At 46.1% G+C, this 72,089-nt stretch overlaps 2 protein-coding genes across 2 annotated transcripts; both read right to left on the minus strand.

The window, feature by feature from the left end:
• Positions 1–7,729: 7,729 nt before the first annotated feature.
• LOC122941906 (oocyte zinc finger protein XlCOF6-like) lies at positions 7,730–38,853 on the minus strand. The gene is made up of 4 exons (XM_044299403.1): positions 38,758–38,853; positions 38,232–38,433; positions 30,188–30,244; positions 7,730–10,872 (listed from the first exon to the last, which is right to left on the minus strand). Exons 1-4 carry the CDS (start codon positions 38,851–38,853, stop codon positions 8,840–8,842), a joined length of 2,388 nt encoding a protein of 795 aa, XP_044155338.1. The 3' UTR covers positions 7,730–8,839.
• Positions 38,854–51,600: 12,747 nt separating this feature from the next.
• LOC122941907 (gastrula zinc finger protein XlCGF66.1-like) lies at positions 51,601–61,352 on the minus strand. Its single transcript, XM_044299405.1, has 5 exons — positions 61,296–61,352; positions 60,987–61,166; positions 60,781–60,904; positions 57,854–58,003; positions 51,601–51,686 (listed from the first exon to the last, which is right to left on the minus strand). The coding sequence occupies exons 1-5, from the start codon at positions 61,350–61,352 to the stop codon at positions 51,601–51,603; spliced, it is 597 nt and encodes a 198-aa protein (XP_044155340.1).
• Between the last annotated feature and the right edge of the window lie 10,737 nt (positions 61,353–72,089).

The raw sequence follows: 72,089 nt of genomic DNA on the forward strand, positions 1-72,089 counted from the left end.
CTCACCCAGCCCTTCCCCGCTGGCTGCAATATCCTCCTCTGCTGCTCCTGACCCACCACACCCATGGGAAACATACCTCAGCCAATTCCCTACAAAAGAGGACTTTGCGATGCTCATATCTGAAGTTAAAGGAGCCTGTAGGGCAGAAATTTCCGCTGTCCGCATCGATATTAAGCATATTGTCGGCCGTGAAAATGCACATGATGACACCAGACAATATATCTCCTCCCTACACAAGTCTGTTACAGCCCAAACGGCGGCTCTCAGTGAGATGGGTCGGCACCTGGAGGACCTTGACAATAGGGGTTGTAGAAATAATATCGGGGTCCAGGGTCTACGGGAGGCAACTGGAGACGAATACCTCTGTCACCTTGGAGGCTATTTTTAATTCTTGGAGAGCCATCCTCGCACAAGATTAAATTGGACAGAGCCCAAAGAGCACTCAAACCCAAGGGTACCGCTGCTCGCCTAGGGATGTAATTTGCTGTTTCCATGACTACACCCTTAAAGAGTCCATCATAGTGAAGGCCCGGACCCTACACAATTTTTAATTTGATGGTGCCCTCGTGCCTCTTTTTCCTGACCTCTCCTGGCTTACCTGCAAAAAGGAGACAACTACAGCCTCTCCTCACACTGCTCCGAGACCGTCAGATACCATACTGCTAAGGATTTCCATTTGCCTTGTCAGCGCACCAACAGGGAAAGACAGCAACCCTTCGCTCCTTCCCGGACCTGCAGCCTTTCTGTGAGATGTTGGGACTTTCTGTACCAGAAATGACAGACTGGGAGATTTGGTACCACCTCGGGTCTGGTTGCAGGTATAAAGGAAGATAAAAGCAGAACCAAACGGGGGCCTATCCTTATCTCCATCATAACATGAACCACCAGACTGATCCCACAATCCTCAGAAGAGAGAGACAACCCCGATTTGATATCTGCACTACTCATTTGAGTAGCAGTTTTTCTATTGTTGTGGATATCCGGCATACCTATGTTCTTCTTTGCCATTCATATTAGCTATTTCGCCACTTACTAATCTACTGTTATTATGGTTTTACTTTTACGGTGCGGGCCCACCTGAGCACTGGGTGACGTCCAAGGTCTTATTAGTCGGTAGGTGCTTTGTAAAGAGCATCTGTCGATTGACCACTGACACCACGACCCCGGAAGAGGATCTGGTTGCTGCCTCTAGCAGGGATTTACATCCCTGGGAATCGCCACTCATTTCTAGCTATATGTTTTTGAGTTTTGTCTTGTCTTGTCTACCCCTCCTTTCGAACCCTGAACTCAATACAGGACGAGAGTTCACTAGGCCTGAGGTTATCCAGCCTTTGATTGAGGAATATGCAGACCTACAACATGTGAATATTGGCGTGCTGTATCTTTTCTGCACTACACTCCCTCATACATCACCATGGTGCAGTGTGTAACCTTAAATGTCAAGGGTCTCAACTCCAACGCCAAGAGAAGCCTTTTGCTTTTGAAATTGAAATCCCTTAAGGCAGACATAGTGTTTTTTCAGGAAACCCATTTTTATGAAAATTCCTCATTTCGCTTTGCCACCTATATCCCACTGCATACTCGGTCACCCACTCTCGTAGGAAGGCGGGAGTCGCACTCTTCATTTCAGCCCATTGTCCTATTAGAATAGATTCTACCATAGTAGATCCACAGGGGAGCTACATCATTCTGAGAGGTAAACTCACAGGTCAGTCAATCACACTTTGTAATCTATATACCCCGAACACATCTCAAATCCACTTCTTTAGCAGAGTGTTCTATAAGGCTTTTGGACATCCTGACCCATTAATCCTGTTGGGAGGAGATTTAACACTATTTTTTTGGACTCTATGGACAGGTTGGCCCTACCAGTCAGACCCTTAAACTCATTACAGCAGCGATTAACTAGGGACTTCTGCAAAATAATTAGGCGATACTTTTATACGACCTTTGGCGACTTAACCACCCCACTGGTCATTCTTCTACTGGAATGGATCCTGGTTCGGGATATACCTGCCAATGCCATTGGCGTTTTAATGAAACCCTCCTTAAAGAGGACCTTTCACTACTCTACAAACGAAAAACTAACTATACCTGTGGGCAGAGCGGCGCCCAGGGGTCCCCCTGCACTTACTAGTAAGTCTGGGCGCCGCTCCGTTCGCCCGGTATAGGCTCCGGTGTCTGCGCTCCCTCTGACTGTTTTCTTGTAGGAGGCGTTTCCCTTGCTGCACTGCTGGCCAATCGCAGCGCACAGCTCATAGCCTGGCTATGAGCTGTGCGCTGCGATTGGCCAGCAGTGCAGCAAGGGACACGCCTCCTACAAGAAAACAGTCAGAGGGAGCGCAGGCACCGGAGCCTATACCGGGCGAACGGAGCGGCGCCCAGACTTGCTAGTAAGTGCAGGGGGACCCCTGGGTGCCGCTCTGCCCACAGGTATAGTTAGTTTTTCGTTTGTAGAGTAGTGAAAGGTCCTCTTTAAGAGACCACTGCTACGAGAAGATCTGTGTGACCATCTAAAATCTTACTTTGAACTTAATGAAGGGTCGGTGGGCGATGTCCCTTCCTTGTGGGAGGCCCATAAGGCAGTAATGAGAGGGAACTGGTCACTTCAATTTGTACAATGGTGCATTCAGTTGCAATTTACTTGAGATGTTGCATTTCAATAAAAATACAAATATATATATAAAAAAAAGAGAATGTACAGGTGAAACTCGAAAAATTTGAATATCGTGCAACAGTTAATTTGTTTCAGTAATACAACTTAACCAGTTCCAGACACATGACGTACCGGTACGGCATGTTGTCACGATGTGTATTTCCAATCACCACCACCCGGCGGGAGGTGATCGGAACAAGGTGCCTGCTCAAGTCTTCGAGCAGGAACCATTAGGTATCACCGCGTCTGTAATAACCTGCTCTATTAAAATATCACATGACCTAACCCCTCAGGTGAATACCATAAAAAAAGATGTAAAAAAAGCAATTTTTTGGCACCTTACATCAGAAAAAGTGTAAAAGCAAGCAATCAAAAAGTCACACACACCCCAAAAATAGTGCCAATAAAACCGTCATCTCATCCTGCAAAAATTATACCCTACCCAAGATAATCGCCCAAAAACTGAAAGAAACTATGGCTCTCAGACTATGGAAACCCTAAAACATGATTTTTTTTTGTTTAAAAAATGAAATCATTGTGTAAAACTTACAAAAATAAAAAAAAGGATACATATTAGGTATCGCCATGTCCGTGACAACCTGTTCTATAAAAATATCACATGATCTAACCTGTCAGATGAATGTTGTGAATAACAAAAAATAAAAACGGTGCCAAAATAGCTCTCTTGTTACTATGCCTCACAAAAAGTGTAATATTAAGCAACCAAAAATCAAATGTACCCTAAAATAGTACCAACAAAACTGCCACCCTATCCCGTAGTTTCTAAAATGGAGTAACTTTTTTGGAGTTTCCACTCTAGGGGTGCATCAGGGGGGCTTCAAATGGGACATGGTGTCAAAAAACCAGTCCAGCAAAACCTGCCTTGCAAAAACCGTATGGCATTCCTTTCCTTCTGCGCCCTGCCGTGTGCACGTACAGCGGTTTACGACCACATATGGGGTGTTTCTGTAAACTACTGAATCCGAGCCATAAATATTGAGTTTTGTTTGGCTGTTAACCCTTGCTTTGTAACTGGGAAAAAAAAAATATTAAAATGGAATTCTGCCCAAAAAGTGACATTTTGAAATTGTATCTCTATTTTCCATTAATTCTTGTGGAACAACTAAAGGGTAAACAAAGTTTTCAAAATCAGTTTTGAATACCTTGAGGGGTGTAGTTTCTAGAATGGGGTCATTTTTGAGTGGTTTCTATTATGTAAGCCTCACAAAGTGACTTCAGACCTGAACTGGTCCTTGAAAAGTGGGGTTTTTTTAAAAATTTCAGAAAAATTTAAAGATTTGATTCTAAAATTCTAAGCCTTGTAACATCCCCAAAAAATAAAATGGCATTCCCAAAATGATCCAAACATAAAGTAGACATATGGGGGAATGTAAACTAATAGCTATTTTTGGAGGTATTACTATGTATTATAGAAGTAGAGAAATTGAAACTTGGAAATTAGCAAAAAAATATATAAATAAAAAAGATTTTTTTTTACTCCATTTTACCAGTGTTATAAAGTACAATATGTGACCAAAAAAAATCTCAGAATGGCCTGGATAAGTAAAAGCGTTTTAAAGTTATCACCACATAAAGTGACACTGGTCAGATTTGCAAAAAATGGCCAAGTCCTTAAGGTGAAATAGGGCTTAAGGGGTTAAACACTCATAAGCATATACTGTATGTAAAACACTCATAAATAAAATAAAGTAAAACAACGATCAAAACATTCTCTTCATTTACATGTTCACCTGACTATGTCCAAAAATAGCAGTTCTGTGCAAAGCGATACTCCTGAACGGATCAATGATGTGGGTATTGAGGACAGCAATCAGAGCCCCTAGTGTTCTGCAGTTAGGGAAGATGATGAGACGGGATACTCTGCCAGACTGCATGAGTGACCAGAAAAAGACGCTGAGACTGGATACTCGGCTACAGACCCTGGGACTCCAGCCTTTAGCCAGGGTACCAGCCTAGCTCAGGTCTTTCCTTAGCAAACCCTTCTGTCAGGGAGGAGACTGGAGAAGACAGCCCTATGCCTTGCCTGTATTTTTTTGCACATGAATTTCCCCAGTTAAGAAGCACTCTGGTTTACTGCAGACCCTGACTCTATGGAGTTAATTCCCATTCAGGTGCATCTTACCATCCCTTCTGGAGAGCAGCAACACATGGTGACACTTCAACGTAGTCTGGGGGACACAGAGTTGCAGCGCTACTGCAGTTCAAGGTAACAGACCCCTCAATCTGGTGATGCTACAGGGTTTCTGCTAGGCGGAAGCTTCTGCCTAGCAGCTTTGCAGGTGACATCACTGGCACTAATGGACAGGCTTTAGCGCTGCCCTAGCCTGTAAAACAACTGAGAAGCCTCCGCCTAGCAGTGTAAAAATGTAAACAAAAAAACAAAAAACAAAACATGAAATGCTCTGATGCTCATCTCCGAGGGGCTGCCTGGGTGAAAAAGGGGATATGCCCGGATTCAGCTCTGACCCCAGACAACCCCTTTAATTTTTACTTATTGTGCTGCCTACCTAATTTTTGCAACTTTTTTTTTACATAACACATAGGGGATTTTATTATTATGTTTTTCAGAGATTTATTTACTTTTTTAATTCAAACTCAAGCTCCTTATACTTTAAATATGCAGATTGACACCAAAATACAATGGTTAAAATTGGTTCCTGTTTTGGTCATATTGATAGTTTATAGTTTTTTTTTTTGTTTCATGCGAAAAGAGAAACTATGCAGACTTTTTTTCTATTTTATTCTCACTTGTATTTTATTATATATTTTGATATTTTAAAAATATATTTTGGCAGGTGGGACAGTTACACATCGCTGTAACTGGGGCATCCAAATGTGACAAGTCACGCTTCTGCACCATAACAGCCCCTGCATGGCAAGGTAGAAACCACTATGGGCACAAAACAAGCAATCACTGACAGAATATATTAAGGGGCAGCGTCCAAAACCATCCATAGAAACAGTAAAGGATCACTACTCCCCCCCCCTCCATCCGAGGTATCGTCATTACTTGTAGAAGTATATGTAGAACTGTAACTGCGCCCATGGAGCTCATGGAACAGTCTGAATATTAGAGATCCTCAAAGTAAAACATATCATCTCCGTATCACCATACAATGATAGGAATGAAAATAGTCATAGGAAACAAAATGATCAAAAATTCAATATATCCAATAAAAATATTTTATATCAAGTCTTCAGCCAGACTTCTGGAGGACTTGGATCATCAGGCAGCAGGGTTGTCAAGAAAGAGGTCAAATTGTCATTATTATACGCTAATGACCTATTAATATTTATGTCCAATCCTCAACAACATCTGCTCCCCTTGATGATTTTGCTCCAACATTTAGTCTCTCTCTCGGGTTAGAACATCAACTCCGCCAAAAGCAAAATTCTTTAATTACAATCCAAACCCCCCCCCCCCCTCCATCTGTGGCAGATGAACGGGATTACCCCCATATCAGTCAAACATCATATAACATACCTGGGACTAAAAATAGGCAAAATTTCTAGCTCATTGTACAATATAAACTATCCGCCACTCATAGGGAAAATAGTGGCGGAACTAAAGAAATGGCACACACTTTCTTTGTCATTTCGAGGACGATGCCATTTGATCAAAATGATGAGTTTCTCCAAATTGCTATATCCTCTTCAAACTCTCCCAATACTGTTAAAACATACAGATGTGAACACACTCAAAGCAGTCACTTAATTCATATGGTCAAGGAAGCGTCCACGGATATCACTACATAAACTGATGCTATGGAAGCCTTATGGACTGGCTTCATGACACAGATCACTTCTCCAACAAAGATCTGGAACCAAACCTAGTGGCTCCTTGGGGCGTGGTGTCTTGCCCAAATTCCAACTTGGATGCTCTACCCCCAGAGGTCAAGAACTCAGTACTGATAAGAGATACAGTGGTATCATGGAAAGTCATCAGGAAAGCATTCAGACTTCCCCACTCAATCTAAAAAAAAAAATGCCGCTTTGGAACCATCCAGAGTTTTCTCAAGGGAAACATGTAAGATTATCTGGGGACTTTAAATCCAGAGGGATAGTTAGGGCAGTACATCTGATGCACGTGGAAGAGAAACTATGGTTGTCTCCGCGGGAACTGAAGGAAAAATACCAACTACCAGACTCTCACTTTCTTCATATAATGCAAGTGCTAGGATTTTGCAGGCACAAAGTTTGTGACTTCTCCAAAGAAGCACTCACAAACATCTTTGATAATATTGTGGGAAGCTCTCCACGAAAAGTATCACTTTTGGAACTTTACAGAGCCATGTCCGGCAACTTCACAAAAGTTTTACCATCCAAGATTTTCTACAAATGGGAACAAATAAGATCAGCAACAAAATCCTGGAAGGGTGCGCAAAAGTTCGCTCCTGTGTCATAAATGACGGTGGGAATCTTACTTCAAAATGATGCATAATGCCATATTATGGCTTTAATTTTCCAGCCTCTTCCAGGTTCACAGATCACATCATTCATTGTCCCAAATTTCACCTATTATTTTGGCTAAATGGACCTAGGAATTTTAGTGAACAGCAAACTAAGCTGTAAAAGCTAGTGTCAGGCAACTGCTGCCAAGGCCAATAGGATAATGAGTTGCATAAAAAAGGGCATAGATGCCCATGATGATAGCATAGTTCTACCACTTTACAAATCAGACCACACATAGAGTACTGTGTACAGTTTTGTAACAAGGCAGACATAGAGCTGGAGAGGGTTCAGAGGAGGGCATCTAAAGTAGTAAATTGAATGGATGGACTACAGTACCCTGAAAGATTATCAAAATTAGGGTTATTCACATTTGAAAAAAGACGACTGAGGGGAGATCTAATAACTATGTATAAATATATCAGGAGTCAGTACAGAGATCTCTCCCATCATCTATTTATCCCCAGGACTGGGACTGCGACTAGGGGACATCCTCTGCGTCTGGAGGAAAGAAGGTTTGTACACAAGCAAAGAAGAGGCTTCTTTATGGTAAGAGCAGTGAGACTATGGAACTCACTGCCTGAGGAGGTGGTGATGGTTAGGGTTAGTTAGTCACTAAAAGAGTTCAAGAGGGGCCTGGATGTATTTCTGGAGTGTAATAATATTACAGGCTATAGCTACTAGAGATTGGTCGTTGATCGGGAGTTATTCTTATTTTTGTTTCCTCTTAAGTGGGGAAAATTGGCTTCCACCTACCTCACAGGTGTTTTTTGCCTTTTGCCTCTGGATCAACTTGCAGGATAACAGGCCGAACTGGTTGGACAAATATTTTTTTTCCGGCCTTATATACTATGCAACTATGTACCAAGTGGTATACCCACCACTAACATTTCTACTCCACTGGCACCTCAAGTTCTTCTTTTCTTTCGGATAAATCATTTCCTAAGATCTGATTAATCCTCGCTCTTTACTTTTTCTCCAAATGTAAAAAGCTGGCGTAAGATTTTTGGCATGGCATATGGTCATGCCCTCAGGTCTCAATATTTTGGGAAAGTCTGATAGTATATGTCAGGACATACTGGTCGATCAATCTCCCCCTCGAACATTGTTGTTTTACTATATTCATATTGTTTTACTATATTTCCAACACACCAAGCTACTCGCCCTCAAAATTTTCCTCTCTTCCTCCACTCGATATTGCTGGTGGCCAAGAGAGTAGTATTACACCACTGGCTCTCCAGCTTAATGCCAGACATATCAACAGTGATTTCACAACTGAATATACTGTTCAGGTATGATCAGATTGAGGCAAAAAGGCACAAAGAGAGCTCTGCTACTAAATTCTTCCGAAAATGGAAGACTTTTCTGACCACACATTTCATCCCCTCTGAAATCTCAGAGATAGTCAAACCATTCCAGTATACCTCCTCATACCTAATCTCCTCTTTAAAAGGTACTTTGGGCGCTCTTCAAACTTAACCTTCCCTTTCCCTCCCCTTTTCATGTCTTTTCTTTATCATACTATTATTATATTTTCTAATATGATGATTGCTAGAAACCAATTTTATATATAGATGGACTATTTCAAACGATGTATAATTCCAGAAAACTTGGTATATTTCCCTCCCCTTTTTTCATTTCTGTCCCTGTTTTAAAAATGTAAAATGTTTCAATAAAAAGAATTAAAAAAACAACAAAACATAAAGGAGGTCACTAAAGGGCTAAGCATGGAGATTGCTTCTGTCTGTGAGTTTTTTTATGTGTAACCAGAGCTGATTTCTGCTTAAAACATTTTCCACATCCTGAGCATGAAAATGGCTTCTCCCCTGTGTGAACTCTCTGATGGAAAACAAGAGCTGAAAGCTGCTTAAAACATTCACCGCATTCTGAACATGGATATGGCTTCTCTCCTGTGTGAATTCTCTGATGCGTAACAAGAGCATTTTTATGCTTAAAACATTTCCCACATTCCGAGCATGAAAATGGCTTCTCTCCTGTGTGAGTTCTATGATGTACAACAAGCTCTGAACTATTGCTAGAACATTTCCCACATTCTGAACATGAAAATGGTTTCTCCCCGGTGTGAATTCTCTGATGTACAACAAGAGCCGATTTCAGCCTAAAATATTTTCCACATTCTGAACATGAAAATGGCTTCTCCCCGGTGTGAAATCTCTGATGTACAACAAGATACGATTTCTGCTTAAAACATTTTCCACATTCGGAACATGAAAATGGCCTCTCCTCTGTGTGAGTTTTTTTATGTGAAAAGAGAGTTGATTTCTGCTTAAAACATTTTCCACATTCTGAACATGAAAATGGCCTCTCCTCTGTGTGATTTCTCTGATGTAAAACAAGATATGATTTGCGAGTAAAACTCTTACTACATTCTGAGCATGAAAATGGCTTCTCTTCTCTGTGAGTTTCTTGATGTTTATCAAGAATTGATTTATGCTTAAAACATTTTCCACATTCTGAACATGAAAATGGCCTCTCTTCTCTGTGAGTTTTTTGATGTGAAACAAGAGCTGATTTCTGGTTAAAACATTTCCCACATTCTGAACATGAAAATGGCTTCTCCCCAGTGTGAATTCTCTGATGTACAACAAGATATGATTTGTGAGTAAAACGCTTACTACATTCTGAGCATGAAAATGGCTTCTCTCCACTGTGAATTCTCTGATGTGTAACAAGATCTGAATTATTGGTAAAACATTTCCCACATTCTGAACATGAAAATGGCTTCTCCCCTGTGTGAGTTCTCTCGTGTATAACAAGAGGTGATTTATGGTTGAAACTTTTACCACATTCTGAACATGAAAATGGCTTCTCCCCGGTGTGAACTCTCTGATGTACAACAAGATGTGATTTCTGAGTAAAACGCTTACTACATTCTGAGCATGAAAATGGCTTCTCTCCTCTGTGAATTCTCTGATGTTTAACAAGATCTGAATTATTGGTAAAACGTTTTCCACATTCTGAACATGAAAATGGCCTCTCTTCTCTGTGAGTTTTTTGATGTGTAACAAGAGCTGATTTCTGGTTAAAACATTTCCCACATTCTGAACATGAAAATGGCTTCTCCCCAGTGTGAATTCTCTGATGTACAACAAGATATGATTTGTGAGTAAAACGCTTACTACATTCTGAGCATGAAAATGGCTTCTCTCCACTGTGAATTCTCTGATGTGTAACAAGATCTGAATTATTGGTAAAACATTTCCCACATTCTGAACATGAAAATGGCTTCTCCCCTGTGTGAGTTCTCTCGTGTATAACAAGAGGTGATTTATGGTTGAAACTTTTACCACATTCTGAACATGAAAATGGCTTCTCCCCGGTGTGAACTCTCTGATGTACAACAAGATATGATTTCTGAGTAAAACGCTTACTACATTCTGAGCATGAAAATGGCTTCTCTCCTCTGTGAATTCTCTGATGTTTAACAAGATCTGAATTATTGGTAAAACGTTTGCCACATTCTGAACATGAAAATGGCTTTTCTTCTACGTGTGCTGTTGGATGTTTAGCACTTCTTCTGTGACTTTTATTCTGTGTTACAGTCTGTGATGAATCAGAAGATCGGACCTGTTTAAAAGAATCAAATGATGCATTGTTGCTGTGATTGGATTTAGATATATCTTGGATATTGGCATGCTCTTCAAATGTATCTCGTGTGATACCACAGTCATCTACTTCAAAATCCAAAGATACCAAATGTTTCTCTAAGTTCCTTGTACAGTCATCTGCCAATAACAAAAGACATTTTATTATTGAATAATAATATACCAAAATATTCTATAGAAATTTTTATTACATTTTAGTAATAAAAATCTACATAAAGGCATGGCACAAAATCCAAGAATTAACTGACTAAAACAGTGGTGGCCAAATAGATCATGATCTAACAGTAGACTGAGGGGCATAACTAGGCCAGGTTAGCTCCCACCTTGAGCAAATTCCCTGCAACCTTCACCCAGTCATTTTAAATACATATAAATAAAACATTTCCTAGCGCTGGACAAGAGGCGCTGAATTTCCCCTTAGTTCCCCACACCATAGTAATCTACCCTAAGAGTCCCTTTCACAGTAAAATTCCTGTTTAGTATCCTCAGGAGAATGCCCCCTTGTTGTCTTCAAACTGTATTTATGCCTAGAGATGGCCTTGCGGTTCGCCCGGTGGTCGTTTTGCTGCAAACTGCGCGTTCGCGATTCGCCTTTGTCTTCAAACTGTATTTATGCCTAGAGATGGCCTTGCGGTTCGCCCGGTGGTCGTTTTGCTGCAAACTGCGCGTTCGCGATTCGCCAAACAAGAGAACATATGGCGATATTCGCGCCCGCCATATTATTATTTTTATTTACATTGTGAAGAACTTCGACCCATGACACATCCATTAGGTGGTACAGGACAGCCAATTGAAACGTTTCAGCACATGGACATACCCCCTACCTTATAAATAAACCTGATCTGGCTGCCATTTTACATTCAGTCTTTTGCCAGTGTAGGGAGAGGTTGCTGTGTGGAGCAGAGGCAGACTGTTAGGGACACCAAAATCTTGTTAATAGGACCACAAAAGTCCTTTTAAAGACTGGTATAGGTGTGCTATCGATAGATGTGACATACTGAGGGGTGTAATATACATATAATATACTTTCTAACATAGAAAGATGATAATTACTTACCGATAATTAGATTTTCCCTCCACAACGGCACTAAGCAGGAGGGTTACCCCGCCTCCCAGGGACAGGAAACAACGTGGAGAACCAACCTTTAAAAGCATCCTCCCATGTTCCTTCTCTATTAAGTATCCGAGTAACTCAAAGATGATGCTGAACATAAGAGTTTATTAAAGAAAAAGAAACAGAGCACCATGCAAAACTAGTTAAGGTACATCGAAAATTGGCATAAGAAATCATAAGGGTGAGAAATTCCAGTGCCATTGTGGAGGCTAAATGGAAAATCTAATTACCGGTAAGTAATTATCATCTTTTCCATACGCCTCCCCAATGGTACTAAGCAGGAGGATTAACAGAGAATTCATCAAGCCCCCTAAGGTGGGACCACCGCAGACAGAACCTTGCGTCCAAAAGAGAGGTCCCTGTTGGAGGCAATGTCCAGCCTATAGTGCTTGAAAAAGGTGTTTGGGCCAGACCAGGTGGCCATCTGACATATTTAACTCAGAGAGGCGGAAGAATTTTCCGCCTAGGAGGTAGAGACAGGCCTGGTAGAATGGGCCGTTAGCCGAGATGGAGGAGAAAAACCTTTTTCTTTGTATGCCTGGTAAATAACAGTTTTTATCCAATGAGAGATAGTCATTTTAGAGGCCCCTAGGCCCTTATTTTTCCCTGCAAATTGGATCAGTAGGCGGCTAGACTTTCTAAAGTCCCTTGTCGCTTCTAGGTAGGCCAGGACACATCTTCCAACGTCCAAGTTATGGAATTTGGCTTCCTTTTCAGTCTTGGCCTGTGGACAGAAGGTAGGCAAATAGATCTGTTGGTCGCAGTGAAATTTAGAGAACACTTTAGGAAGAGAAGAGGGTTCATGTTTTAATATTATCCTGTCGTCTAGCACTGTCAAGTATGGTATGAAGAAAATCATAAAAATATCAGACCACTATCCGGCGCTGCAGGCATAGAAATTAGTCCTTAGGATGAATAATATTATTTTTATTAAAGTCAACGCGTTTCAAGGGCGAAGTGCCCCCTTCGTCAGGACAATATACAGATTCTGTATATTGTCCTGACGAAGGGGGCACTTCGCCCTTGAAACGCGTTGACTTTAATAAAAAGAATATTATTCATCCTAAGGACTGATTTCTATGCCTGCAGCGCCGGATAGTGGTCTGATATTTTTATGATTTTCTGCATACCTACTTCCCTGGAACTATTGAGACAGGAAGAGACCCAGGCAGCAGCACGACATTCCCTGATGCTGGTGGGGAGAGATACCAGCTAAGACACATACAGCTGTTGTGACTCCTCACAACAAATTCCGGTAAATGAAATACGCACCACAATATTATATTATCTATAAGGCGGTACCACACATGAGGCGCTGTGTTTTTTGTCTTTTTTCTTGTCTACTGTCAAGTATGGTGGGAGACAGGACAAGGCTTGGATTTTGCCTATTCTTCTAGCAGAGGTGATGGCAATTAGGAAGGTGGTTTCATGGAGAGCAGGCTAAGAGGTATCTCTGAGAGGGGTTCAAAAGGAGGGTCCACTAGAACAGAAAAGGACCAGGTTAAGGTCCCATTGAGGAACCATGGTTCTGACTGTAGGTTCCAACCATAAAGAAACACCAGAGAATCAGAGGCACCTCAGCTAGCTTAGAGTCCAAAAAGGCACTAAGGGCTGCTATCTGAACTTTCAGAGTACTAACTATTAAACCGCTCTCAAGACCTTTCTGCAGAAATTCTAGGATTGTTTTAATTTCTGGTTTCTTTGAAGGATCTCAACAATGCTCTGAAAATTGCAGAAAGGCTTTCCAGATCCTAAGGTAGATTTTTGAGGTGATCGGCTTACGGCTGTACAACAGAGTGTTGATTACCGCATCTGAAAGACCCCTAGCTCTTAGGAGGGAAGGCTCAGTCTCCAGGCAGTCATATTCAGTTGCCAGACATCCGGATGATGAACAGGGCCCTGAAGAAGAAGATCCGGGATCCGAGGAAGCGTCCAGAAGTCCCCTTTTGCTAGGCTTAACAAGAGGGGAAACCAAGTCCTTCTTGGCCAGAATGGGGCTACCAGGATTATTTATGTCGCATCTGTCCTCCATTATTTTGGCTAGGGTTCTGGGGATTAGAGATATAGGGGGTAGGCATATAGTAGGCCTGTTGGCCAAGGGATCGAGAATGCATCCACCCCGTTTGGGTTGTCCCGAAAGGACAGGGAAAATAATTGATCTACCTGTTCGATTTCGAGGCAAACAGATTCAGGGTTGGAGTGCCGTATTTTTCGCACAGAAGTTGGAAGACCCTCTTGTTCAGGGACCATTCTCCTGACTTTAGGGGTTATCAGGTAGTCTGCCAGCTGATTCTCTTTTCCTCCGAGATGGACCGCCGAAATAGAGTTTACCCAGACCTGTGCCCAGGAGAACAAAAGGTAAGATGTATGATTGAGGTTTTTGCTTCTCGTGCCCCCCCTGCTTGTTTACAAAGGCCACTTCTAGACTGTTGTCCGATAAAATCTTTACGTCTTTTCGATGTATGGCTGATGAAAAAGCCTTTAGGGCCAGGAAAATTGCTTGAAGTTCCCTCAAGTTTGAAGACATGGGAAGGTCCGACTGTTTCCAAACTCCCTGTACAACCAGGTCTCCGCAATGAGCTCCCCAACCTAAATTGCTCGCGTCAGTGGTAATCACAATTGGGTTCTGTGGTCTCCAATGGACTCCTTGAGCCAAGTGATCCTTCTTTAACCACCAGGGTCGTTCTGATCCGAAACAAGAGTGACACTTTCCTGTCCAGCAAAAGGGAGCTTTTGTTCCAGGTTGATAAAAATACATTTTTGTAGAGGTCTGCTGTGGAACTGTGCCCATTTGACGGAGGGAATGGTTGAAGTCATCAGCCCCAGGACAGCCATAATTTGTCTGAAGGAGACTTTCGGTAACGACTTGAATGACAGGATTCTTAACCTCAGGTCCTGAATTTTTTCCTCTGGGAGAAAAGATGTTATTACCCAGGAATCCAGGAGAACTCCTAGAAATTCTTTCCTCTGGGTAGGAAAGAGATCTGATTTTTCTAGGTTTAATATCCACCCCAGGGAATGAAGTGTGTTTTTGACTACCTGTAAATCGCTGAGAAGGTTTTCCGGAGAATAAGCAGCTATCAGGAAGTCGTCCAGATAGGGGGATGAACAGGATCTTCTGCTGATGGACGTAAGCCGATACTTCCGCCATGACTTTCGTGAACACCCGAGGGGCGGATGAGATGCCGAATGGAAGTACCTGGAATTGAAGATGAACAAGACGGCTGCCCAGAGAGATTGCAAACCTCAAATACTTTTGATGTTCTTTGTAGATGGGGACGTGATAGTAGGCGTCGGCCATGTCGAGCGTCACCATATAACAGTTTTAATACAATAGGTTGATAGTGGATTTTATTGCTTCCATTTAGAATTTTTTGTAGGAAACAGGTCTGTTTAGGTCTCTTAGGTTTATAATTGCCCTGTAGGAGCAGTTCATTTTTTTCACCAGAAAGACCGATGAATAGAAGCCTTCCCCTTCCTGATCCTGGGGCACTGTTGTCACTGCCTGTTTTAAGAGCAAGGACTGAATCTGTACTTTTAGAAGGGATTGATCTTTTTTGCAGTTTCTTGTTTATGTAGAATCTTTTTGGTGGAGGGGAAGCGAACTCTATTTTGTACCCTGAAGAAATCAGATCCAAGACCCAGAGATTTAGCAATTTTTCCCCAGGCTGGGAGAAACTTTTGGAGTCTTCCTTCTACCGGCTGCTGGCGTCATTGTCCGGGTTGCTTGGAAGATTTGTCCGGGTTGAAGAGAAATCCTCTTCCTCTGCCCCTGGATGGTTCCAATGTACCCGAACTTTCCCTTTTCCTGTGGTCTGGTCTACCTTTCTTTTGGGGACGAAAGGACCGGCGGTTATGGAAGAATCTAGCTTCTGATGGAAACCCTTTTTTCCTGTCTGAGGCTTTGTCCAGAATATCATCCAGGATGGAGCCAAAGAGCCTGTCTCCTTCGCAGGGGATACTACATAGTTTGTTCATAGAGGTGTTATCCCCTGACCTTAGCCATATAGACCTCCTGGCTGAATTAGCCAAGGCGGCCGATCAGGCTGATAGCTTTACCAGATCAGCAGAGGCGTCTGACAGAAAACTAGTGGCCTGCTTAAGGACGGGGAGGGAGGCTAGAATGTCTTCCGTAGGAATACACGCAAGCAGATGCTCTTCTAACTGGGCAAGCCACATTGAGAGGGTCCTGGCAGAACAAGTAGCCACAATGCTGGGCCATAACATATCGGTGCAAGTGTCCCAGGATTTCTTAAGGATTGACTCACATTTTTTGTCCATGGGCTCTCTTAAGAGTCCCACATCTTCAAAGGGAAGTGAGGACTTTTTTGAAATCCTGGAGACTGGGGCATCGACTCGTGGGGTTTTATCCCAGTGAGCGGAGTCCGATTCGCTGAAGGGGTACTTGCGTTTAAAAACCCTGGAGACTCCTGATCTTTTCTCCGGGTCTTTCCATTCATTAGCAATTAATTTTTTAATATTTTCATGTACCAGAAAAACTTGTCTTTTTTTGTCTGCCAGACCCCTAAACATGTGATCTTGGATGGATTGAGGTTCTTTAATTTGCTTAATATTCATGGCCGCTCTAATACCTGTGTGAATTTGGCACCCCATGTTCTTAAATTTCAAAAGGAAATACACCATTCGTTTGTGCTGGTTTGTGCTGCAAAAATGAACATTTGCACCGCTTTGGTTTCTGAGATATTGCGCGTTTGATTTGCTGAAACCCTGCCCATTTTCCACCCCACGTTTTTTACATTTCAAAAAGAAATACACCATTCGTTTGTGCTGGTTTGTGCTGCAAAAATGAACAGGTGCGCCGCTTTGGTTTCCGAGACATTGCGCGTTTGATTTGCTGAAACCCCGCCCACTTTCCACCTTATGTTTTTAAATTTCAAAAATAAATACACCATTCGTTTGTGCTGGTTTGTGCCGCAAAAATTAATGTTTGCGCCGCTTTGGTTTCCGAGATATTGCGCGCTTGATTTGCTAAAACCCCGCCCACTTTCCACCCCATCTTCTTAAATTTCAAAAATAAATACACCATTCATTTGTGCTGGTTTGTGCTGCAAAAATGAACGTTTGCGCCGCTTTGGTTTCCGAGATATTGCGTGCTTGATTTTATTAAACCCCTCCCACTTTCCACCCCATGGTTTAACCCCGACTCTAACCCCCTAGGTGTGATGCAACTTGCCCCCCTCCCGCCCCCCCCCCAACTTATTTTGGGGCACAAGCATATTATTTTATATTTTTCTGCATACGCTGACTGTGGCCGGGACTCTTAGCGACCGGCCACTGTTAGCGCATCGCACACCCCACCGCTGATCAACTTCGGACTTTTTTTTTTGTCTGTTAGGTTTAGGGTAAGTTCGTGAACACCCGTCCCCCCCCACACGCACACCAAATAAAGTTTATCACGCATGCACACACTCCCCTATGGCCCGCCGGATGTTCTCGGCTAAGGAGGCATATGCCCAGCTTGCCTCCGAGTCCGAGAGCCCCAGTGAGGACGAGGATGACCCCACTTTCCTTTTGTCATCCGCATCCTCCTCATCATCTAGCAATGATGATGGGACCCCAAGGCGGTGGAGCAAGGGGAACACCATGCTAGGGACCCTGTGGCCCACACTAGTACGAGAAGCTCTGGGGCTCATACTAGTTTTCCAGCCCACCAGTTAAGTCCACCGGAGCCCCCTACCGGTGAACTTGTCTGGTATACCCAAGAGCGTTTGGAGCCCGTGATTCCTGATTTTGTAGGCCAACCAGGAATCCAGACTTCCACAGTGGGTTTCACTGAATACGACTACTTTAGTCTTTTTTTTTAGTGACGCCTTTGTGAATCTGATGTTGGAGCAGACGAACCTGTACGCCCCACAGTTCATTGCTCAACATCCGGGCTCCTTTTTGGCTAGGACCGGTGGCTGGACTCCGGTCTGTGCAGCCAAGATGAGGACATTTTGGGGTCTCGTGCAGCATATGGGCCTAGTCAACAAACCTAGTGTCAGGCATTACTGGAGTGGGGACGTCCTCTACCAGACCCCACTTTACAGTACGGCCATGACACATACCCGGTTTGAGGCCATCTGGATTATGCAGATAATGCAGCATGTCCCCCCAATGTGATCCTGCCTATGACCGCCTGTACAAAATCAGGCCGGTCATCGATCACTTTGGGGCCAAATATGTGCAGGCCTATGTACCTGGAAGAGAGGTCACGGTTGATGAGTCTCTCATTGCTTTCAAGGGGAGACTCATTTTCCGCCAGTATATTCCCTCTAAGCGGGGGAGGTATGGCGTGAAGCTGTACAAACTTTGTGAGAGTACCTCAGGGTACACTTACAGTACAAGTTTTGTGTGTACGAGGGGCGAGATTCCCGTATTCCACCCTCAGAATGTCCCCCCACTCTGGGTGTTAGCGGGAAACTTGTGTGGGACCCTATGCACCCACTGCTAGATAGGGGTTACCACCTGTACGTGGATAACTTTTATACTAGTATCCCCGTGTTCCAGTCCCTCGCCGCCAGATCCACGTCCGCTTGTGGGATCGTGCGGAAAAATCAACGGAGCCTCCCTACCCACCCCCTCCAGGTGTCACGGCCATGGTTATGGCCGTGACTCCTGAACCGCATGCGGTTGTCAGCGGTCTTTGGTTTGGTTGTCAATCACAGGTGAGGGCTGTGGTATTTGCCTCACCTGTGGTTGCCGCTGGCAACAGTGTGTATGTGGCAGCATAGCAGTCTGAGCTGTGTCATGGCAGCTTGCTATGTTGTGCATGCGGTTGCGTGTGATATTTATGTATTGTGTGCCCTTTCCCCTTTAAGTGGTGTTTTCCCTTCCCTGGTGCTGGAAGGGTTAACTCCCTTTCTGTGTGTGTGAGACACTGGGTGTGTCTGTGTGGGTGTGGCCACTTTGGCCTATAAAGCCTCTGTGTTTGGCATGTCTCAGTGGGTTGCTTCAGCCATGCTTAGCTGGAGCAGCCTCCTGTGCATTCCATCTGCCAGTGGGGGCCACCCTTGTGGTCATAAACAAACTGTGTCTCTTAGGTTTATGTTGATGTCCACTTGATGTTTTACTTTGTTATGTTATGCACCTATGGATCTGGGTTCCTGTGTGTTTGTGTGTGTGTTGTGTCCATTTGTGTTTGGGTGTGGACACTTGCTGTCTTGCACGGGATCATGTCTGAGTGTCTGTGGCAGGTAGGTGTGGAAGTGCTTTTCAGCCTCCTGCCATATCCATAGGCTGTTTATGTTCCTTTCCCTGCAGCTTGGCCAGTGAGACTCCTGTTCATTCGTGTCCAGAAAGAACAGGTCGTCTTACCCTGCTCCTTGTTCCAGGGCAATCCGGAGGGCTAGTAGGGACCCCTAGGCATCGGGTGTATGAGTCCTCCCACCTTCAGGGTTGACTCATATGGATAGGAGTCAGGGTCAGTTTAGGGACGCGATAGGAGGTGACCTGCTCCCTAATACTGTCGTCCTGGTCAAGCAGCGCGTAACATCTTCTGGCATCGCACGGCTGAGTGTTTTCCCCATCCTCAGCCGTGACACCAGGTACCTATCCCCAGGGGGGCGACCCATCCCCTTACCAGTGGAAACCTGTTGCTGGTCAGATATAAGGATAAGAGGGATGTCCTTGTACTGTCCACAATTTACGGGCAACAGCATCACCCCTGTGCGAGGTACCGCGGCAATGGTCCTCAAGCCCGATTGCATCGTCGACTGCAATTTGTATATTGGAGGAGTTGATCTATCTGATCAAGTCCTCAAGCCATATAAAGCCATGCGCAAAACCCGGGCATGGTACAAAAAATTTGCGGTCTGCTTGGTGCAGGTTGCCTTGTACAACTCTTTTGTGCTGTCCCGGAGCGCTGGCAACACAGGGACATTCCTTCAGTTCTATGAGGCAGTCCTCAAGGACCTGATCTTTTCTGATCGGGAAAGAGCAGGCCGGAGTACCTCGGGAACTGGAGGCGCCCGGATCGTCCCTGGCAAACGCTTTCCAGGTGTGGTCCCACATACTGGAAAGAAGGGGCGGACCCAAAAAAGGTGCAGAGTGTGTCACAGGAAGCTGATACGGAAGGACACCACTACTCAGTGTGACACGTGCCTGATCATCCGGGCCTCTGCATTATTGGTTGCTTCAGGGAGTACCACACTTCCATGGAGTACTAAATTTATGTTACCCTTCCCCAATTTAGCCACTGACAATTGGATAAAAAACTATGGTTCTCAGACTTGAGACACTAAAACAAAAAAATATTTTATCAAAAATATTTAGTAAAACTAAAATAAATTAAAAAAGTAGACATATTAGGTATCGCCGCGTCCGTGAGAATCTGCTCTATAAAAATACCCCATGACCTAACCCCTCAGGTGAACATGGTCGAAAAATAAAAATGGTGCAAAGAAAGTTGTTTTTTGTCACCTTACATCACCGTTCATCTGAGGGGTTAGGTCATGGGGCATTTTTATAGAGCAGAATCTTACAGATGCGGCGATACCTTATTTGTCAGCTTTTTATTTTTTTTGTTTTAGTGTCTTAAGTCTGAGAACTATAGTTTTTTATCCGACTGTCAGTGGCTAAAATGGGGAAGGGGAACATAAATTTAGTACTCCATGGAAGTGTGGTGCTCCCTGAAGCAACCAATAATGCAGAGGCCCGGATGATCGGGGCACGTGTCACACTGAGTAGTGGTGTCCTTCCGTATCCCCCTCCTGTGACACACTCTGCACCTTTTTTGGGTCCGCCCTTCTTTCCAGTATGGGGGACCACACCTGGAAAGTGTTGGCCAGGGACGATCCGGGTGCCTCCAGTTCCCGAGGTACTCTGGCCTGCTCTTTCCCGGTCAGAAAAGATCAGGTCCTTGAGGACTGCCTCATAGAACTGAAGGAATGTCCCTGTGTTGCCAGCGCTCTGGAACAGCACAAAAGAGTTGTACAAGGCAACCTGCACCAAGCAGACCTCAACTTTTTTTATACCATGCCCGGGTTTTGCGCATGGCATTGTATGGCTTGAGGACTTGATCAGGGAGATCAACTCCTCCCATATACCGATAAGGTCCCACACAAGTTTCCCGCTAACACCCAGAGTGGGGGGTACCAAGAAAGAAGATGGAGGCAGCATATCCGGTACAAAAATCCCTTTAATGGGAGCCGCCAAGGTGAACAAGCGTGCAACAGGTCGTGACGTTTCGGCTAATTCACAGCCTTTATCAAACACAATGTAAAATCTAAAAGTACCTGCTTAAATACATTAAAACACGCCCACTCACACAGGAGTGGCCAATAACACAATGAATAAAGTGCTGATGTCATCAAAGATGAGTCCTCTTGTGCGCCTACAAAGTGTCAGTATACACCCACCATGGGTATAAGATCCATTGCCCCACATACCTTCATGGCGCACATGTTCCTAGGCATCTCTTGGCAGCCAGCACGCATGTCCGGGGAGGAGGGGTCACGCCACTGCATGACCAAATCTGGGTCACCTGATCGCGAGCGGCTCCGCCCATGTGATCATCGCGTCATCTCGAACCTCCCATAGTATGCGCGCCGTTGCGAGGGACGCCTGTGAGCCAGTCCGCCCACCTCCACGTGATGAGGGCGATCAACTCACATCCACACGTCATCAACACCGGCTCACAGGCGTCCCTAGCAACGGCGCGCATACTATGGGAGGTTTGAGATGACGCGATGATCACAAGGGCGGAGCCGCTCGCGATCAGGTGACCCAGATTTGGTCATGCAGTGGCGCGACCCCACCTCCCCGGACATGCGTGCTGGCTGCCAAGAGACGCCTAGGAACATGTGCACCATGAAGGTATGTGGGACAATGGATCTTATACCATGGTGGGTGTATACTTAGACACTTTGTAGGAGCACAAGAGGACTCATCTTTGATGACATCAGCACTTTATTCATTGTGTTATTGGCCACTCCTGTGTGAGTGGGCGTGTTTTAATGTATTTAAGCAGGTACTTTTAGATTTCACATTGTGTTTGATAAAGGCGGTGAATCAGCCGAAACGTCACGACCTGTTGCACGCTTGTTCACCTTGGCGGCTCCCATTAAAGGGATTTTTGTACCGGATATGCTGCCTCCATCTTCTTTCTTGGGACTTGTTACTTAGGAGCCCTGATGAATCTTGGACTCCAGGTAGGCTGTTGCATGCCGGACGACCTCGAGATCTAGTGAGTGCGATTCCACTACTATTTTTTGTTATTACCCAGAGTGGGGGGACATTCTGGGGGTGGAATACGGGAATCTCGCCCCTCGTACACACGAAACTTGTAAGTGCACCCTGAGGTACTCTCACAAACTTTGTACAGCTTCACGCCATACCTCTCCTGCTTAGAGGGAACATACTGGCGGATAATGAGTCTCCCCTTGAAAGCAATAAGAGACTCATCAACCGCGATTTCCCTTCCAGGTACATAGACCTGCACAAATTTGGCCCCAAAGTGATCGATGACCGGCCTGATTTTGTATAGGCAGTCATAGGCAGGATCACCTTGGGGGGGACATGCTGCATTATCTGCATAATTGTAAAATGGGGTCTGGTAGAGGACGTCCCCACTCCAGTAATGCCTGACACTAGGTTTCTTGACTAGGCCCAAAACGCTCTTGGGTATACCAGACAAGTTCACCGGTAGGGGGCTCCGGTGGACTTAACTGGTGGGCCGGAAAAATAGTACGAGCCCCAGAGCTTCTCGTACTAGTGTGGGCCACAGGGTCCCTAGCATGGCGGTGCCGTTGCTACGCCTGGCGGTGTCTTTGCCGCCTTGGAGTCTCATCATCATCGCTAGATGATGAGGAGGACGCGGATGACAAAAAGGAAAGTGGGGTCATCGTCGATCTCACTGGGGCTCTCGGACTCGGAGGCAAGCTGGGCATATGCCTCCTTAGCCGAGAACATCTGGCGGGCCATAGGGGAGTGTGTGTGTACGTGATAAACTTTATTTGGTGTGCGTGTGTGTGGGGGGGACGGGTGTTCGCAAACTCACCCTAAACCTAACAGACAAAAAAATAAAAAAATGCCCCAAAATGAGATTTTAATTATTTTTTTTTTATTCAAACTCGCTGATCAACCGTCCGAAGTTGATCAGCGTTGGGGTGTGCGATGCGCTAACAGTGGCCGGACGCCAAGAGTCCCGGCCACAGTCAGCGTACGCAGAAAAAAATAAAATAATATGCTTGGGCCCCCCAAAAAGTTGTGGGGGGGCGGGAAAGGGGCAAGCTGCAGCACACCTGGGGGGTCTAGAGTCAGGGTTAAAAACATGGAGTGGGAGGGGTTTCATGAAATCAAGCACGCAATATCTCGGTAACCAAAGCGGCGCAAACGTTCATTTTTGCAGCACAAACGCAGCACAAACGAAAGGTGTATTTATTTTTGAAATTTAAGAACATGGGGTGGAAAGTGGGCCAGGTTTTAACAAATCAAGCGCGCAATATCTCGGAAACCAAAGCGGTGCAAACGTTCATTTTTGCGGCACAAACGCAGCACAAACAAATGGTGTATTTCTTTTAGAAATTTAAGAACATTGGGTTCCAACTTCACACAGGTCGCTCTAATAGTCTTTAATAAGGAGTCAGTATCTTCAACTGAACAGAGGGGCCTCACAGAATTATTGTCAGATGAATCTGAATCTGAGGATACTTTGCCTTCATCCAAATCAAATTCAGTTTCTAGAGGATTCTCTGGAATGGATTTTGAAGTGGAGGGAGCATGAGGGAGGGAGGCTATCCTGGTTTCGAAGGCTGATGAAACTTCTTCTTTAATAATGGATCTTAAACTGTCCACTAGAGAGGGCGTTTCCTCTGACATTACTTTATCTGCACATTTTTGGCAGAGTGTCTTTTTGGAGTGTCCTGCTAGTTGTTTTTTACAGATGGAACATTTCCTTTTAATAGAGGATTCTCCGACCTTGGGTTTTCCCTAAGAATTACAAGAAAAAGATTCCTTTAGGCAGTATTCATAAAGGAAAATTTTTCAGTGAAAGGAGCCTTCACCCCAGTGAACTTAAAATGGCAGGGGTGAGCAGAGAGATGTTAAATAAAAATAAAAAATTACTCCCATTAGGAGGAGGCTTACCGGGCTCAGGGCCTTCGGAGGGTCTGAGGGCAGATCCGCAGAAAGACATACTGGTCCGATCTGTAAATCGCACGCCGAGACAGGCGTCCTTCTCTGCCTCTAGCAGGCCGCAGATGGAGACCGCGTCACCCGGCGTAGCCTGCAAACCGCAGGGCTTACATCTAGATGTTGGAAGGGCCTCTGTCTTGCCCTGCGATCCGACATTCTGCTGCAGCCCTCCTGACACGCGGCCAGGGAGAAAAAAGGTATTAGGCTGCACGATAATGGTAACGAGCAGGAGAGAACCCCCCCTCCGTTCTCCACTTCATCCCAGAAGGGACAGGGAATAACTGGAGAAAGAACATGGGAGGAGGCTTTTAAAGGTTAGTTCTCCACGATGTTTCCTGTCCCTAGGAGGCGAGGTAAACCCTCCTGCTTAGTGCCGTTCGGGAGGATTATGGAAAAGTATATTATAGTGCAATTGTATTGTGCAGCAGTTGTGTGCGGTTCTGCCGCGATACTGCAGCCACACAGAGTGCCAAACGCTATTGGAAAAAATAACTTCCACTGGTGTGATTTACCAGTTGCTCCCCAAAAATAACCGATTGAAGCAGGGGTGTCATATACCAATAATATACTTTCTATATAGTGCATTTAGGTAGTGCAGCATTTGTTTGCGGGTTTGCTGAGTTACCGCATCTACACAGAGTGACAAACACTATTGGAACCAATCATTTCTATTGGTGTGATTTAAAAGTTGCCCCCCCCCCCCGATTGAAGCAGTGGTGTTATATACCAATTATATACTTTCTATATGGTGCATTTAGGTAGTGTAGCATTTGTTTGCGGTTTTGCTGCGTTACATCAGCTACAGATAGAGACGAACGACATTGGAACAAATAATTTCTACTGGTGTGATATACCAGTTGCTCCCCCAAAAAAGTGAAAAAAGAAGTGGGCTACAGTAAAATTGTCATTCAGTGACCGCGTAATGTACCTCGAGCCACATAATCACAATTTATTTTATGTCAGGTGAATATGCCTAATTTTTAAGGCCCGTACTCCTGTGGCCTAAAATAAAAAAATTCTAGGCTCCAACAGGGCACATTTCAGAAAATTTCCCTTTAAGATGCATAAAAATGGCCCCTGATTAAAATACATATTGTACATATTTTGTGGGAATTTGTGCCATTGATCCCCTCTAGTATGTCACTGTCCATGTTGTGGGACTATTTGTACACTTCTACTAAGTATTTGGTGGCTGTAAATATGTGTACCCTTTACATCAGTGAGGTTCCTGTACTTTGAAAAAAGTTAAAAAGTAATACCGAGCACATCGTGCTCTTCCCAGCGGCAGACGTGATGTGATGACGTCATCTCTCCTGCTGAGCTGAGGAGAGCGCACAGGCCGGGGGATTATCTCAGGTCTGTGCGCTCTCCCTCTCAGCCCAGCAGGTACAATGACATCACTGTATCACACCTGCTGCTGGGGAGAGTGCAGGCCGGGAAATGAGACCTGGGCTATAATGGATGACAGATACAGCAGCTGGACTCGGAGGGAGGAGAGTAGAATGGACAGTATGAAGCACAGTCCTGTCACTCTCAAGTAAACAAACTGGAAGGCACGCTCCATAAAATCTTCCTTTTTTTTGTGGATTAATAATAAGTGCCTGCGATTCAGATATAAACACCATCCAATGATAATGAAAATTCTATCACTACAGGTGTAATTCTGATGAATCAATCAGAAAAGTCAATTAGGTAATGTTTAATAATATGTGATCCAGTATTACTTGGTGTTTAATGTAGAAGATTTATTATGCTGCACACTGACACCATTTATACTGATACAAAAGGGCGATGGAAGGTCCCACCAGATACCAACGGCCATCTGACCAATGACTGGTCATAAAATCTGTCAGATAATCTGTTGGTGTAAATGCACCTTTAGATATAAACAGCAGACCTTGATGGCTTGCTTTCCCAAATGCATTATATGTAAGGGATACCACCCCTTGTGCCCTCTTGACATCAACTACGTCGAGCTCACGAGACGCTGGTATGGTCCCTGGTTACCAAGGCGTGATGTTACGCTCTCCCAGAGGAGCAGGTAAGGTCAGCGTGGTACAGTTTAAACAGACACCTCCTGTCCACGCGGGCACAGAGAGGCAACAAGCAGAAAGAGCCTTTTCACTGCCGCAGTGAAACAGTGCTTTCTCAGCCCGGGTAATCTACCACCAGCTTCTCGTTTGATATAAGCCCGGTCCGCTAATGGGATTATATAGGGTGAGAAACCAACCCGCGGTACCTTATAACTAGCCCGAAACACGGACGTGGAGATTCGTGATCGAAATACAAGACAGTACAAGATTAAATTATATATTTAATTGCCTTAAGGGCTCACTAGATAACACAATATACACAAAGAATATTATACAGTGGTCTGAGGTTACAAATAGGGTTGTTGCGGGTATTGAAATTTCGATACCTAATCAATACTTTTGTCCCGGTATCGATACGATATCGGGATTTCCATTTTTTCGACACTGGCCTGCACTGCTGCGCAGTCTAGTATCTCTGAACATTAGCGTGTTGCTGAGGTGTTAACTGCAGCGGATCGCAGCTCCCTGTCATAGAGGTCGGGTGCTGGCTATTTGATTCCAGCACCCGCCTCCTGTATTTGTATTAACAGGTCAGTTATCTTCAAGGGTGGCACAGTGCACCCCCCCCCCCCTAACACCCCAGTATAATAAATATTGGTGGCGCAGTGCCGATGAGGGTTAAAAAAATAATAATAAACTCACCTCCTCCAATTGATTGCGTAGCTACCGGTCTCCTGTTTTTTCTTCAGGACCTGTCAAAAGACCTGTGGTGATGTCACTGAGCTCATCACATGGTCCATTACCATGGTGATTGATCATGTGATGGATCATGTGATGAGCGCAGTGACGTCACCACAGGTCCTTTTCCTCACAGATGAAGACAGAAGAGAAGCCGGGCTGCGCGAACAAGTGGATTAGGGCGAGTTAAAAAAAATATTCATTTTTATTTAGCATTCTGTTTTAAGAATGCTATTATTTTCCCTTATAACCATATTATAAGGGAAAATAATTACATCTACACAACCTTGAACCCAAACCTGAACTTCAGTGAAGAAGTTTGGGTCTGGGTACCACAGTCAGTTTTTTTATCACGCGTGTGCAAAACACAATGCACCCACGCGATAAAAACTGAACGGAACGCAATCGCAGTCAAAACTGACTGCAATTGCATACCTACCCGCACGGGTTTGCCGCAATGCACCCGGGACGCATCCGGAGCCAAAACGTGATGTCCGTCTGAAAGAGGCCTAAAGCTACTTTCACACTTGCGGCAGTATGATCCGGCAAGCAGTTCCGCCGATCTGGATGTGACTGAAAGCATTTGTGAGACGCATCCGGATGCAGATCCATCTCACAAATGCATTGCAAGAACAGATCCATCTCTCCGCTTGTCATGCGGACAGACGGATCCGTCTTGTATCTTTTTACACATTTTTACCGGTCTGCGCATGCGCAGACTGGAAGGACGGATCCGGCGTTCCGGCATTTTGAATGCCCGATCCGGCACTAATACATTCCTATGGGGAAAAATGCCGGATCCGGCATTCCGGCAAGTCTTCAGTTTTTTTCGCCGGAGATAAAACCGTAGCATGCTATGTCAAAATGACTGAACTGAAGACATCCTGATGCATCCTGGATGGATTACTCTCCATTCAGAATGCATGGGGATATGCCTGATCAGTTATTTTCCGGTATAGAGCCCCTGTGAAGGAACTCTATGCCGGAAAAGAAAAACGCTAGTGTGAAAGTACCCTGAAATATTAAGTTTAAATCCCCCCTTTCCCATTTTACATATAAAATATATAAACAATAAATAAACATATTACGTAGCACTGCGTCCTAAAAGTCCAAACTATAAAAAAAATTTAAAATATCTCCTATGCGGTGAGCGCCGTAACAGAAATAAATAAATAAAAACCATGCGAATCGCCATTTTTTTGTCACCATGTCACCCCCAAAAAATAGGATAGGACTGTTCTATTATGGGGCGAAAGTTTCATTAAATGCAAAAAGCATGCAGCTTTTTTTGGTGTTCTGATCGGCATAGCGTTGTCACGATACCAAAATTTTGATTCGGTTTCGATTTGGAGACTAAAAATTTAATTTGGCTTCTAAATTTTTAAGTTCAGGAGCCAATGGCTACTAAGTATTTGTTTTAGTCTAGAGCACTGCACCCTTTCCCAATTTTACATATAAAATATATAAACAATAAATAAACATCGCCACGTACGAAAAGTCAAAACTATTAAAATATAAAAAAATTATAATAATCTGCGCAATTCGCCATTTTTTAAAATGCAGAATGCACGTGGCTTTTTTTTTTTTTTTTTTTTCGCGTGGTATCGAGTATCACAATACTTTTTTATGGTATCGAAACCGAATAAAATTTCTGGTATCGCAACAACTATAGTTACAAGTACAGGTAATATGGTACAAACAGGATTACGAAGAGCACAAGTCAGTTACCGGGTAGATGAATATTCCGTTGGGTTATGATTAGTCCTTTGCTGTATTCACATGGAGGGCAGTGAGGTCAGCTGGTTGCAGGTTTCTCTAAACACATGGCACGATGTGACCCTCCTTCAGAGAAATGACACGCCCACTTGCTGGCACAAGCCTTTGAAACTGGATCACCTCCTCCTCTTCTGGGCTGGCAGCTAAGGACCCACAACAAAACCCATTAGGGCCCATAGCTCCAGACCAGAACATCACATGGGGATGGTTCTGGGACCAACAGATCCGCCTGGGTTCCGGCTACAAGTAGAGTCGAAACATGGTACCGTTATTTGGTTTCTGTGGGGAGGTATGTATATCTCCCTTCCCTGGCATCCCACCACCAAACTAAGACCATGGGCATGTTCATTGTGGCCACCGGTACACAAATATGTATCCGGTTTGCGCCTGTGATGGCCGATTGATTCATAATTCCTTAGAAATCGCTGGTTACATGCTCTCTGCTAGATTTGATTGAACTGGGGAATGGCTTAGACCCCCTGCAGTGAGGTTTTCCTGCAGGATCCATGCTGTCTAAATGGAGTGTGAAATTGTCGACAAAGGTGGCCTGCAAGAAATTTCCCTGCCATATGGCTGGGGCTTTGAAGCAGGCCCCCCCTGTGGAGTTCACTACCTCTGCTATCTTTCAGCAAATGGCGGCTGTGGGGACATAGCTGACAATAAATATTAATCCATATTCCTCACACATTCAGCATGGCAGAACATTCCTCAGACAATCATTAACCCCTTATTAACCAGCCTGTTTTGGGCCTTACTGACTAAGTGTTTTTCTTACTTTTTTCATCGTCTTGTTGCAAGAGCTATAACTTTTTTATTTTTCTTTCTATGGAGTTGTGTGGCTTGATTTTTGCTGGCCTATAACAGATCTGATTGATTTTAAAATGCAATGCATTATCCCTATAGTCCGCAAAAACGGGTTCCGTAGTTCCGTGATCCGTGTCAGTTTTTTCTTCCGTGGGTCTTCCTTGATTTTTGGAGGATCCACGGACATGAAGGAAAAAGTTATTTTGGTGTCCGCCTGGCCGTGCGGAGCCAAACAGATCCGTCCTGACTTACAATGCAAGTCAATAGGGACGGATCCGTGTGACGTTGACACAATATTGTGCAATTTCAAACGGATCCGTCCCCCATTGACTTTCAATGTAAAGTCAGGAGTCCCTATTATACCATCGGATCTGAGTTTTCTGCTAAGCCATATTCTAGACAATGCTAGGACTGGCTGTTAGGAAGGAAGGAAGGTAGAAGCGAAGCGGCAGAAGAGAGAAGAAGAGAAAAGTGCTACAGAAGAGCAAACCTGGAGGGGCCAGAGCAAAGACCGGGACTGGAGAGACATGAGAAGACCTCTGTATAGTAACTACACTGTACTGTAGAGGGATAGGAATTTGTGGTTTAGTTACCAAGTGGTCTTGGGAGTAACTTTATTATTAGTAGTAATTATTAGTAATTGTTATTGTGTACAAGTCTCTCCGTATGTGATATTATTTTTGTTCCTTTATACTTTCATATATACTCATCAATAATAATTGTAATAATAATTGTAATATCATTATTCTCACATTGCACAATATATCTATTTTTCTTTATTTGTATAAGCAGAATCTTAGAGACCTCTCTGCTTTACTTAGTGGTCACTACTCACCTGGGCGGTTATCTGCAGGAATGTCCTCTGTACTCTGCTCATCACCCCTCACATATGTCTCTGTAGGATTAATATTGTTCAGATCTTCACCCGGATTCACAAGCTGTGAAAGAAATATTGTAGAAGTCATCAGAAGGATGGAGAAGTCGTGTGGAAGGCTTTATATGACCTGAAAAGATCAGTAATTAGAATGAGGACCAAAAATGACCGGACAGCAGGAGTTATCTGATCCAAATATCTGCAGGTCTACTGTATAAATCCAATCTGATTGCTTCATTATTCCAACCAGTTTACAATGCAGGGAGAGTAGTCCTTATATTCCATCCCTAACATTACATTGTGTATATAACATAACATTGTGTGTGCACTTGTTGCCCTTGCTGGCCGCCCCAGGACTGTGAAGCCGGTAAGCCAAAGTTCTTTTGGTCCGTGGCTTATTTTCCTCCTTGGAATAGGCATAATCATCTGCTCTGATGCAGCCAATGACTGGATTCAGGGGTAACATGTCCACAAGATACACATCACCACTAAAGCCAGTCATTGGCTGCAGTAAAGCAGGTGACCATGCCTGTGTCGGCGAGGGAGCAAACAACATTTACTGGAAGATGGACACACAGGAGCTGGCACACATAACCGGAGCTAAGGGTAGCAGGTACATATGAATCTTTCCCTAGTAGAGGCTTCGGGCACATGTGGAAAGTTACTTATTCCTGAACAAACCCTTTAATGCTGTCTTCCTGTTCTATCTAGAAGTTTTGGTATGACTGCAGGCATGAAGATACTGTACCTACCGTAGTAAAAGGGACAATGGAGAACACAGTACAGGGTAGAACTGATTATCATCACTAGATCATCCTGATTATCCCTCTCTATAGTATAAGGACAGAAGAGGTGAGAACTGATTATCTATCACCACTAGAACACCCTGCTTATCACTGTTTATAGTAAAAGGACAGGAAACGTGCGAACTGATTACGATTATATTATATGATTATTACTATTATTAGTACCTTCCAAAAGCCTCTGTACTTTTTTTTAACAAACGCTGCACGACTAGACTTATCGCATGTATCATTCAGGGAGCATGTGTTATTTCTCCCAAACACAAAGCAGCCACAATGTTCCTGCAATTGTCTCTGACCACCTTGCCCAGTTGGAGTTAGGAGAGGAGACAGCCAGCGCAGTTGTTTGCTGCTTGATGCACTTTATAAAGTATTTGGCTATGTGGCTACTATCACCCAGGGACATCAGCTCTAAAACGGCATGGCACCGCTTCACATGATAGGAAGAAGGGGGAGTGGGAGCGATGTTCTGCCCTGCTTCTGTTTGGGACAGGAAGGATATCCATGGAGGAGGCCTGATAAGTGCCTGGTGTCGGAACAAACATGGAGGTGTCAATAGGACCTGGCCTTCTTGCTACAGTGCTGCCTCGCTGCAAAAAACATTGATCTAATGGGCTGTGAAAGGCATGAACTGTTCCAGTCTGTAGCCGTTGCTCCAGGTGTCCATTGTGTGCACCTTGCTACACACCTAGAATTGCAAGGAGTGGCCTACATTCACCGCCACTTGAGAGTACAAAGCAGGGATGGCTTTTTTTGAAAAAATGCTAGCTAGATAACTTCTAGTGAGGCTGATCACATGCCATTAGCCCCCTAAAGGCAACAGAATCCACAAAGTGATACCACAGACACTGCACCACCAGTAACTTGTGCAAGCAGAGTCACTCCCATGGCTTATTGTAATCTGGCAGATCTTGCACAGGGCATTGCTTTTGTTTTCCAGCACCGTGGAGAACTGCCAGACAGGAGATACTTGCACACTGCACACAGAGGCTAGCTGCAGCCGAGCTTGTTTTAGGTCTGGCACGTTTTCAGCCTGCGACCACAGTATCATCAGAATCACCAGTTCCCAAGCTGACAATACTAGAAGCAGATAAGAGTAAAAGAGTCCGGCACTCGCTTGTTTAGATAATCTTGCTGTGATTTATTGTCACATTCCAGTGACGCGTTTCGGCATACAATCTGCCTTTGTCAAACTTGTCAAAAGTTTGACAAAGGCAGATTGTATGCCGAAACGCGTCACTGGAATGTGACAATAAATCACAGCAAGATTATCTAAACAAGCGAGTGCCGGTCTCTTTTACTCTTATCTACATGGGACGCCGGCCCTGAGACACGTGCACCGCTACTCCACTTCAAACCGCAGTGCCGATTAATATATTGTAATACTAGAAGCAGATCTGGCCCTGGCAGGTTTTGGGAGGTTCTAACTGTATTTTGCCTTCACTCTGTATTGCTGCCACTGCCACCATCCTCTTCCTCTGATGTCACCTTCTACTCAGCACCCTGATCTAGGTCCCAGATCCTGTCCATTACACAATCATTGTAAGGCCTCTTGTACACGAACATTTATTTTTCTGTTTACATTCCGATTTTTGCGTTCTGTATACGGACCGTATATGGAACCATTCATTTAATTTCAATGGAAGGTACTGCACACTGACTTGTGGTTCCCCCTCTGGGGAACCCTGAGACCCCCTTCCGGAGGTACACAACAAAAGGGGACATGTCTCGCAAACATGCTGGGCTACAGACAACAACAGACCAGACATATAACAATAACAACTAGACAAGACAACAAACACCCATACATAAACATCACCAAACATATGCAAGGGTAGTGAGAGGAACGAAGACAATGTGATGACATCGGGGAGACATCAATGTCCAACCAAGTGGCCCTCAAGGACTGGGCAGATAAAACCCAGGACAGGAGCCAGCTCCAGCGACAGCAAAGGATGGAGTACAACTGACTCCAGCCTGGAAGCCACAGGTGATAAAAACCAAGTGGCCCCACCCAGCCAGGAAGTTAACCCCTCCAGCACCAGACAGGGGAGGAACCAGGAGAATGGGAGCAAAGCACATACATGGTGCGACAAGGCGTTGCCCGTGGCAACAGGCATGCACGGCAATGTGTCACGGCGCACAACAGCGAGGCCGTGACACTACCACTGCCCCTACCACCACCAGTGCAGCTACAGGCACCACTACTCTTACTACCCTACCACAAACACAGCTATGCATGGGGTGCACCTCCTTCCCCCGAATCTCCTCCTCATGGTAGTCTAAACGCTGAGCCATCTAGTCCACAATTCCATCCTCTATGTCCTCAATAATATTAGGAGCCAGAGAGAACTTTGGCCAACTACTACTACTCCTGGCAGGTACTGATACTGCTGGTACAACATACATTCTGACTCTGGGAGGAAGAGACATGGGTCTTTCGTTTTGCACTCTTACATTTCTCAGAGATTTTATTATGAGACTTATAAATGAAAAGTCAGGGGTTTGGTACAAATTATTTAACAGTACAAGCAAAATGGCAAGTGTGTTTTTTGTAAATTTAAAGACAGTGGCACAATTAAATGTCTCTCCACTTCTACAAGCACACTCCACACTGGTATTGACAATTTACTTTGGGAAGAATGAAGTGAAATGTCTTAGAACTATGTGTTTAATATCAGTGGTAAAACAATGAAAACTCTGTACTAAAATGTCTTTGAAACACAGTCTGATGTACTAATATGTCCACTAACAAAATATAACAATGCAGCGTTTGTTGTAAATTGTCTTTGAACCAGGTGTTTAATAATATGGATACTAACAGAGGAGAGTAAAATACTAAACCGACCCATAGATTTAAAGGAAATACATGAGGCTGTGAGGACAATTCGGGGTAATTCCTTCCCAGGGACGGGCTCCCGTTCGAAATCTATCGCCAATATGGAGACACAATTTTGCCAATGTTATTACAGGTCCTAAATAAAACTTATCAGACCGGTGAGCTCCCCTCATCTTTATCCAAAGCTGTGATTCTAAAAAAGGACAAGGATGAAAGAGAGATCCGTGCGTATCGCCCGATATCTCCTTTAAATACAAACTATAAAATCTGTGCAAAAATATTTGCTAATAGACTAAAGGGAGTTATAGATGGGTATGAACCCAATCTGATCTGGGTGAATTAACCTAAGAGATTGGTATAATCAAGCATACGTAGAGCTTTCCTAAATATGCAGGATGAGCGGGGAGGTGGTTCCCGCTCCATCCTGTCATTAGACACTGAGAAGGCGTTTGACAGGGTGGAGTGGGAATACATCTGGAAGGTAATGCATAGGATGAACCTGGGTAAATATTTTATCAAAAGGGTACAGATCCTATATAATCACCCTTAAGCTAAAATTAATATTAATGGAGTATGGTCTGAGCAAATAGAGCTGCACAAAGTGTGGGGAACTGTACTCATTTGACCAGTGTACAGAGGCAGGGACACCAAAACATTCAACAAAAATACTCTTTATTTAGGCTCTTCATATCAGTACAGCCAGTACAGTGTTACCTCCATACTGAGACACACCTAAGATCCAGCAGCAGGATTAAATAGTATCCCTGGACACGAGCATGCCTCAAGTCCCGGAATGGAACATGCGGAACAGGCACCCACCTAACACATTGCCTGTTCCCAGTAAAAGTCCGCCCTGAACTAGCTGAACCAGCTACACTATCTATTTTCTGTGTCCACCAGCTAACTTAGTGGACACCTAGACTAGGGCTTTTACTCCACCAAGGCCGGGCACCTTGGTGGCACATTCATGGTAAGCAAGCCGCTTTACAATGCTTCCTGCAACATTCTGGGTCACACATATCACCCCTCATAGATGATTACTTTCCCCGCCTTACATACCCCCCCTTTGTTCAAACCTGTGGGGGTGAACACATGCCATACAGTGGACTCTGGACAGGGCGTCCGCTTTCTCCTGCAGCGTCCACGACCTGTTTTCAACTGTAAACTTAACATTTTGCATGGAGAGGAACCATCTGGTGACCCGAGCATTCCTCTCCTTCACCTGTCTCTTCCACGCAGTGCTCCAGACTAAAAAAAAAATATCAAGGAGCCATTGGCTCCTAACCTGAAAAATTTAGGAGCCAAATGAAATTTTTAATCGCCAAATTTAAAATACATAATATAGCTGGGATGCTTAGGAGCATGGGGTTTTCGAAGCTACAGCCCACGCAGTTTAAGGAGTTGTACACTCATTTCCATGACCTGTCAGACTAGCCAGATTCACGTTGGTAATCCCTATGTGCTGGGTCCCGGCTCATTCGCTTCCCGGCCTCCGCTGCTTGTCTTGGGTTTCTCCATGAAAAACGTTTGGCTGCAGTGGCATCAAGACAATCTCTGGCCACAGTGGAGATCTGCTCCCCTTGCATCACATGACAATTTAACATAATGCACGGGAAGCAGTGGTCAGTCATTGGCTGTAACGCCGTCAAATAGGAGGTTTTCATGAAGGGACTCAAGACAAGCAACAAAGGGTGGGGAGCAAACGAGCCGGGACCCCGCACTGGGCTTTAGGAAAGTATGGTCACCAACAAATGTCCTGCCAGTCTCAGAGGTCCAGAAATTAGTGTATCCAAACCCTTTAAGGAGTAATTTTTATATTTTTCTTTAAGGGGTTTCAAACCAGTATTATTATATATGTGACACAGAATGGGTTCAAATAAACTATCCCCACTGCACTCCTTAAAAGACTTGAGTCGCCACTGTAACCAGTGACCACATCAGCAGGCATCACGTGTTGACGGGACCAGCATGTCAGTGGGGGTGGGGGGAGGGTAGCTTTTTTTTTTTTTACATAAAGAAAAAATATAACAGATACAAATATAATACTTCACGAGCCTTACTCTTTATTCTCAACCCCTCTGCTGGCCGGTCAGTGAATGAAAACCTCTTGTTTGCTGTTGTTTCTTGAGGAAAGATTGCCCATATTCTAGTGCTGCTCACTGTGTAACTGTGGCTGGACATGGACATTCAGTCTGTGAATGTCAACCTTAAAGGTTTCCATTCACTGCCAGCAAGCAGAGATGTAGGAAAGCTAGGGGACCTCCTCTGCAGCTGAACTAGCCTGTGCTTAACCCCTTATAGGCTGCTTCAGTGCCCTTTTCCCTCTTTTTAACTCTACCACATGTCTTTGGCACAGAAAGGAGTCGTTAAGGGCTCTCTGCCCATCACCCACGTGTCAGTAAGGAGCCGTGCACGGACATCGCCGTCCTTTTCTAGAACGTGCGCAGTATAGGCAGCAATCTCTCCTTGTCAATCTGTGGGCCTTGGGACTGCTGAGCGAACCCCTAGGCCGGGGGAGTCCCATTGTTTCATCCTTCTGCCAGCAGTAACACGGACTGACGGGAAGGCTGAGGGCTGATTGCTATTCCCTATGTGGAGGTGAATATTGGTCTTGTGAAATAAGGGGAATAGATTATATGATTTATGATCAGAAATGGTTACTAGTCTGTGCATTGATAGGATTGCGCTGGTTTCACACCGGAGTCTGTCTGCAGGAGCTCTGTACTGCCAGGGTCGCATAGCATTATATTGATTTATGATGCTATGTAACCCTTACAGTTCTGGAATGTATTGGATAACACTGACTGCATTAGGGCAGTGTTATCCAGTACATTCCAGACCTCCAAGGGTTACATAGCATCATAAATCAATATAATGCTATGCGACCCCGGCAGTGCTATGCAGACCAGGACAGCGAGTGTTAAAGCAGCACAGCCGGTACTTATACTTGTTCTTATGGATCTCTGCCTTCTCCTTGTGACCCCAAAAGGGCCCAGTCCTATAAAACACACTAATAAATCTGCATACGGGTGACTCGCCTCGTGTTATCAGCCGTGGATTGTGCGGCCCTAGTTGAAATGTCTCCAGCAGCTCAGCGCCACAGCACAGACTCAACTCCAAAACTTGCCAGACTGCTGGAAATGGGAGCACAAGATGCGGCAACCCAAGCCACGCCCACCATCTATGCCGGGTAATCTGAGGGGCGGATCTTCACCCAGCAGACGTCTGCAGCGTGTGTCTGTCTGCTGGATGAAAGCCTTTTTTTTTCCTTAGAGGCAGAGCAGCGAGCGGAGGGTCTAGGCGCAAATTTAGCAGTTCTAAGTCGCATTGGCGACCATTTTGGTCGCCATCTGGAGCCCTGCCACGTGAGAGGTGAGTGATCGGTCACCAGGCGGAACATCCTCCCAAGCAGATAATAGCGTAGCGATTCAAGTGCCCATTTGATGGCGAGACACTCCCTCTCCACTACACTATACCTAGATTCGGCTTGCGTTAGTTTGCGGCTCAGGAAACTAACAGGATGCTCCTCCCCGTTAACCCCCTGACACAGTACAGCACCTAGACCTACTTCAGAGGCGTCTGTCTGTACAATAAACTCTTTATTGAAGTTTGGTGTAACTAGGACAGAGGTCCCACACAACACCGACTTCAGTGACCTAAAGGCCTCCTCTGCCTGAACACTCCAGCGGACCATCACAGACTTCCGTCCTTTCAGGAGGTTCGTTAATCGAGAAGACAACGTGGGGAAATTGGGAATAAACCTCTGGTAATTTCCCACTAATTTCCCACTACCTGCCTCTTCGTAAGGGGTATGGGCCAGTTCTGTATGGCATCTATTTTATTTACCCAAGGTTTAATGACTCCCCATTCAATTACATACCCCAGGTACCGAGCTTCTTATAACCCTATTGTACATTTCTTCGGGTTGGTTGTCAACCTCGCTTTCCGGAGAGAGTCTACCACCGCCTGCACCTTGGGTAAGTGACTCCCCCAGTCCGTGCTAAACACTACAATATCATCGAGATAGGCCGAAGCATATTGACGATGGGGCCGGAGCATGATATCTTTTAACCGTTGGAAGGTGGCCGGAGCACCATGTAAGCCAAAGGGCAACACCTTATACTGAAACAGCCCTTCGGGGGTGACAAAGGCCGTTTTCTCCTTTGCAGCCTCCATTAAGGGCACCTGCCAGTACCCTTTTGTGAGGTCCAAGACCGAAAAGTATCGTGCTTGCCCTAACCGTTTTATCAATTCATCGACCCGAGGCATGGGGTAGGCGTCAAACTTTGATACTTCATTGAGCTTCCGGATCGTAACCTTCTGTCTGGTTTTGGTATAAGGACTATTGGACTAGCCCACTCACTCTGAGACTCTTCAATGACCCCTAGTCGCATCATCGACTTCACTTCTTTAGAGATGGCTTGTCGCCGAGCCTCTGGCACCTGATATGGCTTTAAGCGAACTTTGACCTGAGGCTTGGTGACAATGTCATGTCTGACTACGGAGGTGCGTCCAGTAAGTTCGGAGAATACATCTTTATTCCGACTCACAAACTCTCTGACCTCCTAAACCTGTTTAGTAGACAGGCCATCTGCTATCTTCACCGCAGAGGAGGCTTTCTGCAGGATCACTGGTGGAACCAGAGCCTTCCCCGCAGTCAAGACAGAGAGTGGGCTGTCCCCAAACATACTCTCCCTATCTCTCCAGGGCTTTAGTAAGTTAACATGGTATACCTGCTCTGGCTTTCGCCGACCCGGCTGGTATACCTTGTAGTTCACTGGTCCTACTTTCTCCATCACTTCGTAGGGTCCCTGCCACCTAGCAAGGAATTTACTGTCAATCGTGGGCACAAGTATCAGTACCCGATCGCCCGGGTTAAAAGTCCTTACCTGGGCGGCCCGGTTGTATACCTGGCTCTGGGCCAGTTGTGCCGACTCCATATGCTCCCGGACAATCAGCAGAACTGTCCCTATTCTTTCTTGCATTTTCTCTATGTGTTCGATAACACTCTTGTGTGGGGTGGGCTGTTGCTCCCATGCTTCTTTAGTTCAGTCAAGCAACCCCCAAGGATATCTGCCGTACAATAGTACAATAAAAGGGCGAGAACCCAGTGAAGGCCTGGGGCACTTCTCGCACACCGAATAATACATACGCCAGCAAAAGATCCCAGTCCTTCACATTTTTGGACACGGCTCTCTTGAGCATGGTCTTTAAAGTTTTGTTAAACCTTTCCACAAGTCCGTCTGTTTGGGGATGGTAAACAGACGTGTGTAAGTGTTTAAAATTTAACAACCGGCAGAGTTCCTTCATGACCTTCGACATGAAAGGAGTCCCCTGGTCTGTCAAGATCTCCTTAGGTATCCCTACCTGAGAGAACATGCCCATGAATTCTTTGGCTATAAGCTTAGCCGATGTATGGCGCAGTGGAATTGCCTCAGAATATCTGGTAGCGTAATCTAAGACCACCAAGATATGCTGGTGACCTCTGGCCGACTTATTTATAGGGCCTACCAGATCCATGGCTATCCTTTCAAATGGTACCTCTATTATTGGCATAGGTACCAATGGACTACGGTAATGGGGCTGGGGGCTGGTTATCTGACACACAGGACAGGACTGACAGAACCTCCTAACCTCCTCATATATCCCGGGCCAAAAAGAAAGTCTGCAATATTCGCTCTAGGGTCTTTTTCACCCCCAGAAGACCTCCCAGTACATGCGTGTGGCCTAAGTCTAACACCATCCGGCGGTAGGGCTGGGGTACCACCAGCTGCTCTATTACCTCTTGTTTCACCTTGTCCATCCTGTATAATAGGTCTTGATTAAAAGCCAGGTGGGGAAACACAGATTCTACTCCTTCTCTCGCCCGCATCAATGTAGGATCCCGGAGCTGGGCTGTCCCGAACGTTTCTCAGGACACCTCCAGGTCCGGGATGGTTGGGGTCTCTACCGTCTCACCAGCCAACACCTCTAGGGGAAACCTATCGGGATTACACTCTATATCTGTGGTGGTGACCCCCTATTGCTGGTACCCCAGCATCGGGCTCATGGCCCGGACAGTCTTCCCCCTTAAGAGAATGCGTACCGTTCTTCCACAGTGTCCAGAACATGGGCAAGTCCCTTCCCAAAATAGCGTCATAAGGGAGATGTCGCCCCACCCCGACAACATGTTGTAAATCTCTGCCTGACATGGACAGGGTAACCCTCATTGTGGGATACTGCCGGAGGTCTCCATGGATACAGACTATGGCTATTTACTGATTTCGCCTGGTATTTCTTCTGAAATCAGTGACTCATGCACAAGGGTTACCAGGCTCCCAGAATCCAGCAGCGCCATGACCGCGTACCCATTAACAGAGACCTGGCACAAGGGAGGCGTATCAGCGGCCAGCAGGGGTATGCACAGGCTATGCATAGAACGAGGACCGGCGAGCGAACCCGCAGTCCATGGGTTCAGAAGTCATAGGGCAGTTAGCCACAACATGTCCAGAGCCTTGGCAACGCTAGCACCGAATCACAGTGGCCTTGCGGGTCCCCGGGACTCGCCTCACAGGAGTTTTGGTAGCGTTCCCCCCCATAGAAGGCCGGGCCCTTGCTCCAGGCTCCCTAGCATGGGAGGTGGGCTGGCGTGTCTCTCTCAACTGAGCAGACCCCCGCATCAAGTCCTGGGTCGCCATATACCACTCGACCAGGTTAACCAACTAATCAAGGTTGCCTGGGTCTCCTTGGCCCACCCAGCGCTGTATGGCCCTCGGCAGCGTGCGCACAAAACGGTCCACTACCACCCGCTCAATCATTTGTGAGGGACTCAAGGTCTCTGGCTGGAGCCACTTCTTCACCAGGTGCAGCAAGTCATATGCCTGAGACCTGGCTGGCGGGGTCTCTGAAAAAGCCCACTGGTACACCCTTTGTGCGCGCACATACGTGTTAACCCCCATCCGAGCCAAGACCTCACCTTTAAGTTTCTCATAGTCCTGGGCGTCCTCACGACTGAGGTAAAAATAGGCTTTCTGGGCGTCTCCTACCAGGAATGGTGCCACCACCTCAGCCCACTGTTCAGATGGCAGGTTTTCCCGCTGCACCATCCTTTCAAATACCGTGAGGAATGCCTCCCCCCCATCCTCAGGACTCATTTTCCTCAGCGCTGACCGAACTTTCTGTAAAGGGTCTCCTGACACCCCGACTGCGTACCTCTGTTGATGGATGCTCCCAGTGCCTCCCGAGGACTCCAAGCACTCCACTTGACACAGATAGCACCACAGGAACCAGGAACAGGAACAGCTCTTACAAGAGCTAGGAATAATAGCCAGGGGAGTATACACATATAGCAATCCCCATACACATGAGACGAGGCTCTATGTGGAATGTAAAATAACAACTCTTTATTTGAACACACAGCATTGATTTATACACATCTTCCAACAAGGTTACCACCCACAGGGTTTTGTAAAAACAGCCAATCGCATGCATTTACAGTATTGACACCTTCCCAGCAATTGTACACAAAACCCCCTTCCCTCTGTCTGTAACGCAATCAACAAAATACAATGAGTATTGTCTTTGACGCAATTAACTAACACACTGGCATTGTCTGAGACGCAATTAACTAACACACTGGCATTGTCTGAGACGCAATCAACAAAATACAATTACCAAGCATGATGTCTAACTTAAATCAGTCACAGACAGAACACACACATTTTTCCCAAAACACAGAAAACACCTCAAAACCCCACATATCCCCATAATGTATACATCCATGGATAGCTCTGATCTAGGTGAACAACATATCCAGAAAATCACCCAGATCTGAGCAGGGGTTCCCGAATTCCATGGAAGTCACATTCGGTCTGTCTTCTCCTTCAAAGTTAGTATGGCCTTAATCCTGGGGCAAGAGGCTGGCAAACAGGCCCCTCCAAAACCCAGTGGCGAGGTTGGTTTCGCCACACTTTATCTCTGGCAGCAGACGGAAACGGGGTCACTGCAGGTGGGGTTCCTTGCTGGGATGCTTGTAGGGTCTCTTGCATGACCGCCAGCTGTTGAATCAATAGGCTGTTTGTCTGTTGTTGCTGGGCGTTCGCTGCTTGCTGTTGTGCATTGTACTTGGCTTGATGGGCATTAGCCTGGACCAGCTGCTGTAGTATTGCCTCCATTTGATCCGCTCTCTTATGGCAAAACTTAGCTGGCTTTATAAAGGACATGCACAATAGTGTTTGCCTCACTGGTCACTTGCCTGCATCCTCCACCACTTGTGGGGAACCGTACTCACTTGACCAGTGTACAGAGGCAGGGACACCAAAACGTTCAACAAAAATCCTCTTTATTTAGGCTCTTCATATCAATACAGCCAGTACATCCGGATCGCAGCCGGGTCAAGCAGTTGTAGCACACTGACCGTGTTACCTCACACTGTCTGCCTTTCCTCCAGACTGAGACACACCTAAGATCCAGCAGCAGGATTAAATAGGATCCCTGGACATGAGCATGCCTCAAGTCCCCGACTGGAACATGGGGAACAGGCACCCACCCAACACATTGCCTGTTCCCAGTAAAAGCCCTCCCTGAACTAGCTGAACCAGCTACACTATCTATTTTCTGTACATACAATATTGTCAACAAGCGCTACACCACATCAAATTCGCAGCGGTATATTAGCAGTCCCGTAACCTGCTAAGTAAAGTAGTGTACAGACCAGCTGTACAAAACACAAATATTTATCTGTATAAAATAATGTAACACCGCGCGCTATATTGCAATTGATGCCACAAAGCTACACAAAGCGCCTTCCTACTTATCACGTAGTAGCCGATCGCTACAAACATATGTCTATGTCTTGGTCCTACCTTCACTTAGACGTGTCTGCTGCGGTACAGTGTTCTGTGATGGTCCACGTTTCTATTCTGGATCTGGTGCAGAACAGGAGGAATGGATCCAGGGGAGGATGGCTGTAGCATTGGCTTTTAATATTTAGGTATTAGGAAATTCGCCCCGGCCGGTGGCAGAATATACCCGTTACCTGTTGAATTGAACGCTCACGTCTGAGCTGGTGACATCACCGCGGGTGAGCTACGGGTAGCAGTGGAAGTCAAACCTACGCGTTTCAAGTGCAACGGCACTCTTCGTCAGGGAATATTACAGCCACTGCCTTAGTTCTAGTCATTTATAGTCCATGCTGTCCATCCTTCTCTCCCTTCTGTTTCCGTAATTACTATTCAAAACCAAATAGTTCAATCTCTGAGTTTAAGCCCTTTGGCAACATTGTATCTAGCTTAAATATCCATTCTGTTTCTTTTTTTGATTGCTTCTTTATATAGTCTCCACCCCGGGCATCCAGTTCTACCTTTTCTATGCCCAGGAAAGACATACCTTCTAATTGTCCTCCATGTTGCTCCGTAAAGTGTCTAGATAAGGGATGTCCTATAGATTTTTTCTTTATATTATTCATATGTTCACTGATACGTTTTTTTAATTTTCTTTTAGTACGTCCAATGTATAACTTATTACAGGGGCATTTGATGGCATAAATTACCCCTTCTGTATTACAGGAGATATGGCCACTTATCTTCTGTTCAAAACTGCCCTCATGGTTTTTTATATGTTGTATTTTAACTGTATTTTAACTGTATTCTTTGCAAGAAAAAATCCTTGTGGGAGATTTCCTTTTGCATACGTCTTTTTCCCCAATATTCCTGCACCTTTACTAGTAGAAGCGATCTTACTACCTATATTGGTTGCCTTTTTATATATGGGTAATACAACTAAGGCAGAAAGAGACGCAATACGGAATATGCAACAAAATAATGAAATAATTATCCGCCCCGCAGACAAAGGGGGCGGCATTGTGATACTAAATAATGACGACTATGACAAAGAAGTTTTAAACATCTTGGGCGACCAGAAAACATATAAACGCCTTAAAAAGGACCCCACAGAAGATTACAAAAAAGATCTAAAACAATTAGTACAAAAAGGTAAGATGAAAGGTATCTTAAACAAAAATGAAAGTATTTATATAGATATAAAAAATCCAAAAACAGCTATTTTTTATCAAAATCCCAAAATTCATAAAGACACACAGAGACCCCCAGGCAGACCTATTGTGTCCGGGATTGAATGTCTGACCAGTACACTGTCTAAATATATAGACCAGTTCTTACAACCGTGCGCACAAGCGCTACCATCATTTTTAAAAGACACCAATCATGTATTGCAGATTCTAAAAGATATAGAATGGAAAGAAGGATACATAATGGGTACGTTAGACGTAAAATCTTTATACTCTATTATTGAGAACCAAAAAGGATGTGCAGCGGCGAAACATTTTTTATACCAAAAAGGGGAATTAAACGGCGCCCAAATAGAGTACATAGGGGAATGCATTTTATTTATACTGGAAAAGAATTATTTTAAATATAAGGAGGAATTTTATCTACAGATATGGGGGGCCGCAATGGGGACGAGGTTCGCACCGGGGTTCGCTAATTTATACGTTGGACGGTGGGAGGCGGATTACATACACCCCAACGGCGAGCTCCGGGCGGGCCTCGTCCTCTGGCGGCGTTTCATCGATGACGTGATTTTTATTTGGGATAAAGGGGAAAGTGCACTTAAATTATTTTTAGAGGATATTAATAAAAATGAATTTTATTTGGATTTTACTTTGACGCACAGTAATTATGAAATACATTTTTTAGACCTCACTATTTATGTTACGGGGGACCGTATTAGCACAAAGACCTATTCAAAACCTACAGACTCAAACAGTTATATTAATAGAGGAAGTTGTCATCTGCCCAGATGGTTAGATAATATCCCCAGGAGTCAATTCCTTCGCCTAAGAAGAAACTGCACTGAAACTAAAGAATATGAGAAAGAGGCAGAAATTCTAGGAAAAAAGTTTACAGCAAAGGGATATAATGTGGATATAGTAGAAGCTCAGATAAAAGAAATAAAAATGATAGAAAGAGAAAAATTAATAACAAATAAAAATGAAGATGAAAAACAGAAGGAAATAGAAATGAAAGACAAAATACCACCAATTATAATCCCATATAACGCACAAACCTATATACTCAAAAAAATCGTAAGCAAATATTGGGATATATTGAAAGAAGACAAAATTGTAGGTAACCTTATACCAGCAAGACCAGTCTTCATATATAAAAAGGCAACCAATATAGGTAGTAAGATCGCTTCTACTAGTAAAGGTGCAGGAATATTGGGGAAAAAGACGTATGCAAAAGGAAATCTCCCACAAGGATTTTTTCCTTGTAAAAGATGTGCCCCATGCAGAAATACAGCAAAGAATACAGTTAAAATACAACATATAAAAAACCATGAGGGCAGTTTTGAACAGAAGATAAGTGGCCATATCTCCTGTAATACAGAAGGGGTAATTTATGCCATCAAATGCCCCTGTAATAAGTTATACATTGGACGTACTAAAAGAAAATTAAAAAAACGTATCAGTGAACATATGAATAATATAAAGAAAAAATCTATAGGACATCCCTTATCTAGACACTTTACGGAGCAACATGGAGGACAATTAGAAGGTATGTCTTTCCTGGGCATAGAAAAGGTAGAACTGGATGCCCGGGGTGGAGACTATATAAAGAAGCAATCAAAAAAAGAAACAGAATGGATATTTAAGCTAGATACAATGTTGCCAAAGGGCTTAAACTCAGAGATTGAACTATTTGGTTTTGAATAGTAATTACGGAAACAGAAGGGAGAGAAGGATGGACAGCATGGACTATAAATGACTAGAACTAAGGCAGTGGCTGTAATATTCCCTGACGAAGAGTGCCGTTGCACTTGAAACGCGTAGGATTGACTTCCACTGCTACCCGTAGCTCACCCGCGGTGACGTCACCAGCTCAGACGTGAGTGTTCAATTCAACAGGTAACGGGTATATTCTGCCACCAGCCGGGGCGAATTTCCTAATACCTAAATATTAAAAGCCAATGCTACAGCCATCCTCCCCTGGATCCATTCCTCCTGTTCTGCACCAGATCCAGAATAGAAACGTGGACCATCACAGAACACTGTACCGCAGCAGACACGTCTAAGTGAAGGTAGGACCAAGACATAGACATATGTTTGTAGCGATCGGCTACTACGTGATAAGTAGGAAGGCGCTTTGTGTAGCTTTGTGGCATTAATTGCAATATAGCGCGCGGTGTTACATTATTTTATACAGATAACTATCTATTTTCTGTGTCCACCAGCTAACTTAGTGGACACCTAGACTAGGGCTTTTACTCCACCAAGGCCGGGCACCTTGGTGGCACATTCCTGGTGAGCAAGCCGCTTTAGAATGCTTCCTGCAACATTCTGGGTGACACATATCTCCCCTAATAGATGACTCCCGTCACCGCCTCACAAGAGGAACAAGACAGGGATGTGCCCTTTCACCTTTATTGTTTGCCTTATTTATAGACCCACTGGCCTTGAAAATTAGATCGGATGAGGGATATCAGCGGATTTGGTATGAAGGGGACCTCTGATAAGATAAGTATGTATGCAGATGACATTCTGATCTTTTTGGAGAACCCAAAATTGCACTAATAAAGATGGTCTTACTTCCCTAGATTTTGTATATTTTGGCAGCCTGTCTAGTTTGGATAGAGGACCGCTTCTTCACCCATCTGGAACGGCTGCTGAATGACAATCTGGGGAAGAAAAAGGGTAAAACTAAACCAAAAATATCTTTGGTCAGCGGAAGAGGATGGAAGGTTATCAGTCCCTTTTTTTCAGGGATATTATTTAGCCTCCCAAGTGCAGTGGATAAAGTCAGGCAGAAACAACATAACAGAATACTTGGAACGGGGCTTTAATGTCCCAGAATATAATATATTTAGTATAATAGTGATATTATAGAATTTCAATTAATCACTGATTATAAGTATTGAGAAAAACATGGCATTATTTACGTATCACAGTTAGTTAAGAATGGGAAATAAGAGCACTAAATGAATTATGCCCAGGAATAAATATAGATTTAATGAGTCAATATCGGTATCACCAATTAAAACACGCATTCGAGGGCGGGGGGGGGCGTGGCCAGCCATGAACGAGTGAGGACGCGCGCTCTGTGAGCTCCTCTGCACCCCTGGCAGAATCTGCTTCAATCCAGCCTCTCAAGATGGGGAAGACACTCAAAAAGGGTAGAGCCCGTCCTTGCTGCATCTCAAGGAGATCTGCCCCAGCTCTTCGCCCGGCACGTCTCTCCTCCGGGCTCCGGCCTACCCGGCCCACATGCCGGATCGCAACATGGCGCCGGCGCTCAGGCCGCGCGCTCACCTGCTCACCGCCCGGCAGCCCAAGTGACCACAGCTCTTTCGGCACCACTCCTCCTCGGTGCCCCCTCAGCTCTTCTCCTCACCTGACGCGGCCGACCAGTATGCTCCGGATCGGGCCTCTCCGGCCTCCATGCCGCCTCACTCCCCGCCGCCATCGGGCCCTCTAGAGCGCACCTCTATCAAGCCTGGATTAGCTCCTGCCGCAGGCGCAGCACCGATGATACCCGTTCAGCAGGTCAGTCACAGGGGCCCCCCCACTGGTCTTCCTCAATGGGGGATGTGATGCTGGGAAATCTCCCTCCCAGCTGACAGGCTCACTGAGGCCCCTTGCCTCCCCCTTCTGGCCATATAACCGGCCGACCACCCCTAGTCCCCTGGGGGACCCCTTGACCTCTTCGGTTGGTGCGCAGCCCCCTCCTGCGGAGCCCCACCTCGCTGAGGATCCTCATGCTGCTCAGGACCCCTTCCGGCCTCCATCACGCTCCCCTGGGCCCTCCCTGGTTGCCTCCCCGCACTGGTCCACTGGATCTTCCTGGGATGGGCACCATCAGCCCTCGTCAGGGGTTTCTCCCAAAAAGCCGGGCCTTACACATCTTTCTCCCTGTTCAAGGGCCCCATCTGCCTCAGCCGACCTGTTTAATGATGACACCAGGCCGCCAACGATGGCCGATCTGCGCACTCTCATCTGTTCTCTTCCCACCAAGGCGGACTTGTCCAGTTTTGCCACTAACATATTGCAGGAGTGCAAGCGCAAATTCTCACAAGTCTGCTCTGAAATGGCCGTCCTGGACTCCAGGATTGACTCTGTCGCCCCAAGACCACACGTCGCTGGTGACTACGGTCTCAGCCCTTCCCATGAGACCCAGCTATATTCCCTACATCAGCATTTGGACGACATTGAAAACCGTAACCGCCGTAAAAACATACGGATACGCGGCCTGCCGGAATCTGTTAAGGCGCCTGACCTTTTAAGTACCATCACTGGACTGTTTAATAGACTCCTTGGTCGATCGCCAGGCTCCCACGTCGAGATTGATCGGGCACATAGGGCCCTTAGACCCCCTGGTCCGGATGGCTCCAACCCGAGGGATGTCATTTGCAGAATCCACTTCTATGTGATCAAAGAACAGATCTTGAACAGGGCCAGAAAGTCCTCGCCTTTGTCATTTGATGGAGCTCCCCTCCAGCTTCTTCAAGATCTCTCCCGTCACACCCTCGGCCAGAGAGCTGCCCTGCGACCCCTCCTTGATCTTCTCAGGGAACGAGGCATCCCCTACCGATGGGGCTATCCCTTTGCTCTCTATGTGGGTCTCAAAGGCCAAGCCGTGACGCTCCGCAAACCCACGGACCTTACTGAGTTCCTGCGCCTTCTGGATCTCCCAATGGTCGAGTTGGGCCTCTGTGCTACAACATACACCGACCCGGCAAGGTCCGACCAGCTCGCTCCTGTCAGCTTCTGCCAGATTGCCGATGACAGCTTTACCAAACCCCTCTGGACGGGGACGGCGTCGCTCTTCAACCCGGGCTGGCAGATCTCAAGTTGCCGCAGACTTTGTTTCCTGAAGCCGGACCTGTGGTTTCGCTTGAGACCTCTGCTCCGATACTATTGAGATGCCTTGTTGCTGTTTTCTTTTTGTTTAGTGTCCCCTTGGCAGTAGGCATGGCTATTGTCACATCTGTGTTCTGCTGTCTGCCAGGGCCTGCAGTAGGCCCGCTCTTTCCTGGTTGTCACTTTCCCCAAGTAGTTTGAGACACCCTCTGGGGGCTGATTACTCCCCAGCGATTGTCTCTTTGGATCTGTTTGATCCGGGTAGTTATCTACTTGTTTTTCTTATTTTTTTTTCTCGTTTCTCTCTCTCCTCCTTCTCGCTCTTCCCTTACCGTGTTCGTCTGCCCCCCCTTTTTGTCCCTTGTGTCTTCTCCCTTTGCTCTAGACATGACGTCGCTCAAGATCGCGTCACTCAACGCCAAGGGCCTCAACACGCCCGAGAAGAGATCCCAGATCCTTTATCACTTCCACCGTCAAAGGGCGCAGATTGTGTGCTTCCAGGAAACTCACTTTAAGGAAGGTAAGGCCCTTGCTATGCGCCACAGACACTACACGTCCTGGCACCTCGCGAACAACTCTGAGAATAAACCCAAAAGGGGTTGCCATAGCGATCCACAAATCTTTGGTGCTCCAGGTGCTGGGATGCGTAGCCGACCCTGGGGCGCGTTATCTGATCCCCACACTCCTCATTGGTGGTCGGGAATTTACAATCCTCAATGTCTATGCTCCTAATAGCCACCAGGTCCCCTTAATCGTGGATTTAATGGATAAAGTCATGCCCTTGATCTGGGGCACCCTAGTACTCTGCGGCGATCTCAATCTTACCCTTGACCCCACGCTTGACAACTCCGCAGGTAAAGCTTCCCTTTCCTACGCTGCCATTAAACGGGTTAAAAGGGCATTGTACCAGTTACAAATGTGCGATCCGTGGCGTATTCACCATCCGGCAGATAAAGACTTTACCTTTTTTTTCAGCCCCCACTCCTCGTATAGCAGGATAGATTACGTCCTAGTCCAGCAACCCGCCCTTTCCTGGTTGGTCTCTACGTCCATTGGCAATATCCTATGGTCCGACCACGCCCCAGTTTTTTGCTCTCTAGTGCTCCCCTCCCTGGCCAGGACTGAATGGACCTGGCGTTTAAATGAGTCCCTTTTGCTGGACACAGTATGTGCCGCTGATCTCCTCACCACTGTGTCCAACTTCCTTTCCGATCACTCCTCAGACCGAAACCCCCCTTCCTATGCCTTAAAATGTGTCCTCCGTGGGACTCTCATTAAACATGGCTCCCGCCTTAAAAAAGAAAAGGCCATCTCCCTGAAGAATGCCCTACAGAAGGTTGCTTCCTTAGAGCTCCTTCACAAGCGAGCCCTTTCTCAATCTGTCCTTGGCGACCTACAGAACGCACGCATGGACGCGCGTCGCCTTCTGGAAGCGTCTTACAAACGGATGGTCCTGACCTGCCGTAGCAAATTCTATGAGTATGGTAATAAAAGCGGACGCCTGCTTGCGAGAGCTCTCAGGGGTCATATTGTTGCCTCCCACGTTTAGGCCGTTAAAGATTCCACAGGCCGTATGGTACACACAAATGAGGAAATAGCCTCCTCCTTTCAGTCGTTCTATTCCCAGGTATACAATCTCCCTGGCCCTCATGATGTGACGAATGACCCGTATTCCAGCTCTTCTCCTCGTGGCCCCAAACTGTCAGCTGAACAAAGTGCCAGTTTGGACACCCCTTTCACAGAGATGGAGCTGCAGGAGGCGATTAAGTCCATGCCAAGTGGCAAGAGCCCTGGTCCCGATGGATTCACGGCCAGTTTTTACAAATCTCTTTCGGCCTCCCTCACTCCTTTTCTGTCAAAGGTTTTTAACAATGTGTCCGCTGGGTGCCCCTTCCCGGCGCAAACGACCATGGCCCATATCACGGTCATTCCAAAGCCTGACAAAGACCCGCATCTCTGCCCCAGCTATCGGCCCATTTCCCTGTTGAACGTGGACCTAAAGTTATTTGCCAAGCTTCTTGCTAACCGTCTGAACGTGTTCCTACCCCACTTAATACACCCCGACCAGGTGGGTTTTATCCCTGGGAGGGAAGCTCGCGACAATACCCTCAGGACTCTAGATATAATCCACCATGCAAAAATGGCCAATACCCCCCTCATGATCTTGTCCCTCGACGCGGAAAAGGCTTTCAACCGTGTCTCCTGGCAGGCGATCCGATCCACCCTCTCGGGATTGGGGATTGGCCCGGATTTTCTGGGGAAAATCTTTAGTTTATATTAGCACCCATCCGCCCGCGTTAAGATAAACGGCACGCTTTCCCACCCCTTCCTCATCCGCAATGGCACTCGCCAAGGCTGCCCGCTGTCCCCTCTCCTATATGTCATAGTGATGGAGCGCCTTCTCGCTTCTATCCGTGAGAACCCGGATATCTCCGGAGTCAAGATAGGTAAGACGGAACACAAGTGCGCCACCTTTGAGGATGATCTTCTATTATACATAACTAATCCGCGTATCGCACTCCCGTCCCTACTCCGCGAGCTCGCGCGTTTCGGCAATTGGACGAACTTCAAAGTAAATATATCAAAATCAGAAGCATTAAACGTCTCTTTGCCCCGAAAGCTCCTCCCCTCCCTCCATACTTCATTCCCGTTCGCCTGGCCGCCTTCAGGTAAAAGATATCTAGGCATGAAAGTTTCGGCGGATCTCTCAACTCTTCCAGCTGAATTTCTCCCCGCTCCTCCGGCGGTTCCAGGCGGATCTGGAGTCTTGGCATCGCCGCGACTTTTCCTGGTTTGGCAGGGTCAATATCCTTAAGATGAACCTGTAGCCGAAATTGCTCTACCTTCTGCAGACCGTCCCTATCCGTATACCGGCAGCCTATTGGTTGCAACTGAAACGCTTCTTCACTCGGTTTGTATGGGCTCCGGGCAGACCACGGATAAGGTATGAACTACTGACCAGATCTAAGGAGACGGGCGGGTTAGGTCTGCCGGACTGTAAATTGTATTACTTTTCCGCGGCGTATGCCAGGCTACTGGACCTGTTGAGAGTAGACTCTGCCAAGGCGTGGGTCCATATGGCTAGGGACTCCTCACCGATCCCGCCCCAACCCACTCTTTTACGGTTAACCATACCCTCGCAATACTTGGCTCCGTACGTAATCTCCACTCGCTCATCGATACTAAAGATCCCCTGACCCCAATTACGGGCCATCCTGACTTTCCACCGGGGCGCTCCTCGCGTACCTTCTTGTCAGGTAATAGCACGCGCCCTCTTCGATTTTATCATGTTTTACACTGGTCCTCGCTGAAACCCCTTGATCAGTTGTTAGAACCCTCCGCCATTCGCCCCAGGCATACCTTTGAGCACCTCCAACTTCAACATTTTTATTCAACCTTGCGCAGAACTCATGACCTATCCAGAGCCCTCACTAAGTTTGAGCAAATGTGCCTGGCTCCATCAGTAGTTTTCAGGGACATCTCCACTATATACAACTTGCTCATTCAGCAACACTCCTCCAGTCCTCCTCCCGTTTGTTCGGCGTGGGAACATGATTTAGGTGTCCAACTCACCCCCTCCCAATGGCAGAGAGCTTCCTTCTGACTCACAAGGCGCTGATCTCCACGAAAGCGCAGGAAACTAACTACAAGGTCCTCTCCAGGTGGTACAGAGTGCCCGCTCTTCTCCACAAGTGGTTTCCGTCTGTGCCGGACAGATGCTGGAGATGTTTATCAGAGGAGGGCACCATGATTCATATCTGGTGGCAATGCTCTGTCCTGCGCCCTTTCTGGGACTCGGTGCATTCTATTGTGCGCAAAGTGACAGGGATTCCCATTCCCAATACCCCCGAATCCCTCTTGCTCTTCGCCTTTGACCTCACCATCCCAGCCTACAAGGCCTCCCTCTTGAAATATATGCTTCAAGCTGCCAAAACGGTCATTCCCCGCCACTGGAAGTCACCCTCCCCTCCCTACTAATGGAGTGGTTTGATAACATGTAGGGCTTTGATAACAGGGTAAAGTGTAGTACTAGGCCCATACAGAGGGAAATGTTCCGTATGGGGTCGCCCCTGTCGGGGCGGCTGCTCTGTGTCTGTTAGGCAGGTGATGAGATTAGCCCCTAGCCCTATTTTAGGGAACCTACTACCAGGGATAACTAGGAGATTAATCTATGCTGCCAGACACAAGCACCGTGGTCACCCGTGTCCTTCTGTAATCCATCACAAGGACCTTTCTCCACTGGATGTGGATTCTCCCACAAGACGTGGTAAGATCCACCCATTTATTTCACCTCTATGTGATTTATAACTAACTAGTGGAGTTGTATGCATATTTGTTGTCTCTCACCAACTGGTGCTATACCTATTTTAAATGATTTAGTAAAAGCTATGCTTTAAGATACCCAGTTCACATGTAATTTCAGGATCTGTGGGTGGCACCGTTACGGGGGATCTCTGGGTGGCACCGTTACGGGGGATCTCTGGGTGGCACCGTTACGGGGGATCTCTGGGTGGCACCGTTACGGGGGATCTCTGGGTGGCACCGTTACGGGGGATCTCTGGGTGGCACCGTTACGGGGGATCTCTGGGTGGCACCGTTACGGGGGATCTCTGGGTGGCACCGTTACGGGGATCTCTGGGTGGCACCGTTACGGGGGATCTCTGGGTGGCACCGTTACGGGGGATCTCTGGGTGGCACCGTTACGGGGGATCTCTGGGTGGCACCGTTACGGGGGATCTCTGGGTGGCACCGTTACGGGGGATCTCTGGGTGGCACCGTTACGGGGATCTCTGGGTGGCACCGTTACGGGGGATCTCTGGGTGGCACCGTTACGGGGGATCTCTGGGTGGCACCGTTACGGGGGATCTCTGGGTGGCACCGTTACGGGGGATCTCTGGGTGGCACCGTTACGGGGGATCTCTGGGTGGCACCGTTACGGGGGATCTCTGGGTGGCACCGTTACGGGGGATCTCTGGGTGGCACCGTTACGGGGGATCTCTGGGTGGCACCGTTACGGGGGATCTCTGGGTGGCACCGTTACGGGGGATCTCTGGGTGGCACCGTTACGGGGGATCTCTGGGTGGCACCGTTACGGGGGATCTCTGGGTGGCACCGTTACGGGGGATCTCTGGGTGGCACCGTTACGGGGGATCTCTGGGTGGCACCGTTACGGGGGATCTCTGTCTCTGGGTGGCACCGTTACGGGGGATCTCTGGGTGGCACCGTTACGGGGGATCTCTGGGTGGCACCGTTACGGGGGATCTCTGGGTGGCACCGTTACGGGGGATCTCTGGGTGGCACCGTTACGGGGGATCTCTGGGTGGCACCGTTACGGGGGATCTCTGGGTGGCACCGTTACGGGGGATCTCTGGGTGGCACCGTTACGGGGGATCTCTGGGTGGCACCGTTACGGGGGATCTCTGGGTGGCACCGTTACGGGGGATCTCTGGGTGGCACCGTTACGGGGGATCTCTGGGTGGCACCGTTACGGGGGATCTCTGGGTGGCACCGTTACGGGGGATCTCTGGGTGGCACCGTTACGGGGGATCTCTGGGTGGCACCGTTACGGGGGATCTCTGGGTGGCACCGTTACGGGGGATCTCTGGGTGGCACCGTTACGGGGGATCTCTGGGTGGCACCGTTACGGGGGATCTCTGGGTGGCACCGTTACGGGGGATCTCTGGGTGGCACCGTTACGGGGGATCTCTGGGTGGCACCGTTACGGGGGATCTCTGGGTGGCACCGTTACGGGGGATCTCTGGGTGGCACCGTTACGGGGGATCTCTGGGTGGCACCGTTACGGGGGATCTCTGGGTGGCACCGTTACGGGGGATCTCTGGGTGGCACCGTTATGGGGGATCTCTGGGTGGCACCGTTATGGGGGATCTCTGGGTGGCACCGTTATGGGGGATCTCTGGATAGCACCGTTATGGGGATCTCTGGATAGCACAGTTATGGGGATCTCTGGATAGCACCGTTATGGGGGGATCTCTGGATGGCACTGTTATGGGGGGGGGGGATCTCTGGATGGCACTGTTATGGGGGGGGGGGATCTCTGGATGGCACTGTTATGGGGGGGGGGGATCTCTGGATGGCACTGTTAAGGGGGGGATCTCTGGATGACACATATATAACATCTTATGCTATGTGCCATCCACAGATCCTCCCCCCCCCCCCCATAACAGTGTCCCTGCAGTGTGAATGACCCCCAATACAGGTGCTGGGGGGGCGACATCTGGATTAGGAATGACGGCGGAGACCGGTGCAGTCCCTGTATTAAAATGCACCGGCCCCGCTCACTGTAGTATAATCTTATGATCTAACCTGCATTGTTAAGATATAATAATCCATCTGTATTACTTACATTACAACATTAAGTTCCGTAGCAGAGAGGAGGGAGGAGGCAGGCCGGGAGGACTGGCGGGCGGCACGTCACTCTCTACGTCACGCTCCCGTGCCACCTGCTTCATTCATAAAGTGGGAGGGGAAGGCACGTGACATAGTGAGTGACGCACCGCCTGCCTGTCCTGTCTCCTCCCAGCTACGGAACTTAATGTTGTAAGGTAAGTAATACAGATGGATTATAATATCTTAACAATGCAGGTTAGATCAAAAGATTATACTACAGTGAGCGGAGCCGCTGCATTAGAATACAAGGACTGCACCGGTCCCCGCTGTCATGGATTCGTCGGATTCGAATTTAGTAAATGAGGTCGGGATTCGAGTCCACAAATCCAACAAGATTCAAGGGATTCGTGGATTCGATGGATTTGTCGTCCCACCTCTAAAAATAATCCTATATAGCTTTTCCAATAATCAACTTCCAATATTATCAGGGATGTAGCTGTAAGGCAGGGGTGGGGAACCTCTTGCCCACGGGCCGTATGCAGCCCGTGGGACCATTTCATGTGGCCCCCGACCCATGGACAGAACATATTGTGAAAATGCTAATGACCGCTTCCATAATGGAAGCAGTCATTAGCATGCGGGAGGCACAGGAAGGTGAGAACAGCGCATTGCTAGCTGTACTCAACTTCCCTGGTCTTCTTCCGGCCCCACGCTGTGTTCTGACACGTAGTGTCAGGAAGTAGTGCATGTAGATGAGCACTATGACCTGACGCTGTGTGCTGAGGCTGAAGGGCCTATTGGGGGTCTGATCTGAGGCTGGGGTTCTGATGAGGTTCTGATCAGATGCTCGGAAGGGTCTGATCTGAGGTTGGGAGGTCTGATCTAAGGCTGGGGAGGGTCTTATCTGAGGCTGATATAGGCTGGGGTGTCCGATAGGAGGGTGATTTGAGGCTGATGGAGTTGGGGGGCAGATCTGAGGCTGAGAAAGGGACATTTGCGAAGAAAGAGGCAGGGACAGTGGCAGGGAGAGCGAAAGCTTGGTGAACCCTTCTTTGGACCCCTATGGGTTTAGCTTGGCTGCCATTATTGCCAGATAAGAACTAAATATATAACATTCTCAACTTTAAAATCAAACTCAAAATTAGACTGCTATATGTGGTCAAAATGGCACCTGTACTATTTGTAATATATAGCGCAGGCACTATTTTGTGCATAAGCAGACACCGGTAATATACAAAGTTCATGCAGGTCAAGTTACATCTCTGGCTGGAGGGAAGGGGTAAGGTCAAGAATTTGGCATGGGGCAGGGAATGCAGTTTGAATTTTCGCCTCAGGCAGCTCAAAGGCTATGTGCTTCCCTGCCCCTGGCCACAAAGCACTGAGGGAAGGGTCCCAAGCTGAACTCTTGCACCAAGGCACATGAGCCTTTAGCTAAGCCCCTGAATATTATATTGTACTCCATGCAAGTAAGAAGGATGACTTGCATCTACATGTGCTAGAATAGAATTTGTGGTATGATCTTGGTACTGCCATTCTAATATCAAGGAGACACCAGGAGACTGCAGCCTAGACTACAAAGCCTTTGAAGATAATGATGAATTTATCTGCGATGTTGTTCAAGCTGACAATCCGAGCACAACTTTGGTTGACCATTTGTAGTACTGCATGGTCCCGGCTTTGTGGAACCACAAAAGATCTGCAGCAGTTGACAGAGAAGGCCATCTAAAAAGTCTCTAGTGAGAAGATCCAGACAACATGTAACGTCTATGTCACGGGGTGCCAAAGGCGCACTCGGTCTCCGATCAGATGCAGACCTGCTGCTTAGCTTCGGGAGCGAGGATCTGTGTTTGGTCTTGTTCCCAGGGCGGCTTTGCTAGCTGGGAGGCTCCCTGCTCCTAGGTCTGCCTTGAGCGCCGAGCTGATCACTCGGTGCTCGACTTGTCTGTCGGTCATGTGACGCTGGCCACATCACATTACCCTCAAACCCCACTATAAATACATGCAGCCTGCTGGCCACAGGTTGCCTGTTAATTCTAGGTTCCTGGCTATTTGTTGGACTACTGAATACTACCTGATCCTGTTCCCTGACGATCCTTTGCCTGCTCTTCCTGTACTGCGCATCTCTCCTGGTATCCTGACCCCGGCTTCCACCTGATAATTCTTTGCGGACTCCTGTTGTACTTCGTTTCTCTCCTGGTATTTGACCTCGGCTTTTCCTGACTATTCTCTGCTCATTCCTTAGTACTGCGTAGCTCTCTAGGTATTGACCCGGTCCGTTCACGTTCCGTTATTTGTCTTGTCTGTCTTCCCAGCACTTATCCTAAGTTAGGGACTGCCGTCTAGTTGTCCACTGTCATTAGGACTTGCGAGGCAAGTAGGCAGGGCCAGGGGTGAGGGTGGAGCGCAGTGGTCACTATCCTCCCCCCTGTGTGTAGTGTACGTGACCGTCACAGTCTATGGTCAGCTGTAATCCTGCCATCTCCATCTTTCTCATTAATACAAGGATAAATCATGTAATACTGAAGGATAAAACAAGACTGAACACAAGATCTTCACAGTCTTCTACAGATCAGAAAGAACATTTCATGAGACCTTTATCTCTATCTACCTGATCATCCTGTGGGACATTGTGATGTTCTTCTGAACCATCCTGTAGAAGAAGAGGACTGGGACATCTCTCTGGTGTTCTTATCTCTTCCTTAACTGTAGGAAACACATCCAGTGACTGAATTCATTCCTTACATACAGATAATGAGAGGTGTGTATTTAGTTATGTCTACTACCTGGTGGTATGAGGGGCCGGTGATCCTCCATCATGATGTCCTCATATTCATCTACCTGATCATCCTGTGGGACATAGTGATGTTCTTCTGAATTATCCTGTGGAAGATGTGGACTGGGACATCTCTCGGGTGTTGTTCTCACTTCCATAACTGTAGGTGTTTCAGAATCAGGATTAGATTGGATGGTCAGCCATCTTGTCTTAGGTATACATCTTGGGGCACATTTATTAAGATTGGTGTTTTAAATGCAGGTCTTAGGCTGAGTTCACATGGGCGAGATTTCCGCGCGGGTGCAATGCGGGAGGTGAACGCATTGCACCCGCACTGAATCTGGACCCATTCATTTCTATGGGGCTGTGCACATGAGCTGTGATTTTCACGCATCACTTATGCGTTGCGTGAAAATCGCAGCATGCTCTATATTGTGCGTTTTCCACGCAACGCAGGCCCCATAGAAGTGAATGGGGCTGCGTGAAAATCGCAAGCATCCGGAAGCAAGCGCGGATGCAATGCGATTTTCACGCACGGTTGCTAGGAGACGATCGGGATGGAGACCCGATCATTATTATTTTCCCTTATAACATGGTTATAAAGGAAAATAATAGCATTCTGAATACAGAATGCATAGTAAAATAGCGCTGGAGGGGTTAAAATAAATAAATAACTTAACTCACCTTAATCCACTTGCTCGAGCAGCCGGCATCTCTTCTGTCTTCATCTTAGTTGTGTGCAGGAAAAGGACCTGTGGTGACACCACTACGGTCATCACATGGTCCGTCACATGATCTTTTACCATGGTGATGGATCATGTGATGACCGGAGTGACGTCACCACAGGTCCTTTTCCTGCACACAGCTAAGATGAAGACAGAAGAGTGAATTAAGGTGAGTTAAAAAATTTTATCCCCTCCAGCGCTATTTTACTATGCATTCTGTATTCAGAATGCTTTTATTTTCCCTTATAACCATGTTATAAGGGAAAATAAAAGCAATCTACAGAACACCGATCCCAAGCCCGAACTTCTGTGAAGAAGTTCGGGTTTGGGTACCAAACATGCGCGATTTTTCTCATGCGAGTGCAAAACGCATTACAATGTTTGGCACTCGTGCGGAAAAATCGCGCATGTTCCCGCAACGCAGCCGCAACTTTTCCCGCAACGCCCGTGTGAACTCAGCCTTAAAGTCCTAAGCTGGAGGGGTTCCGCAGAAGTTATGAAGAGGCACAGGCCCATCCCTTTCGCCGTCCACGCCACACCCACAATTGTAGACCTGGCATTAACAGGGCGAAGTTGCAGATAGCGGCGCTACTAACCATTGCACCGACATCTGCCCCTTGAAATAAGCCTAATTTAGGCTTATTTCAGAATAGTAAAGGACCCCCCTTGTGTTTACACCTCAAAACGGAGCTTAGCTAAAGAGTTAATCACCATTTTGAAGTGAATACTGATGTACTTTTAGTACTAACTTCTTTTGCTGAGAAAAAAAAGAGGCCTTTAAGTCAAATGTTATGATGGAATGGTGACCTTTAGAAAGCAGATAATATTTGCACTAGAAGTGGAAGCCTTGGCCGAGATAAATGTATTTGTCTAATAAAACTAACCATTTGCATGTTCATGATCATGATCGATCCTTGCTGTTGGACCGGTGATAAATCAGGTGATAAATCTAAGAGCCTATCTTGGCTTTATGGACCATGGGGCTCTTTGGAAAGAAAAATGGAGATTGGTACTTGAATTGGAGAGGATTAATGGAAGGCCCCAGGAATAAATTATGTAACAAGAGATTGTGATAAGGAAATTATATCCTATTAGAAGTTGTCGGTGTAACTTGTGTAGATCTATGGTTACATATAATGATGATGGAATCTGTGTGTAAAACATTGAAGTCTACGTACAGTGACACACTGCGGAAAACTGGAATTAAAATATTAATTATTCCTTTGTTCTCTGAGGTATAAAGGACGGTGTCCAGGACTTATAACAAAGCGCTGCTTTTTACCACGGCTGTAATTCACTTCCATTTACGTCTTATGCCATCATCTGCCTAAATTTTACATTGACTTCAATGCTGTCTTGCTGCTCTTGTCTCTGAATAAGGCCTCACTCACACGTCAGTGTTCGGTCAGTGATTTCTATCACAGATTTTGAGCCAAAACCAGGTGAGGCTCTAAACACAGAACAGGTACAGATCTTTCCCCTATACCTTATCATGAACCAGCGGGCGTGAACCCACTGTGCCATGTGTCCTACCTCCACTAAGTGAGCCCCTTTTTCTTTACAGTACCCAAAATGGTGGGGATAGACTTTCCTGAGAGGAACACCAAGTCGCGACCTCTTGAGAAGGATTGTCACACGCGGCAGCTGGTCCAGGCGGACCAAGAGGTAACTGATTAAGGTACCAGAAGTCGAGGTGTAGTCAGCAGGCCAAGACGTAACCATGAGCAACAGTGCAGTACGAAAGGATAAGGCAGAGGCGAAGTCAAACAAGCAATAGGTCCGGGCAGGCAGAACAGGTACAGGTCAGGCAATACCGATTGGCAACAGGAGAATCAAGGCAAGCTGGCAGGGATCAAACAGGTAGCGGAGTCCAGAAACACAAGCACAGGTCAGATACACAGGAAGACGAGCAGAGATATCAGCAACCTTTGCAGGACACAAGGAACTTGACGCTCAGGCACCTGGGAAGGGGGCTGAGCCACTTGTATATGTGCAGGAGGGCTAGGATTGGTCAGCAAGGTCTTATGAGCTAACCCATAAATCACAGGAAGTTGACATGCGCCGGCCTTAAATGAAGTGCTACAGACAACAAGCTGTAAGCAGCTGTGCTCAGGGCTGGAAGGAAACTGCGGAGTGGATCCCTGGACAGACAATGCCTGCAAGCCCAGAGCCCAGGACTGCAGCAGTAAATGGGGAAACACATGTCTATTACCTGGTGATATGAGAGGCCGGTGATCCACCATCATGATGTCCTTGTACAGATCTTTGTGTCCTTTTACATACTCCCACTCCTCCATGGAGAAATAGACGGTGACATCCTGACACCTTATAGGAACCTGACAACACAATGATACAGTCATCACCTAGATCCCTTCATAGCGTTATTATATAATGTTCCAGCATTCCCAGCAGTGTCACCTCGCCAGTCAGCAGCTCAATCATCTTGTTGGTGAGTTCTAGGATCTTCTCTCTATTGATTTCCTCATGGATCAGGGACTGAGATGGAGGCCCCATGATTGGGCTCAGAGTTCTTCCCCATCCTTCAGACACAGGGTCCTGACAGCACTCACTAGAGGTCTTCTTCACTACTGTGCAGTCCTGGTTATGGAGAGACACAGTAATAAATATCACTCCATATATGTCCAGAGTCCCTCACCTCTCCAGTCATGTCCATCTGTTAGTAACATAGATAAGATGATGTAATGTGACAGCATCAGAATCTCTCACCTCTCCAGTAAGCCGGAAGAGGATCTCTAGGGTGAGATTTATTATTCTCTCCGCCATCTTGTCCCTGTCCATCCTTGAAGGGTCCATCAGGAGAAGGATCTTATATAGAAGATATCCACTGAGCGGATCCTATATTGTAGGAACCTGAATGGAAAGAAGAATAGATAATGGAAAATCCTACAAAATCCCAAGTAAAATACAATTACTGAAGATAAGAGGAGACATGGGAGGAAATAATATGGTGTAGATGTTGTGTTCTCTCTTTTTATATGGATAGAAACATGTGTGAGGTCAAGGCAGTTTCATGGTATGTCACATCTTCACATGACCCTATAGCCAATAGAAGACGTCATTAGTGATGTCAGTATGAACAGCACGAGACCGCTATAGACCATCATAGGCCTCAATGGTCAGGTGATATACATACTGCCATAGGAGCTCCGACCAATATTGTCCCTGCAGTGATGTAAACAGACTGAAGGAGACCACAGGAGCCTCAGTGCTGGAGCAGTGGAGGATTCTACAGATTCTATGTTATCCTGTTAATTGTAAAGCACTGCGGAATATGTTGGCGAAACATAAAGATTATAATTATCTAGAGAGACGTTGAGTTGGCAAATTTGTTTTTTTAGAGCTTCTCACGGCCACTCAGGGGTTGCAGTTTAATACAGTGCTCCAGACAAAAAAAAAAATATGACCAGGAGCCATTGGCTCCTAAACTAAAAAATTTAGGAGCCAAATTACATTTTTTAGTCGCCAAATTTAAAGGACTTTGAGAAGATGAGACGCAGGTCAAAGTAGTGAGCCAGCACTACATATAGGAGAAAACCACATAGCTCTCACATCCAGGGACATCTTCTGGGGGACAAGGTGACTAAAAATTGTGAATTGCGTGGTTTAGATTATTTTTTTTCTGATACTGCCTTCACCGAGCGGAAATATTTTTTAATATTTTAATAGCTCACACTTTTTGGGACGTGGCGATATGTAATTTTGTTTATTCTTTATTGTTTGTAAATTTTATATGTAAAACTGGGAAGGGGCCATTTAAACTTTTAGCATTTTGATGTTTTTTTTTTTACTTTTTATTTAATAACCATTTCTTCCCTTAGGGACTAGAACCTGGATCATCCCTTGTGCTATTCACCCTAATAGAGATCTATCAGGGTGAATAGGATCTCACACATCTTCCTGCTACCCTGTGCTCTGTACACACAGCAGCAGGGAGCTGAACATGGCAGCCAGGGCTCCAGTAGCGTCCTGGCTGCCATGGTAACGATCTGAGCCCCAGCAGTGTAATCTGCCACCAATAGAGGTGATGGGACCCTGTGGCCACCATATAACAATGGGGGGGGACTTGTGGCCAGTGATAATGGGGGGGGGGGGGATGAGGCTTTGGGGGGGCGCACTGCACCACCAATGTATGTAATTAAAAAGAGGACCTTTTGTGGGTCCAAAGAATATGAACTTAGTAGCAGGCTGCATAGAGCGGCGCCCAGGGATCTAAGTGCACTTACTGTTATTCCTGGGCGCTGCTCCGTTCACCCGCTGTGGCCCCCGGTATTTTCAACATTCAGAGCTAGGAAGAGGAGACGCTGCTGTCATGGAGACGGAGAGACACTGGCGTCTCCTCCTCCTTGCTCTGAATGTTCAAAATACCGGGGGCCACAGCGGGTGAACGGAGCGCCGCCCAGGACTAATAGTAAGTGTACTTAGATCCCTGGGCGCCGCTCTATGCAGCCTGCTACTAAGTTAATATTCTTTGGACCCATGAAAGGTCCTCTTTAACTCCTTTATACAATTGTCTGCAGCGGTATCACAGACCCGGCACCCAGCCTCAATAACAGGGCATGCGATCTGTGGCACCTGAGGGGTTAATTGCCACGTATCGCATGCCCTGTTATTGAGGCCAGGTGCCGGGTCTGTGATACCACTGCCTATACTTATGTTTTACATTCATTGGTGGCGCAGTGGCGACAGCTCCTCCCCTCCTCCTCCCTGCTATCTCCCTATTGGTGGTAGTGGCGGCCGGGTCACAGTGGAGAGGGAGGGACTCCTTCCTTCTCCACTGTGCTAGGCTGCGCGGGATCGCGGCGGTACAGTCGCAAATGGCGACAAGACTAAAAAGTCTTGTCGCCATCTGCAAATTTTAAGGCGCATTGGCGACAGTTTTGGTCGCCATTTGGAGCCCTGTAATAGATTTATCTTTAAAGGGTTTCTGTCAGCAGGAAAATGGTTATTAACCTGGCTGACATTAGTGATGTACTAATCGCACTGCGATTACAACTTAGTCAACTTTGTGACACTGCAGCTTCAGAATGAATCTAAGATGGATGCTGTCCTTGCTTTTTGATAGGCGGTGAAAGGGTCTGGGAGGGAGGGTCTGCTGCTGATTGGCTGGAATGTGTCTGCTGACTGTGAGGAACAGGGTCAAAGTTTGTTCAATGATGATGTATAGGGGGCGGACCGAACATCACACAAGTTCGCCCGCCGCGGTGAACGCGAACAAGCTATGTTCGGCGGGAACTGTTCACCGGCGAATAGTTTGGGACATCTCTGCTTGTGAGTCTATGTTACTAGGGACAGATCTTGTCTGACAACAGGCAGTGGACGGAAACTTAGGTGGAAGTGAGAACCTAGTGTCCATGATTTTACAGCTTTTTTCAGGTGGATGAAGGCAGGTTTTAAAAAAATGAAATGATAAATACATTCGTTATTTGCACCATTGTGTGAAAGTACAGCGAGTATTTATGGCTACCCTCCACCACCACTCCGTTGCACTAGGCACTGTATAAGGAACCGCTCTGCACCTTCGTGGGTTATGGCGGTCACTAACTTTCAGTGTCCTTCAGCTACAAGCATACAATGTGCACCTCGCGCAGCAACCAGCGTCAAATACAGTTCTAGTCTGAACAAGTCTCTAAGGATCGCTCAGAAATAACTGCAGCTGCAACTAGGGGCATGAGAAAAATCGACCTTCAGATCGTAGATCCGCAGTCGTTTCATTTAAAAACTTAGTTTTTATTGATGTTTTTAGTGATACCATGTGGTTCACCTAGCGGTCGTTTCGCAACAAACTTTGCGCGTTGGCGATTCGCCGAACATATGGCGATGTCCGCCGGCGCCATATTCTTTTGCATTGCGCCCAACTCTGACACATGACACACACATCAGGTGGGACAGGACAGCCAATTTAGACGTTTTAGCACATAGACCCCCCCCCCACCATATAAACAGAATCTGGCAGCCATTTTACATTCTGTGTTTTGCCAGTGTAGGGAGAGTTTGCTTTTTGGAGCAGGGACAGACTGTTAGGGACACAAAACGCTAGCTAATAGGGCCACAAAAGTCCTTTTAAGGACTGACATAGGTGTGCTATCGATAGGTGCGATACACAGAGGGGTGCGATATACTTATGATATACTTTCTAACATAGAAAGTATATTATAGTGCATTTGTATTGTGCAGCAGTTGTGTGCGGTTCTGCTGCGATACCGCAGCTATAGTGACAGAAGTATTTGAACACCCTGCGATTTTGCAACTTCTCCCACTTAGAAATCATGGAAGGGTCTCCGAAATTCACATTAACATAGGTGCAGTCCTACTCTGAGAGACAAAAAATAAAATAACATTCAGGATATCACATTGTATGATTTTTTAAGAATGTATTTGTCTTGCACTGCTGAACATAAGCATTTGAACACCGGAGAAAATCAGTGTTAATATTTGGTACAGAAGCCATTGTTTGCAATTACAGAGGTCAAACGTTTCCTGTAGATATTGACCAGGTTTGCACACACTACAACAGGGATTTTGACCCACTCCTCCACACAGATCTCCTCTAGATCTGTCAGGGTTCGGAGCTGTCGCTGAGCAACACAGAGTTTCAGCTCCCTCCAAAGATGTTTTATTGGATTTAGGTCTGGAGACTGGCTAGGCAACTCCATAACCTTGATATGCTTCTTACGGAGCCACTCCTTGGTTATCCTGGCTGTATGCTCCGGGTCGTTGTTATATTGGACCCATCTTCAATGCTCTGACTGAGGGAAGGAGGTTGTTGCTCAAAATCTCACAATAAATGGCCCCATTCATCCTCTCCTTAATACAGTGCAGTCGTCCTGTCCCCTTCTCAGAAAAGCACCCCCAAAGCATGATGTTACCACCCCCATGTGTCAGTAGGGATGATGTTCTTGGGATGCAACTCATCCTTCTTTTTCCTCCAAACACGACGAGTGAAGTTTAGACCAAAAAGTTCTACTTTGGTCTCATCTGACCACATGACTTTCTCCCATGCCTCTTCTGGATCATCCAGATGGTCACTGACTAGATTCAGACGGGCCTGGACATGTGATGACTTGAGCAGGGGAACCTTCCGTGCAATGTATGATTTGAAACCATGACGGCGCAGTGTTCTACCAACAGTGACCTTTGAGACTGTGGTCCCAGCTCTCTTCATGTCATTGACCAGCTCCTCCCTTGAAGTTCTGGGCTGATTCCTCACCTTTCTTTTGTCCCTGGTGTCTATTGACAGCTCTTTGGTCTTGCCCATGGTAGTAGCTGGTCTGACTGACTGTGGACGTGGAAAGGGGTCTTTAAAGAACTCAGACAGGTGCTACTAAGTCAGATTAATGAGTGGGGTAGAGATGGACCTTTTAAAAAGGCACAATAACAGGTCTTTGAGAGCCAGAATTCTTGCTGTTTCTCAGGTGTTCAAATACGTATGTTCAGCAGTGCAAGACAAATAAATTCTGTAAAAATCATACAATGTGATTTCCTGATTTATTTATTTATTTTTATTCTGTCTCTCAGAGTGCAGAATGCACCTACAATGTGAATTTCAGACCCCTCCATGATTTCTAAGAGGGATAACTTGCAAAATCGCAGGGTGTTCAAATACCTCTGTTCCTCACTGAATATAGAGGGACAAACGCTATTGGAGTAACTAATTGCAACTGGTGTGATATACCTGTTGCCCCCCAAAAAACTAATTGAGGGGTGTGATATACCTATAATATACTTTCTAACATAGAAAGTATATAGTGCATGTAATGCAAGGCACCAACGAAACAGACCATTGAGGATGAAGTCAAAGGGGTTTATTAACAAAATAAACAAAGTCCAGGTAAACTTCACTAGGCAAACATCAGGCAAACAAAAAACAAAGGAAAGCTAGGAGTAGTCCCAATCTGTGCATAAGTCTCTGTGCAACTTGCCAGGTAAACGGATGCGTCAAGGAAAGTCCCGGGTCCCATTGGAACGGACAGAGTCCCAGCAAAGCTTCAGTCAGTAGCTAGCAGTACTGACCTGCACCTGGATAAGGAAGGATAACAGTGGGCACTGACCGATCTGGTAGGCCACCTTTTATGTGCCTGCTAACAAATCCCAGGGCGCCAAGTGTCCACTCCCCATAGCTCATGATCCTGCCCTACACCTGTTTACAAGGCTTTGGTCAGTCATTAGTCAATTAGACCGTTGCTGGCCCCCTAATCTGCTTTGAACTTGCGGCCAGGTTCTATTCCCTTCGCTGATCACGTATCCCCTTGCGAACCCGTTTTCGAACGTAAATGCGGATGCACGACAGGCTCTGCGAGCGCGTCGACATGGACACCGGAATGGAATCCGCAATAGGCACCGGAGACAAGCACGGCCGCAGCGCACTGCCACTAGCCCGGCCAAGCTGTCCCCGAAAAGCCATGCGATCTTCCCCTCTGGCGCACAAGCGAACGCATCCCCGCGTCGGTTCGCAAAGGGGTCGGAGCTGGTGCATCAATAGAGACACACGTAACATGTCCCGCAGCTCCAAAAGGACCCTTTTTGGTCACACCGGAGTGCGAGATAGGTGAGGATCTTACAGTGCATTTGTATCGTGCAGCAGTTGTGTGCAGTTATGCTGCAATACCGCAGGTATATAGAGAAACAAGTCCTATTTGGACAACTATTTGGAATGGGTGCGATATACCGGTTGCCCCCCAAAAACTGATTGAGGGGTGCAATATACCTGCTTCCACAAAATACTGATTGAGGCCTGCAATATACCTGCTTCCACAAAATATTGATTAAGGGCCGCTTCACACGAGCGGATGCCGTGCGTGGCATCCGCTCCGTGAAAGAGTGCCAAGACCCGCTGCAGACTGCAGAGGCACGGAGCAGTAACATGACTGTTAATGCTCCGTGCCTCTCTGTGATCTCTTTACTACGAAATCACAGTGACAACTTTATCTCACTGTGATTTCGTAGTAAAGAGATCACAGAGAGGCACGGAGCATTAACAGTCATGTTACTGCTCCGTGCCTCTGCAGTGGGTCTTGGCACTCTTTCACGGAGCGGATGCCACGCACGGCATCCGCTCGTGTGAAGCGGCCCTAAGGGGTTTTATATACCTGCTTCTACCAAAAACTGATTAAGGCCTGCGAGATACCTGCTTCTACAAAATACTGATTAAGGGATGCAATATACCTGCTTCAACAAAATACTGATTGAGGGGTGCAATATACCTGCTTCCACAAAATATAGATTGAGGCCTGCGATACCCCTGCTTCCACAAAATACTGATTAAGGGAATTGATATACCCGTTTCCACCAAATACTGATTGAGGCCTGCGATATACCTGCTTCCACAAATATTGCTCTTCTCTAGGGACTTTGGCAAAGGCTCATTTTGAAAATGACAGGCAGAGGAAGAGGCAGGTCGTTCTGCAGGGGTTAGGCAGGTGCACCAGGCCTGGGCCTAAGTGGGAAGTTGGAGAAGGTGCGTGCGATTACGTCAAAGAACGCACCAGAGTTGTATAAGTGGCTCACTCAGCCTTCCACTTCTGCACCCTCCTCATTCTCTGTATCTGAACCCTCCTCACTCTGCTGTGTGCACCCCCCAAAGACACCACCACCATAGCCCCTCCACTCGAGTCAAAGGAATTATTTTCCTATCCATTCCCAGACCTTACCAATGCGCAGCCACCGACAACAGTACCCAGATCAGCCCAAGGAGGGTGGTCTCCTCTGTTGCTGCCTACTCCGAGATCTCTGATGTCAGTGATGGTGAAGGTGACGATGATGACGTGTCGATGGACGTCACGTGGGTGCCCACAAGAGAGGAAGAGGAGGGGAGTGTAGCTGGCCAGCTAAGACCTGTCCTAGGTTGCTAATATAGCTTATATGTTTATACAGCTAAACCTGCCAATAACCTTAATACAGTTCCTATATTTGTGTGTTAAAGACAAAAGCAGAGTTATTTACAGTGACGTCATGTTTGGATGTCATAAAACTGGTATATATTGTGTTCACAGAAACAGAAAAGATAATATGCCTTTAAGATTCATTATATAACAGGGCTCCAGATGGCGACCAAAATGGTCGCCAATGCGACTTAGATTTTACAAATGGCGACAAGACTTTTTAGTCTTGTCGCCATTTGCGACTAGACCCTCCGCGGCAGCTCTGCAGCTGAACAGTGACGGGCACAGGAGCTGATAGTTCTCTGCCGCCGATGTTCTTCTCAGTCTCAGTCAGCTCGGTCACAGCACACACTAGCAGAGACGCTGGCAGCAGGGAGGGGAGGCTGCTTCTGCCAGCCCCTCCCCTCCCCACCCACCAACCAATCAGAGCTGAGGCAAGGCGAGCACTAGCAGCTCTGAGTCACTGACAAGTACAGGGAGAAAGAATCGAATGAGTCACAGGTGAAAAGAACTAAAGATCCGACTTAGTTAGTGACTCATTCGATTCTTTCTTAGACTCCCTGTACAGTGTGCCCCCCCCCAACACCCCAGTATAAGAAACATTGGTGGCACAGTGTGCCCCCCCCAACACCCCAGTATAAGAAACATCATTGGTGGCACAGTGTGCCCCCCAACACCCCAGTATAAGAAACATTGGTGGCACAGTGTGCCCCCCCCCCAGTATAAGAAACATTGGTGGCACAGTGGGAAGTGCCAATGAGGGTTAAAAAATAATTTTAAAAAATTAACTCACCTCCTCCAGTTGATCGCGTAGCTGCCGGTCTCCTGTTCTTTCTTCAGGACCTGTGGTGATGTCACTGAGCTCATCACATGGTCCATTACCATGGTGATGAATCATGTGATGTATCATGTGATGAGCACAGTGATGTCACCACAGGTCCTTTGACAGGTCCTGAAGAACAGGAGCCCATCAATTGGAGGAGGTGAGTTAATTTTTTTTATTTTTTAACCCTTATTGGCACTGCCCACTGCGCCAATGTTCATTATATTGAAGGGGGGGGGGTGCACTGCTCCACCAATGTTTATTATATTGAGGGGGGCACACTGCGCCACCAATGTTTCTTATATTGGGGGGGGCGCACTACGCCACCAATGTTTATTATACCGGGGTGTTGGGGGGGTGCGCACTACGCCACCAATGTTTCTTATATTGGGGGAGCACACTGCGCCACCAATGTTTATCATACTAGGGTGTTGGGGGGGGCGGCACTGTGCCACCAATGTTTATTATATTGGGGTGTTGGGGGGTGCACTGTGCCACCAATGTTTATCATATTGACCTTCTACTATGCATTCTGTATTAAAGAATGCTATTATTTTCCCATAGAACCATGTTATAAGGGAAAATAATACAGTGAATAGACTTTCATCCTAGCAACCATGAGTGAAAATCGCACCGCATCCGCACTTGCTTGCGATTTTCACGCAGCCCCATTAGCTTCTACGGGGCCTGCGTTGCGTGACAAACGCACAACATAGAGCATGCTGCGATTTTCACGCAACGCACAAGTGATGTGTGAAAATCACCGCTCATGTGCACAGCCCCATAGAAGTGAATGGGTCTGGATTTAGTGCGGGTGCATTCCGGTATTTTGAATGCCAGATCCGGCACTAATACATTCCGATGGGAAAAAATGCTGGATCCGGCATTCAGGCAAATCTTCAGTTTTTTTCGCCGGAGATAAAACCGTAGCATGCTGTGGTTTTATCTTTTGCCTGATCAGTCAAAATGACTGAACTGAAGACTGCCTGATCAGTTCTTTTCCGATATTGAGCCCCTAGGACGGAACTCTATGCCGTAAAAGAAAAACACTAGTGTGAAAGTACCCTAAAATATTAAGTTTAAATCCCCCCTTTCCCAATTTTACATATAAAATATATAAAGAACAAATAAACATATTACACAGCGTTGTCCAAACTATTAAATTATTAAAAATATCTTCTATGCGGTGAGCATTCACCATTTTTTAGTCACCTTGTCACCCCAAAAAATAGGATAGGACTGCTCGATTATGGGCCGAACATTTCATAATATGCGAAATGCATGCGGCCTTTTTTGGTGTTTTTTTTTTTTTTTCCCCAAATAAAGTTAAAAAAAATTGGTAAAAAATAAGGAAGAAAAAAAGAAAAGAAAAAAAAAAGTATACATATTAGGTATCGCTGCGTCCGTATCGACCGGCTCTATAAAAATTTCACATGACCTAACCCCTCAGATGAACACCGTAAAAAATAAAAAATAAAAACTGTGCTAAATAAACCATTTTTTGTCACCTTACATCACAAAAAGTGTAATAGCAAGCGATCAAAAAGTCATATGCACCCCAAAATAGTGCCAATACAACTGTCATCTCATTCTGCAAAAATCATACCCTACCCAAAGCAATCGCCCAAAAAGTAAAAAAACTATGGCTCTCAGACTATGGAAATACTAAAACATGATTTTTTTTTTGTTTCAAAAAAGAAATCATTGTGTAAAACTTACATAAATAAATAAAAAAATTGTACATATTAGGTATCGCCGCATCCGTGGCAACCTGATCTATAAAAATATCACATGATCTAACCTGTCAGATGAATGTTGTAAATAACAAAAAATAAAAATGGTGCCAAAACAGCTATTTCTTGTTACCTTGCCCCACAAAAAGTGTAATATAGAGCAACCAAAAATCATATGTACCCTAAACTAGTACCAACAAAACTGCCTGAAGGGTTAAACAGAATTAGCTGTGTGATCTGTATGAAGGACAAGAGGTTGGGTGACATCATATTGAAGGGTGACTATGTATACATTTACCTTCTGTCTTTATAAGGAGAAGTTTCTCGTCAGCATTTATTATAATGAGAGATGCCTATCTCACTCTATAAGGAACTGCTATTATTGTAATGAGAGCTCAGCTATTCTTGTATGTATGTTTGAAAGTATATAAGGCCCTGTACGACAAACAATAAATAGAACTGTTTCTGACATCATACTGCTTCTGTCATTGACACGTTCTCCAGACGTCTGTCTTCGGGGACACAGAAAGGAATCACGGTGCATAGAGAAGGATAATATTCTTTCAGCTGGGGGCACGTCTTCGGGATAGAAAACACAGGAATTCGGTAAGTAACGGAACATTCCTGTCTAAAGACTGGGGACATTCCGATGCTTTCCGTTAAATTTTCTGTTACTTCTATTTTGAATCCGCTTTAGACACTCTGAAAGAAATAGGCAAGATAGAATATTGCAAGCTACCTTTAGGGAAGGTAGAATGATTGGAATCTGTCTTTGGGCAAGATAGAATGAAAAAAGAGGTGTCTGTCTTTAGGGAAGATAGACTGTAAATAGACTCCTGGCCAGGTCACACAGATACTTTAGGGAAGTATTTTATAGCTATATCTTTTAGGGAAGGATATACCAGAGGTAGTCTTTTGGGAAGACTTCATATAGTGTCTGCACCTTGATTTATTTTGTCACCCCCTGTCTGTTGCTTCTTTTCTGACGCTTTCTTATGCTTTCTGTTATGTTCTGATGTTATAAAGCATTAAGTAATTTTTTTTATGCTGAAGGTGAGCAGCAATT

Source organism: Bufo gargarizans, chromosome 6, assembly GCF_014858855.1.
Source record: "Bufo gargarizans isolate SCDJY-AF-19 chromosome 6, ASM1485885v1, whole genome shotgun sequence".
NCBI lineage: Eukaryota > Metazoa > Chordata > Amphibia > Anura > Bufonidae > Bufo > Bufo gargarizans.

What these genes read in the sequence shown, in the direction of transcription:
- LOC122941907 (XM_044299405.1), bottom strand. Translation starts at nt 61,352, where the DNA reads ATGGCGGAGAGAATAATAAATCTCACCCTAGAGATCCTCTTCCGGCTT. An exon ending in CCGGCCTCTCATATCACCAG is followed by an intron (nt 58,004 to 60,780) that starts GTAATAGACATG and finishes AAACACCTACAG; the next exon opens with TTATGGAAGTGAGAACAACA. An exon ending in CCGGCCCCTCATACCACCAG is followed by an intron (nt 51,687 to 57,853) that starts GTAGTAGACATA and finishes CCGTCTCCTTAG; the next exon opens with ATCTGGTCAGTAGTTCATAC.
- LOC122941906 (XM_044299403.1), bottom strand. Translation starts at nt 38,853, where the DNA reads ATGCAAGAAAGAATAGGGACAGTTCTGCTGATTGTCCGGGAGCATATG. An exon ending in GGTCATTGAAGAGTCTCAGA is followed by an intron (nt 30,245 to 38,231) that starts GTGAGTGGGCTA and finishes ATCCTACAGAGA; the next exon opens with CATATGTGAGGGGTGATGAG. An exon ending in TCCTGCAGATAACCGCCCAG is followed by an intron (nt 10,873 to 30,187) that starts GTGAGTAGTGAC and finishes TGTTATTGGCAG; the next exon opens with ATGACTGTACAAGGAACTTA.